Source organism: Triturus cristatus, chromosome 11 (assembly GCF_964204655.1).
Source record: "Triturus cristatus chromosome 11, aTriCri1.1, whole genome shotgun sequence".
Taxonomy (NCBI): domain Eukaryota; kingdom Metazoa; phylum Chordata; class Amphibia; order Caudata; family Salamandridae; genus Triturus; species Triturus cristatus.
In genome coordinates this window covers 923070107-923142195 of record NC_140594.1, presented here as the reverse complement: position 1 = coordinate 923142195, position 72089 = coordinate 923070107, and positions in this window count along the sequence as shown.

Sequence of the window (72089 nt, the reverse complement as noted above, 5' to 3'; positions counted from 1 at the left end):
AGTATTAGGATTTGCGCGGAAATTAGGCGTGAAACCACTGCAGGCAGTTTTAAAGGTGTATGACGCTAAATGTGTCTCCTTGGCCCTGTATGGAGCAGACTTATGGGGTTTTAAAGATGCAAAATTGTTGCAGGGTGTGGAGGACAAGTTCCTAAAAAGTATCTTATCAGTACCCCAATCCACCCCGGGGTTTTTCGCCCACCAAGAATGTGAGCTGGAATACCTGGTGGATCGAATCGCAGTTGCACCACTATTAAAATGGATTACAGTGTGGTTGAATAAAGACCTAGAACTAAACCACGAGGTTCTAAGGGACTGCATAGCACTTGAGCGATGTAACTCCATCCCTTGGCTGTACTACATTAAAAAGATGGCGGAATATTTAGGTCGTCCTGAATTGTATACCCAGCCATCTAAAATAGTTAAGGGGGATGTGAAATGGGTAAAACATACATATAGGCTCATTATGGGACTAGAAAGAGAAGGAAAAGAATTGTCCAAACCCACTGTAAGAGCTCATCAGCTGTTAATAAATTCTGGGGAGATGGAATTGTATTTGAGAGTGGTCAACAATTCCAATCATAGATTCTTGTTGACCAGATTTAGATTAAACAAAATGCATCTTCTTATTACAGGTCGTCCAGGGTGGACAAACGCGAAAGATTTAGAGATTTGTCCTTGTGACGGATTCTCCATCATGGACACCGCGCACTTTTTGTTCTTTTGTACACACTTTATCCCAATAAGGAAAAAGTTTATATTACCCCTAATCAAGGATAAAGGCTTTAGACAGGTTAAACCGGCCCTTCTGTACCTGCCATTGTTGTCAAATATTTGGGAAATTTTTAATATTGCGAATTTTCTGACCATAGCTATGAGATTAAGCAAGAAGATAGTAGCGTAGTGGGTTTTCTGGGTCGTTTTGTTGATCTGGTCAGATACATTTTTTAGAATGGTTTTTATAATGTTTGTATTTATATTCTTTTAAAAAAAAAAAGAAAAATTATTCTAGTTTTAGGGGACCTGTTCTTGTTGTCTGTATACTTTTATGGTTTTTGTAAAATGAACCGAATAAAGTACAAGAAGTCTGACTGAGTCAATTGTGGTGTTATTTTGCGTTGTGTATGTTCTGATGTTACATTTTGTTATTTACTTTAGAAATGTAAACAAACTCTGGTATATTTTCAGCCACAAGCTGCCTTGAAAGTTCCTGTGACAAGCAACTATTTACCACTTTCTAATGTGTAAAATAGTGCTTCTCCAGCTCTTCAACCACTTAAGGCACCAGTCAGCGTAAAACTGTGGCTGCCAGTGCTCACTTTATGTGAAACAGCCCAATATTTCCCCTTGGGTATCAGACATATTATGTTAACTAGCAATTTATAGCATGAAATTGCCACTATTGCAGCATCATGGCGTTAAAAGTTTACAAAGTGGACCTGTTTGTTTGGTTGTAAAAATATGTGCTACAAGAAACAAAATGAGAACTTCCATTGAAGCAGGGTATGCCTCTGTTCACCACATTGTCTCTTTTTCATCAGGAAATGTCATTCAGGACAACTAATGATAGTGGAAATTGAATAAAGGTAGGAGGATGCTATCTCAGTTAAAACCAAAAGAGCAGGGACCATGCAGTAGCTGATTCACTCATGTGCTGTCAGGGCAGAACCCTGCCAAGAGCTTTCTCTTGAACCCTCACATATAAAGGGTGGCAATCTGTCGAGAGTCTGAGCCATGGCCCTACTAGGGCTTGCCCGACTCATGCTGATCCACTTTTGGGATCCTCCAGGAGCATGAGAGTGGCCTGGGGCAAGAGCCCCTCCTAAACATTTTGGCTTAATTTGGCTATAAGAAATAGGTGGAATATGGATGGGTCTTTTATTGACTTTATAGTTTCTGCTCAGGCTGGCAACCTTGATAGCTCTTTCATTTCTGTGCTTTCTCATATCATAAGGTATGATTGCCCTGCAGTAGGTAGCATCTAAAATTTGCATAGCTATTGCTCATGTCACTAACTTCCATGTTTGTCTATGTGGCATCATTTTTTTGATCTGATAAAATATCTGTGCATTTTTCAATGTAAATTACCGGGCGTTCTGAAATTAACCCCCTTTTTTGGTATACAGGCACACTGCATCTCGCTAATCACCTAGCTCGGTGATTAGTGTGCCGCTGATACAACGTTTTGCCACTGGCCACATTAATGTACTGCCTAAAAACACAGATCATCCAGGTAAATCCCTATCTCCAGCTAAAGAAATACCATGAAGCACAACCCAAGGCCTGCAGAGTAAATTATAACTGCCGGCTAACTACTGTATTCTTCGAGAGTCTATTTTGCCTGCCTCCACTTGCATCACGCTCCTAGGCACTGCATCACAAGATATGATAAAAGAGCACCAGCACCACAATTCCCACATGGGATCACAACATATTCAACACTCTGCCAGCCATGAACTCTCCTATGGCATAGTATTCTACCCATCCAGAAATGTGCATTTGCATCCGGCAATGTAGTATGAAGCCCTCTACAAAACTAGTTCAATACAGACAATAAAATAAAGAGGAAGGAGGTTGACAGTGACATGAAGGGGTTTCAAGATGCATTCAGCCCCATATGTTTAGGCTCCCAAAATAAACCTTGAATCACTCCAATGATTTGGTGTTAACTAATAAATCAGTAGTTTGATGTGCACTAGGGGTGGGCAAAGTTTTTTCTCACGTGTGGCTCACCAAGGTTAAATTGGCGAATGAGAATTTGCATGCCCCAGGGTGATTTCTGGGTGCTAGAACGCCTCCTGATGAGATTTCTCAATGTGGGTAGTTGCACCAGGTCATGACTGTTTGTGTTGACAAAGCTGCAGTTCGAGTAGAAAATCTACTCGAGCAGCAGAAAGAAGCAGTCCCCTCTGGTGCCACATGGTGCCATTCGCACTGATTTTACATTTCAGAACAAGGTTGCAGTGCTAAACATCAGCGCATGCAGCACAACGTGCCTACTCTGCGGGATTCCATGGTGTGAAACTACAGGAGTTCTGCCCAACCCTATGTGGCACAAGCAGGTGGTGGTGGCATTACATATGATGATTTTGAGCGGGTTGCTCAAACGGAAGTGAAGTCATGTTTAAGTCATGGTTTTTTACTGTGTATATGCTACAGACTATAGTGTAGATTTTCAGCTGGAGGCATGTTTCTTTCCTGATCTGCTAACAGGTTAATCAAACATATTTGTATTAATTGCTTTTTACAAACACAGGCTTGTCACCAAGAGTTATTTATGAATGCTAGTGATGTTGACTGCTTTATTTTCAGAACACTACAAAGAGTCAACATGTGTTTTTTCAGCTTTACCTCTGTTCACCACATGTTGTCACCCACAAAAGTAACAGATTTGCATGGGCTCTCGTAGTTCTACATCTGTTGCCATTATTTTCGCATTGCTTGTAAGCAGCAGTTGAGGAAACTAATAATTTACTTACCAATTGAAGTCATGTTCATTTAAGCCATGGTAACGTGTGGTGAGGTTTAGTACACTAGCAGTCCAGCAAGTCCTCATCTATAAAGCATCACACATACAATAGAAATAAAAACTTGCTATTCATATAACACTTCATACCCAACTTCTGCCGTTTGTAAGCAGCTTAAATAGCAGATGTTATTAGCGCCTAGTTTAATGGTGATAAATCTATGAGTCTGATGGATGGAAGGTGGAGTCTAGCGAGATTAGATGGGGCATATTATCATGAAACGGAGTTAAAATTATCGCCGCTTTAGCGGCAGAAAACTGCTGATAATATGCCCTTGAGAATTCCCATAGAAGCCCATGTTGTGGTGTCAACATGGGCTTCTATGGGAATTCTCTGCAGCATATTATCAAGCCCATTATCGCCGCTTTAGCTGCAGTTTTCTGCCGCTAAAGCGGCGATAATTTTAACGCCGTGCTTGATAATATGCCCCTAGATATGTTATATGCAGATCGCTGCAGATATCAGCAGACAACGCTAACTCACTAAGGGACTGATTATGAGTTGGTCTGTGTATTCAGACCCGTGCATAAACCCCTGCAAACTCAGGGTCAGAATTACGAGTTGGAGGATATTTAACTCACATGATAATTTATTGGATTAAACACCTCAATCTTCGTTTAATTTCAGCAGGGCAAACTTGCCGAAATTTAGCATGGATAAAGGATACAAAATTTAGTGAATATACAGTTTTTCTGTGTGTTAAACAATAACATGTGCATGTTATCTCCCACACACTTGTAAGAGGTGCTATTTACCACACCTGATATATAATGTACCCTGTGGTATCAGTTAACAGGTGTGATAAAAAGCACCTATACTCGTAAGTAGGGCCTAAATCGTCGGATGTGCAGGTGAATAAAGAGTCCGATAACAATCTTTAGAAACTTGTGTGGTAGTTCTTAGTGGTCATTATTTCCAGTTTCTGCAGAACACATGGTCACACTGAAGATGATCTCTGTGATCTCTTTGATCTATTACTAACAAGGATGTGTCCCATAAATGCTAGCAATCTGAACAGGATCAGCCAGAGTGAAGCTGGCACATGTACAAGTGTGAGCAAGAGAAAGGTTAGGAAATATGGACCACACATTTGAGCATTGTGGCTTGGCAAATTATATGCAAAGCTTAGAAATGGAACAAATCTGTTATTTTTCTATTTTTTTACATTGACAAACGTCCGGTTTTGCCACAGCTGTAATCTATTGAGTTTATTATACTGTTCAGGATAAAGCATGTAAACCAAGAGTGAATCAAAACAAAGCCAGAGACAAATCAATCGCACAACTTAATTAAATGCACAATACAGCAAACTTGCTGCTTTAGGAGTTATGCAAATTTGATCACAAACTGCTTTTTAAAGCAAAACAACATCATTCATCCTTTTTAGGACACTATCAAGAATGTTTAACATGTGGGTGCTCCCTGTCTGTAAGGGCACAGCAAGCAAAAAATAAGATTAACATGCATTTCCCTCCTCCCCTTCGCCAAAAATGCCAGAGAGAAGACCATCAACATTCAACTAATGAAATTCATCGAAGATAACTCCATCCTTGACCCACCACAATCCAGATTCTGCAGAAACCACAGCTCTGACATTCATCCCAGATCTGTGACTGGGGGTGAGTGTCTGAAATGTTTCAGCGCTCCGTCCATCATCTCCTTGTGTTTGCTTTGTTTGCCGTAAGTTGGCAGGGTATGCCCAGACGTGAGTCCCTTACTCACTTTGCCACTGGATTCAAGATAGCCTGGATGATGAAGGGTGTTATCCAGAAACCGGTCCCAGGATGCTTGTTTCCAGTTCAGGAAAGACCTGGCTTGGCAGTTCGGGCTGGACTGTTCCCATGAGGCACAGGGTCAAAACTGATTTGCATATAGCTATGTCTGAACTGAGGTGGCAAAGTAAGCTAAAGAATGATGATGGATTCAACCCAGATCTGTGACTGGGGGTGAGTGAAAATTTTCAGCGCTCCGTCCGTCATCACCTTGTGTTTGCTTTGTTTGCCCTAAATTGGCAGGGTATGCCCCGACATGGGTCCCTTGCTCACTTTGCCACTGGATTCAAACTAGCCTGGTGATGAAGGGTGTTACCCAGAAACCTGTCCTAGGATGCTTGTTTCTGGTTCAGGGAGGACTTGGCTTAGCAGTCCGTGCTGGACTGTTCCCATGAGGCACTGGGTCAAGGCCGATTTGCATATAGCTAGGTCTGAACTCAGGTGACGAATTGAGCTAAAAAATGCTGATAGAGTCAACCCAGACCTGTGACTGGGGGTGAGTGTCTAAAAAGTTTCAGCACTCCATCCATCATCTCCTTGTGTTCATTGCTCTACTCGCTGCCACAGACGACATCTGCACCCTCCTCGAACAAGGACAAACCGCAGGCCTGATCCTACTCGACCTCACTCAGCCCCATGCTCTTCAGCATCTACATGGCCCCCCTGCTGCCATTGTCAGATGGCATGGACTCAGCATAGTATCCTATGCCGACGACACCCAGCTCATCCTCTCACTCACCAAGGACCCCACCACCACCAGACTCAACTTCCAGGAAGGAATGAAAGACGTTGCATCCTGGATGAGCAGCAGCTGCCTGTAACTCAAATCGGGGAAAACAGAGGTCTGTGTGTTCAGAACCTCCCCTCTGCATGGGACAGCTCCTGGTGCCCCACTGCCCTCGGCATCCCCCATGGACCATGCCCGAAACCTCGGCATCGTACTTGACTCCTCCCTCTCCTTTGCACGACAGGTCAACGCTGTCACCTCCACCTGCTTCAACACCCTCCGCATCCTCCTTAAAGACTCAAATGGATCTCCCTGGAATCAAGGACGACCATCACCCACGCACTCATAACCAGCAGACTGGACTATGGAAATGCCCTCTATGCCAGGATCAACAACTCTCTGCTCCGCAAACTCCAGACCATACAGGAAAAACACAGCCAGACTCGTCCTCAGCGTCCCACGACATGAACACATTACCCAGCACCTGTGCAACCTCCATTGGCTCCTGGTCCAGAAAATAGCAACTTTCAAGATACTCACCCACGCCTACAACTGCCTCCACAACACCGGACCCCAATACCTCAACGACAACATCTCCATTCATGTACCCAAGAGGAACCTCCGATCCGCTGTTCTCGCTGAACCCCACGCATTTGCAGAGCAAGAACGGTTGGAAGAATCTTCTACTACATCTTGGCAAAGGACCTGGAACGTGCTACCAATCAGCATCAGATGCCTCCCCACCCTCCACATCTTCAGAAAGACCCTCACACCTGGTGTTTGGACTGACAAGAGCTGCCTCCCCCACGCCTTGAGACCCTCACAGGTGAGTAGCGCGCTTAAAATTCTCCTGATTGATTTCTAATCATCACGTAGAGTTATTCTCTTCAAGCCATATGAAGGGTCACAGATGGGTCCAGACATGAGTTCTGTAACCTTTTGAGCCAGTCCTACTGAAGCTTTTTCAAAATTAGGCTAGAAGATGTCACAGGCTTTATATGGAGCACTTGTTTAGCTTTTATTTATTTATTTTGAAAGATTTATATAGCGCGAACATGACCACCGAGGGTATCAGAGCGCTTTACAGATTATGCATCACAAGGGTATAACACAGATTATGCATCACAAGCATATAGGCATACAAAACAGAAAAAACAAAGTGACAAAATCCAAGCCTAAAATTGTCCAACAATCTCGTGAGGGAAAAGTAAACACACCAACAGGCAAAATCACTGTCTAGAATTGTCCGACCTAATCGTGAACCAGGTGGCTGGGCCAGAGTCAACGGGTATGGACCCAGAATCTGATGAAGGTGCCAGGCTAAGGCAGAAATTTCTTCATCAGGAGCCTTTTGACCTCTTTTTTGAAGAAGACAGTAGAAGGGAGAAGGTAGTTCCAGATCCTCTAAGCCATCCCTGAGAAGGCTCGATTATAAGTCTTTTCTTTCTTGAATTTTTGAGGTTTAAGCAAAAGGGTGCTGGCATTTCTGGAGGCTCTAGAACCACAAGAGAGTTCCAGTTTCTGCACTAGGCACATTGGGATCATTAAGGGAATGGCTTTGTGAGCCATGCATGCCATTTTTAACTGTATTCGAGCTTCATATGGAAGCCAATTCAGTTTCCACAAGTCTGGAGAGATGTGGTGGTATTTTTTTGTGCCAGTTAAGACCCTAGCTGCAGAATTGAGGGTAGCCATAAAAGGAACCGTCCTCACTCTAGGCAGGCCGCAAAGTGTTGCACTACCATAGTCCAGTTTTGAGATCACTAATGCTTGTACTGCAACCTTGAGGTCATGAGCAGGGAGGAAGGGTTTGAGTTTCCTAAGTAAGCTAAGTTGGAAGTTAGCTCCTTTGGTGAGGGAACTGATGTGCTTCTGCATGTTTAGGCTTTTGTCTAGATTGATACCCAGAGATGGCCTTGATGGCCTTCTCGCAAGACTCTTTGAGATAGGTCTGCGGGGGACGGTGTTCGGCTGGTTTTCCTCCTTTCTAGCCGGACGCCGGCAAACGGTCTGGGCCTCGCCAGATTCCGCCGTGATGCCGCCTCTGGGAGTCGGGGTCCCACAGGGCTCTATTTTGAGCCCGACCCTATTTAACATCTTCATGACCCCGTTGGCGGCATTGGTGGAGTCGTATGGGGCCTGGATCGTATCCTATGCCGACGACACCCAGCTCCTCTTCTCATGTATGAGAGGTGGAGACTTTAATGGGGAGAGCATTCGGGATTGCCTTGGGGCTGTTTTTCAATGGTTCCAACGGAACAGCCTCAAGTGCAATTCCGATAAATCGGAGGTTCTCTTCTTTGGGTGCGACACAGAGCCAGACTGGCAGGCCTGGTGGCCGATTAATATGTTTCCCCCGTCTTGCTCCTCCCAAGTAGCCAAGAACTTGGGGGTCAAGATGGATAAGGGGTTAACATTGAAATCCCAGATCCTGGGGGTGTCGGGCATCTGCTTCGGCATCCTTAGGATGCTGCGGAGATTCCTTCCCCTGCTGTCGGAGGAGCATAGGAAGCTGACAGTGCAGGCTTTGATCGGGTCCAGGTTGGATTATTCGAACATTCTTTACCTGGGGCTGCCGGAGTATTTGCTGCAGCGGCTCCAAGTGGTGCAGAACGCTGCTGCGAGAGCTATCTTCGGATTAAATAGACGGGCCAGTGTATCGGGCCTGTTGAAAATTTTGCATTGGCTCCCGATCCGGAAACGGATTGTTTTTAAGGCTTTGACTCTGGCCTATAAAGCCCTCCACGCGGTGGGAGCAAAGTACCTTCAAAAGAGACTGGTCTTCTATCATCCGACCCGGTCTTTGAGGTCGGAATCCCTGTTTTTGGCGGTTGTTCCGCGTGTGAAGAGAGCTCGTCTGGGTGGCCGCTCTTTTGGACTACTGGCGCCACAGTTGTGGAACTCTCTGCCACTCACTCTGCGGGGAGCTACCAGCCTACTAGCGTTTAGGAAAGGCCTTAAAACCTGGCTGTTCACCCAGTAGCCTGTTTTTTCTTGCATGTATTTGTCTGGCATTCGGTCTTTTTTTCTTCTTCTAACGTTGTTATGTTATTATGTTGCAGCACTCCTTCTCCTAAAGCGCCGGGACACTCTTTTTGAGTAGCCGTGCGCTATACAAAAGAATAAATAACATAACATAACATGCTGAGTCCACAAGGTGCGGTCTGCAGTTAAAAGCAGTCAGCTGATTTAACCATTGTTCCATGACGAGGGATTGGTTGTGGGGTGAGATCAGTAGGAATTCCATTTTAAGAGTATTAAGCTTCAGGTGATTGTGTGTCAGCCAGCTTTGTATTTCCAGCAGGACTGAGTTGAGGGACTGAATGTCTTCGGGGAGGTGATATTCAGGTATAGGTGGGTATCGTCCGAATACATATGATAGCGAATGCTGGATGATTTTAGAATTTCTGTCAGAGGCTCCATGAACAGGTTAAAGAGTGTGGGAGACAATGCTAAACCTTGTGGAACCCTGAAGGTGACTGGTGCAGGGTGGGACAGGGATTGGTCCACCTTGAAACTTTGGGATCAGTTCTGAAGGAACGAAGAGAACCAACTTAATACCGGCCCAGACAGCCCCATCCTGTGTTCCAGGAGGTCAATTAGGTGATCATGTTTGACAGCGGCAAATGCTGACAAAAGGTCCAGAAGGATCTGTAAGCATGACTCATTGTGATCCAGCATTCTAAGAGCATCATCCACGATGTGCGTTAGTGCCGTATCTGAGCTATGACCTGGGTGGAAATTAGATTGGCATTGGTCCAGGAGTTGGAAATGGTCGAGGTGATGACAAAATTTGGTGAGCACACATTTCTCCAAGTTTTGCCAAGGTGGGGATGTTAGTAATTGGGTGATTGTGTTTGTTTCTCTTGGGGCTGGGCTAAAGTGGAGTTGCAAATGAATGGCCCCAGTCTATAATGGAACAAGAAGCAAAATAAGGATGCACTTGAATGCCACCCACAGCAACATGCAAGATCTCAAATATTTTAATCAATCTGCATTTTGAAGGACGACTGTTAAATTTCTCCAGTTTGGGTTATAGAACCATGAACGTACCCAATAGGAACACAGTAAAATACTTACAAATTTGCCAAATTGGTCAAAAGTAAAGAGAACCACATTGGTCAAAAGTAACCAGATATGATTGCTTCGAAATAGTAAATGAAATCCTTTAGGAATGTTGCGGATCACCATTGGGTGGAAGAGGTTACTACAAACCAGCAAGGGGTGATACAGTTAAGTAGTTTTTTAGCCATGATAAAAAAATTATCAACAGTTAAGTTGCTCTTTAATAAGATTGTACAGATGGAACTGCCTCCTGGTAGAAAGTGTCTCCTGTAAACATCACTCATAAAATTATGAAAATATTATTCTTCACTCGATTGATCAACCAGCATTGATATTGTGTCCCAAAAATATCACCATACTTTTTAACTTAAAACACACACCTGATATGTGTAAATGGCTCTCACAACTAATATAAAAGAAGTAACACCTAATCTTGTTATTGTATGTAACCGGGGTATATATTGGTCCAGTAGTTCTATGCGACATAAGGTCTTAGGGTCCACTGAGGTGAGGTAACAAGGCAAAGACATTTCGGAGACTGCTACTGTTCCCTCCTGGGAGAGGCAGCACAGCACTTTACATTAGACTGAACTTTTAGTTTGCAAACTAGATTGATTTACCTATAATGTTTCATCATACTTCAGATTAATTTGAGAATGTTCATCAAACACCTTTTACTTTTCTTCATCGGCATGGCATGACATGTACACCAGTGCTGTAAGAATATAAAAGAGTCACCTTCACTCAAACTAACATAAATGTATAGTTTAAAAACCCTGAGGTTCTTGTGGTTTGCAGCAGAACATGTAATTGATGACCATGTCGGAACCCCAACAGCAATGCTGGTCTGCGGCTTAGGAGTGCAGATCCAAAATATCAACTCCACCCATATCAAAGGAGTGAAATATTTGAGTCAAATCTTGTTAGTACAAAATTATCAAGGATGGCAATATCAAGGGTAAGTATATTTTTTATACATTAAAATAGATTTTTAATATTACTTAAATGTTGAATTTAAGATCTTGTATAATTTTTTTGTGTGTTAGTAATAACTTAAATCATTATTTTGGGGGCTTGTTGGGTTTATTGATGTATTGGATGGGTAGTCTTTATTAAAATATGTTTGTATATTCTATTTTTCAATGTCGTAATTGATTATTGTAATTCATATTTATTAATCACTATTTGTATTATTGCATTACATCCTTATACCTTGGTTGTTTTAACAGGGCTAAGGGTTGCATTGGGAAACTGGTGGCTAAAGTCTTAAAATTAAAATAAATCAAATACTTTTTTTGAATTGATGATTTTTTCAATAATTCTAAAAACAAAATGTTTTTTAGAGAGTAATTAAAACCATTTAATACATAATTCAAGAAACAATTAAATTATCCTTATTAAAGAAAACATTTCTCATGAATATGTTGTGCATTTGAATCAATTTAGAAAATGTGTTAAAACTAATGCATACCTTTATTAAATGGGTTATATTTTCAAAAAAGGTTAAATTTTTAAAGGTGTATAGGATTGGATTTTATATTTATAAATTCAGTATTTAAAAACTATTGTTATCAACACAATGTTTTGGTATACCAGAATATTTTATAGCAACACCACCAATATAAATATAGAGTATAAGGTCAATAATTGTTTGGCTGCAGTTACATTAGTAAAAGTGTCTGTCCAATTAGATATACTTAATCCAACGTTTGTTTGACTGGAGTTAAAATAGTATTGCGCCCCACCATTACAATCAAATGCACCAGTGTTTAAAGGAATTAAGTTAAAACCCCCCCACCCCGGAAAAAAAAAAAACTTAGACCAATGTTAGTAGGACTGTAGTTAGATAGCAGTTGTGCCCCACCTCATTTATATATGCTTGCCTCAAGGTTTGTGGAAGGACTGAAGGTATAAGAATAAATATGGCTACCCCAATTATATGTATTTACATCAATATGGGGCCGATTCTGATCTCGCTGGAAGAAGGCTCCGTCTGACTCGGATCCAGAGGCCTTTCCAACCAACTCGTGCTCCGGGGCTCCGAGCGCCCGAGTATGATGCGAACAAGCGTTGACGGACACGGGTCATTCGGAGCCCCATTGAAGTCAATGGGAGCCTGCTGTACGACACGTACATAGGCTCCCATTGATGAAAAAGGTATGTTGCGCACAAAGGCGCCCCCTGTAGTGGGGACATGTCTATGCCACCCGCACCATACATGCATGTGTAGGGAGGACCCTTGGGTCCCCCCTATGATCGAATTGTAAGGCTACAGGTAAAGGGGGGGTCAGGTGCGGACCCCCGAAGTCCGCTTCCCGAAGCGTTTACGTGTCGGATTCTCCGACTCGATCCAGCTGTCCGAATCGTGCATCGTACTGGCTCGGTCGTAAATTGCCTCCATTGCACGGTACAGTTTGCTTACAGACGAGAGTGCTTCAGACCCGGAAACGATTCGGTCGGCAATTTCGCGTTTCTCGCATCTTACTTGCTCACTCGGACAGCTGTACGAGTCGGAGGGAAAACACGCGTATGGCTCGTAATTTTTCCGGCCGGATCGCGTACGGAGCCCTTCCGAGAGGGATCAGAATCGGGCCCTTAGTGTTGGAATGTATTTAAAATACTGGATGTACTCCCCCCACTTGCTTGCAAATATCACGCATTTTGTTGAACTGGATTTGTAATGCTAAAAATGCCCCTGCCCCCAATTACATGCACTTACTCCAATGTGTGAAGGACTGGGTTAGATTAGTTTACATACCCTTCCATTATATTATTTTCTTTCAATGTTTGTTGAATTTGAGTGGAAATAGTAAATGTGCACCACCACAAATCATGTGTATTTTTTCCAAAAATACATTTATTTGAGAAGATATGTAACGATATTTTAATTTTTTATAAATTAACTTTTACGAAAATCATTGTATATGTTTAATAATTGCTCTATTGTTCAATCAAATATTTTATAAAGTAAATTTGTATTTTTTGACTATTTGGAAAATATATGGGCCTGATTACAATTTTGGCTGTGTGATACTCTGTCACAAACATGGTGGATATTCCGTCCATCGTATTACAATTCCATGGATATAATGGAACTTGTAATATGGTGGACAGGATATCCGTCACATTTGTGAAGAAGTATATCATCCGCAAAGATTGTAATCAGGCCCATAATAATTTGCCAAATTACAGAATTAATTATCTGAGCCACTGGAATTATTTGGCATCAGAAGGCTAAATTATGCAGAAAGGTTGAGGAAATTATGTATCAAGAAAAGGCAAATTATGAGAGTTAATGTGGTACATTTTAAGATAGTATTACTTTCATTATGTTGCCATTCTTAAACTTGTTAATACTGTCTGGGCATTAGTTGCACCTTATTAGTATTAGATTATTGCCCATATATAGAGTGTAAGCAACAGAAAGGTGACCAGTTAAACTTTGCAAAGGGCCTTCTGCTGCATGGCAACACTTGTTACTGTGTTTTTATAAACTTTTGAATTGTTTGATCTAGCAACACAATATTTTTAGTTAAAATCAGCAGATTATGTAGTAGATGATGGATTATATGGAAAATACATTTAAACTAAAATAATGCAAAAAATGCTGTGCCCACCCAATTGCTTAATGTCAGAGGCCCTGAATATTATAGATATTTTTTCACACTATATTTATTTTCCAATATTTTTGTCAATTGTAATGTTAATTTCAAATGTGAGTATAATTGCACTCTGTCTCGGTTGTAGATATTTATTAACTTTTCAAATTTTTCTAGTTCAATCAATCAATCAATCAATCAATCAATCAATCAATCAATCAATCAAAGAAATGTGTTCAGCTAAATAGCCATTAAAGGAGAAAATAGTAAAAAACACACTTTAAAAATGCAAAAAATGTCAATAAAATCAGCTAATAAGTATGCAGTGCAATAGAAAGCTAATTTGATAAGCCCTCAAAGTTAATCTGAATAGAGCTAAATATAAACATACATATGGTTGTTTAGATATCATTGATAGAGCTGTTTGCCAATATTTTTCTGATTCTAAGGGCTTGGTCTACATAATAATACATAAACAGCAAAATTCAGAATTTAAAAGCTGTAGATGCTGTAAAAATTCTTTATAAGATCTTGAGCCAAAAGTACATAATAATGGGTGCAAATTGTGCAATCTTGGGTAGATATAAAATCTACGAAAGAACACTTGGAGGCCAATTAGGATGTTAGTCATACAGCTTCATACCTTAGGTCGGAGGCTTTATGCCAACATTGTTGGTTTAAATTCTGACTGGCTGATTATGATACAGCCAGTCAGAATTGAAACCAGCCTGTCAATCTGGCTCGCTTCTGATGGGCTCAAGTAGCCCGTTGGCCAGTCAGAACCGACCCATAATCCATATGGATGGCGGTTTACGCCGTCAAGATTACGAGGTACGGTTTTTCACAGAGTTTCCAAGCCGGCCTTTCTGACATGGAAACCCTGTCAGAAAGTGTGTTTGGGGGCACCTAGCAGGGCCCCCTTTCCCTTGCGGCCTCCTGTTGGGAGACGAGTGGGGGACCTATTGTGCCCCCCTGTTAATCCCTGCACCTTGTGGTAGGCGCCTTAAAGTGTCTACCACATGGTGCAGGGATTAACACAACCTCACATTTCCCTATGGGAGCATGTACTATGGCCGGTTTACAGCCATTACACATGCTCCCATAGGGAAATGTGGGGATGCAACCGCACCATGTGCGATCGCATGATAATTAGACGGTTGGAACCGCTTTACCGGAGGTCGGTTAGTCCCGTTTCCACCACGGTGTCGGTCCGAGGAAACTCTGACTGACATCGTAATGGGCCACTAAATGTGCTAAAGACTGCTGGTATCTTTTGTTCTTTTGTCACAAGGACATAGTTGTAATGAATGAAACCAGGTGCCTTGATTGTGTAAGGCCACCAAAAATTGCAAAGTCTCAACCAACGTCAAATAAAATCTATGCTCGGTATTATCGACCCATGTTAAGTAGTTTTCTCTCCCTACTATGGGCTTCAAATTAAAGTAGCCCAAAACAGGACTCATACCTTGGGACTTGGTTTCTAATTCAATATTTTGGAAACAACATTTATGTTATTTTACTTAAAAATATAGAATCACAATGGTTAACTTTTCAATATTTTCACCTTAATATTATTGGAGGTCGAAATTGCCTAGATGCATAGGGACACTTTCCTGTTCAGACAATTGGTCTGGTGACTATAAAATGCAGACCAAATTTGCAAATACCTTGTGTTGGGTTTCTGGTGCTTTTCAAAGCAAACCCAAGGCTAAGTGCATTATTAGGATGCGGCTCAGAAAGCCTCTGAACGCGGTTCAGAGCCTTTCCGAGCCTCATTGCGGTTTTAAAACCCATATCCTCATTACAATTGAGGCTGAAGGTTTTGAAACTGGCCGGGCATTTCGGATTGGCTTCCCATTGGCTCAAGGAGCCTGTATGCCAGTTGGAACTGGCACATAATCCCTGTGGACGGCGTTTTATGCCATCCAGATTACTATGTTGGTTTCCTGCAGGGTTTCCTTGCTGGGCTTTCCGGCATGGAAAGCCTGTGGCAAAATGACTCTGGGGGCCCCTAGCAGGGCCCCGTTCAGCCAGCGGCATCCGGTTGAGTGCCGAGGTGCCTGCCACGCAGTGCAGGGATGAACACAAAGTCCCTTTTCTGTATGGGAGCTTGTGCTGCAGTCGGTTTCTGACCGCAGCACAAGCTCCCATACAGAAAAGGGAGCTTGCGACCGCATCATTGGAGGTCGGTCAGATCTGTATCTCCAACGGTTTCATGCGGACGCAAGTAATAAGGCTCTACATATTAAGGTAGAATTTACTATAAGAAGCAAATAAGATTTGCAGTGTGAAGTAGTCCAAAGTAACACAAAATGTTTCAATGGGCTGCCTTGTGTTGCTTTGTGTCAAAAGAGCATTCTGTGGGTGGTGTATGGCCCTTCTCATGCAGAAAACGCTATCTACAATAAATTATAGACAGGGATTTGTGCCGCAATCTCATGCCTTTTCAAGGCAGACACAATTCAGAGAAATTCTTTTCATTTATTTTGTTTTTCCGAATGTGTATGTGTGCTGCATTGTTTAGAACAGTAACAAAGTGAAAAAGCATTAAGTCATACTTTTGTACTACAGGGGATCCCTTCCTGTAGAAAAGTAGAAAAACTTGTCTTCAGACAACACAGACAGACACCTCTTTACTGTGTTGCAAGGCTGTCTGCATTGGTGCATAGCTGCCTAAAGTGAGCCAGTACAGGGAGAGAAGAGAACAATCCCACATAGTAGTAGAGCGGGCACCGTTCTGCTCTCTCCTTTCATACAATTCAGTGCAGCAACTTTACTTGAGGCTTTGCATTGTGTCACTTCTTGGAAAATCCGGGCCTGCATCTCTACAGATTTTAAGCACAAATCAGAGTTGCATAAAGTGAAGCTTTGGCAATCCTGGTAAATGTAGTACACAGCTCAAACTTACTAGAGAGCAAAGAAAAATCATCTGTGAGGCAGTGTGCTCCCAACCCCCATTCTGTTTAAAAGGCTCCCTTGAGTCAGCAAGCTGACAAGCTTTGGAGATGCACCTGTGTGCCTGTGAGTGGTACTGTGGCCTGAGAGGAACTTGGCAGCATTTCCAGCAACCCCAGATTATTTTTCCTTGCTCTCTAATACTACTGCTCTCTACTGATGAAGGGCTCAACAGATACACGTGGCTAGAGATATACAGCAATGTCTGCACCAACTTTGGTGAAAAACTCCAGCTAATTTTGAAGTAAGTTTGAACTGTGTACTGCATTTACCTGGATGCAAAGGGGCGAACTGTGCTGGGACTGTGAGGCAGTGTGCTCCCAACCCCCATTCTGTTTAAAATGCTCCCTTGAGCCAGCAAGCTGACGAGCTTTGGAGATGCACCTGTGTGCCTGTGAGTGGTACTGTGACCTAAGAGGAACTTGGTAGCATTTCCAGCAACCCCAGATCATTTTTCTTTGCTCTCTATTACTGCTGCTCTCTATTGATGAAGGGCTCAACAGATAGACGTGTCTAGAGATATACAGCTATGTCTGCACCAACTTTGATGAAAAACTCCAGCTAATTTTTAATTAAGTTTGAACTGTGTACTGCATTTACCAGGATGCAAAGGGGAGAACTGTGCAGGGACTGTGAGGCAGTTTACTCCCAACCCCCATTCAGCACACCCGAATGGCTGAGCTGCATCCTTCTCAATGCGTGCTCCCTCCACAAACACGCCACAGAAATCAGGGATCTCCTCGACTCTGTCTCTCCCATCGCCTTCCTGAAAGAAACCTGAGCAAACACCAGCTCTGGCCAGGACATCGCCACTGCCATCCCCGACTGCTACAAGATCACCCGCAAATAGCTCATCAATTGACCAGGAGGAGGCCTTGCAATGGTCCACAAAAATACCCTCTGCGTGGCAACTAACTCAGACCACCCAATGACAACCATGGAACACCTCCACTTCCTGATCCATACCAACCCCAACACCACCTTACCTGGCACCTTGTCTACAGAACTCCTGGCCCCGCCCACCCATCTCAATGCCATCATTAACTTCATCGCACCCTAGGCTCTCGCATTTACTGATGGCATCCTATTCGGCAACATCAACTTTCAGCTGGACAATCCCAATGACCAGACCACCACATCCCTTATGGAGAACATTGCCAACATAGGACTAAACTAGCTAATCACCTCTTCAACCCATGTAGCAGGACACACCCTTGACCTCATTGTTGCCGCTAAACCTCCAAACACCTCTGGACCAACTACCACTGTGTGCACTTTGCCTTGAACAAACCCACCGTACTCCACCACCCTTACTGCCCCTTGCCTTAGCTGAAACAAGGTCACCTAAGAACATCTTGCCGCCTCCCTCAGCACTACCACACTGCCAACATTCGCAGACACTAACACTTCAGCACGCAACCTCCACTGATTAATCTCCAACTGCTCCGACACTCTGGCACCTCTCATGAAGGCACCCAGCAAGCAACACTGCAAGAAAGACAGCTGGTTCACTCCCACCTCCATTAGTCCAGACGCACCTGTAGATGACTCAAAAAGAGATGGAGGAACAGCAAAACCCCGGAAACCCAGGCAACCTTCAAAGCTGCCGTCACCGCGCACCACCTCCTCCTCAAAACCACAAAGAAAACAGCCCTCCAAGACAGAATTAACACCAGCGCACACAACAGCAAAAAACTCTTCACCATCATCAAGGAGTATGCCAGGCCCAACAGCGAGACCACAGATATGCCAACCTCCCAAGTCCTCTGAATAACTCTCAGCACTTTCTTCCACCACAAATCACATACATGCTAATCTTCCATCCCATATAACTAAAAGAGTATGTTGGAAAATCTTTCAGTTCATGAGGCCCAAAGTCTTCGAACAACCGGAACCCAGCACTAAAACAACAACAATACCACAAAAGTTTAGAAAAATGCTTACAATTATCATCTGCCAGCCTTTTTCAGCCGGACAGTCACTACCAATGTTTTACCAATGGCAGTTACACGTGGTGCTGGCTGGTGACATTTCAAAGTGGTGAGGTGTAAACGTTGGCGATGAGTAACAAGAGAAGCGGGCGAGCCCTACCCACATAGGATACTCTGAGTGATTCTAACCCCAGGAAAATGTTGGAAAAAAGTGGCAAATGTTGCATTTTAATGCAATTTTTAATAAAGAATTTAGTGAGAAAGCAAGAAGGCATATAAAGCATGTGTGAATGTGTAGTCTTTTTTATTCAATAGGTTTTTCCTACTAATTGAGCTGTGATTTTTGCCTCATGTCATATTGTTAAGTTTAGGATGAACTAAACTCTGTGTCAGTTGCTACCTCCCAGAATATGAAGTGCTTTGATTTTACAATATACATATTGTTGCTAATTAAGGGGGCAGGCATTTTAATCCTCCTCTTTGGTGCAATGCCGTTTTTCTTGGGGCCAGTCTCATCTTTGTCAGTTTTAAGTGTTTCGTCTGCATTGCCCTCTGACACTTTTCCTCTCACCACAATATGATTTAGTGTCATCTGATAATTATAATAATGATATAAATAATTAAAATAATGATTGGTGAGTGAACATTGACAGCTACATTAATTTACAAAGTGGGAAAGGACTTGAGAGTGAGATTTCGTTTTTTTGCTCTGGACAGAGCATGATATACTTATTTTCTCGACTAGACTGTGTGTGCAGAATGAAGAACAACTCATGCTTGTTTTCTGATGAGATGAGAATACACAATTGTTTACTGCACTCAGGGTGCTGCACTCCACCTTTGTGTCTGCTTCCCAACTGGGAAGAACTTGCTGTGACTTGCTTAGCACCCACTGGAGATGGCGGCAGGCTTACCGAGGTCCGTGGCAGCTGTGAGATACCCTCTCTTTCTGTTGTGTCCATTGCATCCTCCTATTTTGTACCCATATCTATGGTCTGAATGTCTCCCATCTGGCTGCCTCTGGAAACCAGTTGTTGTCATCTTCCCTTTTGTTGTTGCACCACTACCGATTATTTTGTGCTGGAATTTGGTATGTCTTTTGTCTTATTTTGTTTCTGTCAACATCTGTATTTGTTTTATCCTTTTCATGTTTTCTTTTCTCTATCTGCATTTCCTTTTCTTTCCTTCTATTTTCATACTCTCTCCTATGTTTTCTCTCTTCTATATTTCTTATTCTTTATCTTGCTCCTTCTCTTTCAATGTGCTGTTTTCTGTTATATTTCTCTCTCTGCTAAGAAATGCATGGTTTCATTTTTTACTCGAATAAACAATTTACGTAATTGTTATTTTGTACTTATAGAGTAAGCAAATGTCACTGTAATTCTTTATTCATGACTTTACGCATTATTGCTTGGAATTTAAAAGGGTTAGGCTCACCTATTAAATGGCAAAGAGTTCTTACTCATTTAGCCAAATTAAATGCTGATATTGCTTTGTTACAGGAAACTCGCTTTACTGAATTGGAGACCAAAAACCTTGTTAAACATTGGGTGGGATATGCATTTTCCTAACAAGGTAATTGGAAACTTAATAGAGTTGTAATTCTGTGTAAAGAATCTTTGGATGTTACCGTGTTATCAAAATAATCAGATCAAGAAGGTCGATGTTTTCTCGTAAGATTATCAAAGTAAACAAAATACCAATATCTGTTTTTAATATTTATGTACCCACACATCCTGATAAAAAATGTTGGCCCTCAATAACACAAAAACTGATGTCTATTTCTGATGACTACTTAGTTTTTGGTAGGGATTGCAACTGGTAATGGATCCTTTTTTGGATCGCTCCTCCAAGTCTTCTTTTGTCCCTTCCTACATTCACAAACAATTCACCACAGACATCACACAAAGATACCTTATTGATTCCTGGAGACTTTGTAACCCCTGTTTACAAGAATATACTTTTTTCTCCCCTGTACATTTCTATCAATCTAGGATTGATCACCTTTTTGTTTCTAAACCCTAATCTCAACACATTTTACGAGCTTAGATAAGCACCATTTTAATTTCTGATCATGCACCAGTAATTCTAGATCTAGATCTCCTTCCCTTTCCCCCTAAAGTTAGATGTTGGTGCTTAAGAATTTCTCTTTTATTTGGATACCTCTTTTACACAATGCTTTGATACTTTTACTACAGCATTTTTTGCTCTGAATGAATCTCCTGATTTATAATTTCCAATTATTTTGGATACATTCAAAGCTGCTTCTAGAGATTTTACCATTACTTACGTTTCCACCAAAAAGAAAATAGATTTTGAAAAAGCACTAGATTTAAATAAACATATTAAATCCTTATAACAATCCTACTTTGTATCCAAATCTAAGACACCTTTAGATAATTCATTAAGGCTAAATTTGATTTCAATAAACTCTCAAAGGATGAGGGTAAATCGTATCTCCCTAAATCTAGTTCCAGATACTATGGTGGTCAAAATAAAGCAGGTAAACTCTTAGCAAATTATCTTATAATTAAAAAAGAGAAAACTAAAATCGAAACTATTTTAAGAGATGGTTCCATGCCTCTTTTTAGAGACAATGATATCCTTAAAGAATTTACTAAATTCTATCAATATCTATATACACCAGAGTTAGATCCTTTACAATCAGGATAATACATCACATCTTTCTTCTATCCATAAAGAAAATGATTTAAACACAGATTTCTCCTCCCTTGATTCTGATATCACAATTTATGATATTCATACTGCCATTAACTCTATTAAAATAGGTAAAACACCTGGGCTTGATGGTTTCCTATTGAATTCTACCTCAATTTCTCCAAACAATGAATCCCTAAATTACATTGATTATTTACTTTCTTTACTTCCTCCAATTCTTCTACAGGGACATTCCAAGAAGCCTTAATATACCTTATATTAAAAGATAATAATTATCATAATTTATGCAAAAATAATGGACCTATTTCCTTAGTTAATTCTGATTATAATTTTTTTGCCAATATTCTGGCGTCACACCTTGATCCTCTCCTTCCCAATTTAATTGGTCATGAACAAGCTGGTTTTGTTAAAAGTATACAACTCTGTGATCAGACTAGGTTTTTCCTTAGATGTTCTGAGTAAATCTAAAGTTTATAAACATTCTTTAGCAGCCATTTCCTTGGATACTGAGAAAGCTTTCGATCGGATACACTGGACATTTTTATTCTGTACACTTTCATGGTTTGGTTTTGGGGAAACGTTAATTAACTTAGTCTCTCTTTTATATTCTTCTCCTCCCACATCTATATTTGTCAATGGCCTAATCTCCTCTCCTTCCTTTTCTTTTACTCAGAGGTGTACGACATGGCTGTCCCCTATCACCTCTCCTTTTTATTCTGGCACTCAAACCTTTTCTATCTAAAATTCAACAAAATAGTGCCAAACAAGGATTCAAATATGGAGATAAACAAATTACATTTTCAGTCTATGTTTATGACATTCTTTTATATATGGCCTCTCCTGATTCTTCTTTACAACCCTTTTTAAATGCTGTTTCCACTTTTGCATCACGTTCAGGTTATAATCCTGATTCTGACAACTGTGAAATCCTTCCACTTAACTAATGGTGTATCAAACATGTGTTCCTCCCTTCTGGATTTCTTTGTAGCCCAACAAAAAAAAAATATTTCCACCTTTTTTTTTTAACCATAGCATTGCTTACATGTGCAGGTACATTTGTACTGATACATTCGTGGTGTGTTTCCCCCCAAACCCGTTTCATGATAAACTAACCCCCCCCCCCTTGAGTTGATTGCTATTAGGTAAATCCAGAAATATGTCCAAGGAGTCGAGCAGAATTAAGGGCCTTGGGAGGTAGTTGGTGCTGTGCTGTGTCTCTCAGGTGTTTGGAACAGGTTGCACTAATTGCCCGCCTTCTGGGTCCGGTGTTGCCAATCTCGAAGCGGTCCCTTCACTGTTAGCATCTGCGTCAGCTGCCACTAGTTCCCCCACAAGATCCTCCCAGGCTCTGGCCCTTGTCATTTTACCTATCCCCCTGCTGGCCTCTCGGAGTAACAGTCTCCCCTCCGCCCCTGCCCATATCTCAAGCTCTCTTCTCCAAGTGGCGAGTCTGGGCCCGCCCGGCGCCTTCCAGTTCCTGGCTATCTCTCATTTAGCTAAAATATAGGCAAGGTCTTGAAACTTCCCTGTCACTCTGTTCCTGGCCGTGTGAGGGAACCACCCTAAGAGGAAGTGTTCTGGGGTCTGTGGGAGTTCTTTGTCAATCAGGTCACTGATTGTCTGTCTGATTGCCCCCCAGAATGGTAGCAGCATGGGACAACTCCAGAACATCTGAAGTATGTGCGCCTCCCTCTCCCCACACCTGGGGCAAGCTGCAGAATCCACACCAAAGTACCTTCGAATGCGAACTGGCATCAAGCATGCCCTATGCAGCACATAGTAGTTAATTAGCTTGAAGTGCGCGTTCTGAGATATTTTCGGGGTGCGTTCTAGGATTTTGTCCCAGTCTTTTTCGGGTATTGGTTTGCCAACGTCCCCCTCCCTTTGCTTTCGCAAGCGCTCCAGCGGCTGTTGCATGTCCCGCCGTATTGCCTTATACAGACAGGACACCGTCTTGATCCTTCCTGCTGATAGCGCCACATACCTTCACCCCGCCAGCGCTCGCGGCTCAGTATCCCCGGTCTTCCAGTGTGCTCTAATTCTACGCGTTAGGGCCCTGTGCTTCAGAAAATGTCCCTCTGGCAGGTCATATGCGGCTTGCAAGTCTGCAAAGGGAAGGAGCGCAGTGTCACAATATAAGTCACCCACCTCTCGCAGCCCCGCTTCCACCCAGTCCACTAACCCTGCCCAATGTTCCCCCTGTGGAAGGCAGTGCAGCATTGCGAGTGGTATGTCAGGGGAGTAGGGAGTTGCAGCGCCCACTTTCCTCAGGTATCTGGTACAGCAGCGCACTATCACCCTGCTCTCTGTCGTGTCCGCAGCAGAGGTGCGACCCACCCGGAGGAGAATTCTCGCAAGTGTGGCCCTGTCCGGCGCCGCAGGGCACCGCTCCTGACCCAGGTTCCGATCTGCTGCGAGCCACTGAATTAGCCAGTATAGTTGCGCTGCTAGGTAGTAGGTCTCGAGGTCCAGCAGCGCCAGCCCGCCCTCGGTCGTGGGACGCCGCAGCATGGACAATGCCACTCTCCGCCTGCCGTTACCCCAGATATTATATAATTCTCGAGTCTAGCTCCTTGAACCTGGCCCGATTTTTGCCAGTTAACCCTGAGGCCCGACATAGTGCCGAATCGAGCCAGCATTTTACGCGCCCCCTGCAATTCCCCCTCTGTATTGCGCAGTAATAGTAGTAGGTTGTCCGCATATAGTGCTATGTAGTGTTGCCCTATCGCTGTGTCCAAGCCCCGGTAGTCCCGACCGCTCCTGGGCATGCTCGCCAGTGGTTCCATGGCCAGGGCGAACAGGAGCGGAGAAAGGGAGCATCCCTGCCTTGTGCCTCTTTCCACTCTCTGCCTGGGTGAAATAGTCCTCCCAGTGCGCACTCGTGCCGTGGGGAAGGTGTAACGGAGCTGCACCCATGTTAGGAAACCCTCCCCCAGCCCCATCCTGATTAAGACCTCGTATAAATATTGCCACTCCAAGCTATCGAACGCCTTTTGGATATCTACTGTTCCACCCCGGAATGAATCCTGCCTGGTCTGCGTGCACCAGTAGAGGCATGTGTGGCAGAAGACGCGTCGCTAGGATTTTGCTGAGAATCTTATAATCCATGTTGAGCATGGACAGTGGCCTGTAGGCCGTATAGTCATGGGGTTCCTTCCCAGGCTTGGGTATGGGGATAATAAGGGTCTCTCTGGCACTCTCTGGCAGCTCCCCCAACTCTCTGGCCCCCTGGTACATCGCGGCCAGCTGCGGGACCATCTCCTCAGTATATGTTGCATAAAATTCAGCCGGGAAACCATCAGTGGCCGGGGTCTTGTTGCGGGCCATGCCCTTGATAGCGACCCGAATCTCCCGCTGGGTAATCTCTGCCCTGAGTAAGCCCGCCACTTCAGGGGTCAGTACTGTGAAGGGCAGGTCAGACAGATATTCCCTGATGACTACCGGTTCGCAGATGCACGTCTTCGTGTAGAGGTTGGCATATTATCGCGCAAAGATCCCATTAATTTCGTCTGGTGCATAGTGTCTGACCCCCCCTTCATCTTCTGTCCTGTTCTGCATCAATTTCTGATATTAAACATAATTTATTTGAAAGTTCCACCACCTATCAATTTTGGTTACAAGTGTGGAAATAAATTAACTCTATTTTTCAAACACATATACCATTCTCGATTAATTATTTATTTTCAGGTAGTCTTTCTGATGATTGGCATTGTTGTACTAATTAATTGCAAATTGTAGACTTATTAATTGCTATCACATTTCAACAGATTACAAAAAATTGGAAGAATGCTCTGCGTATCTCCTTTCAAGCATTGTGGTATGGTGTTTGTTTCAATCATAGACTAGATGGAGCGTTAACAGTCCCAATGTCTCTTACTATTAAATGGAATTCTCTCTGGTCTCCAGTAACCATTTTCTAGATTCCTCAGTTTCAAAGACTTCCATACATCAACCCTTAATTGATAAAGTATCTAAACCTCGTTGAATATATTATTTGTCTTCCTAGAGCTTCCATATTAATAGTAATGTGTTTTACTTTTTTGTTTCCCTGATAATATGTACTCTATGATTTTTGTAATTCCACGACTGTTTATAATTATGCTAATTTCATTACATAAGAAAAGCTTTGCTTTTTTGCCCTTTCTATTTTCTTTTTCTCTCCTCTTCTTATCCTGTTTTCTGCAGATAATTGCAAAAATGTTCCTGTTCCATCTTATTATTGTTCAAATGTTTTCAATACATTGCTATTATATTATATTGTGAAACAGCTACCTCTTATTTCCCTTGTTCCCACTTAATAAACTTTACTTTTAAAACTTAAAAAAAGAACGTGCTGTGCCACGTGTGTTGTTCGATGTAGGTAGTGACTTGAGAAGTCTTCACCCCATGGGCCCCTGCTCCTCACCGATGATCTAGGTCCCCTATCTCTAACATTGAGCTGCAGTGTGTGTGTGTTTACAGATATAGTTGCCAGATATATTACCAGAATGCGAAGGGTTAAACCAGGGCTAGATGAACAAGACACACACGAAGAAGACATAACAGTTCACAACGTTGTTAAGTCACTGGTGTCTACCCTGTATTTTCAGGAGCACGCCCTCTTAATTCAATACTTTCTTAGTGAGTATGTGGCTTTTCTCCTAATGGTTTGTTCTGACAATGCCTTCTCTGTAAACATATTTACCTACAGTGCTGTACCCAAACCATGAAAATATAATACTGTGAAATGAGCATTTGGGACTCACAGCGCTTCATGTATGCATTACACAAGCAGCGAGGGAAGTGCTACGAGATCACCATATGGCACCTGCTTAGCTGCTGAAGATGGCAATGCACACTATCCCATCAAAGAAAGCCCCCACTCTTTGCTCCAAACAATATTTATATTCCTATACAAGTGAAGCAAGGTGTGTAATCTCATCGTAACATCCGCGCCTCTATTTGCCACATCTGTGCTGTATCTTCAGTGTGCAAAGAGAGAGGTGTACGGTGTAGCTCGTAGAAGAGTGAGCATGTGTCTATGATATATGTGCACTAGATGTTAATTTTTTTGCACGTTTTTTTTATAGCGAGAACCTAGCCTAAGGACAATAGAGCGCTTTACAAGAGAAACAGGCCATGTTCCACATTCCTTTGTTTCAGGGGTCCAGGGACTTTAAGAGATTTGCCTACACTCACACTATGCAAGAATATTTGTGTCTTCATGTATACATATGTTCGTGCCTATATATGTACCCACGTTTTTGACAGACACCTACTTTTTGCTGCTTAAAACCATTAGTTTATGGGAAGATTTTTTTAAATTATTTCTGATTAATAATGCAATGTATAGCACTCTGCTGCTGCTGGCTAGGTGCCTGTATACAATACCACATGCAGAACTTTGCCTAATTTGAATACGCAAGAAACTTTCCCAAAAATATAAATGAGCTCGTTCAGAGTGTCTTTGCAGGCAGAGGCTGCATAGAAGTTGTAGCAGGAAAGGAAAGCAGACTCTTTAAAAAGAAAACTCACAGCATTATCAGAGAGAGCAGAGACTCAGATTGCTCCGGGCCTGGGTAGTGCGGTTGCATAGAAAATACAGTCACTATTCTTTTGGTTCGCTGGAAATACTTGAGCTCTTTGGGGGATTTGAATGAATATGCTTCTGTGAGTTACTGCAGGTTGTGTGTACCACAGAGCACATTTAATAATAGTTAATTACCTGTGAATCACAGATGTCACAACAGGGCCACTGCCGAGTCTTAACATTGTACAGGCCTGGAGCATATTCACTCGTGCTACGAGTGTGGGCCAGCAACAAAGATGCATGGCGACTGCTAATCCCCAATACGGTCCCTGGCGCTGTGCATGAGTGGAAAAATCAGCGCCATTGCGCCACCACAGAAACATACCCAATGACAATGTGGCTTTAATATAAAGCCATGCAGCCATTGGTCATGTATTTAATCACCCCTCCTTTGAAAGCACGGACCACAGGGAGAAGCTTGAATGCCAAAACTAATCCAGGCTTTGCTCTTGTACTTTTTATTCTTGAAACTAAAGGAGAGCAAAGCAAGGATTGGCTGGGTCAGGTGAATTCAGAACTCCAAAAGAAACAGGGGGCTCTGCTGAGATCCCCTGTGGCCGTAATAGAGCGCTGGTATGAGTCCTGAAGTGGGCATATCGAGTTGGCCACAATCATAGACCAGTCCAGCACAACATGCGCATTGGACTTCACTTGATGCCACTCACTACAATCACCATCGGTTTGGCCCTCCCTCTCAGCTTTGTTGTACTACCCCCAGAGCTCACATCATTCATTAAACCTTCAGAGTGAACACAAGCAGGATTTTAAACTGATCATGCACTGTTGCCTTACAGGAAACGACCTTTACATCGCGGTGATTACACCGCGATGCCATTGCAAAGCGGTCGTTACAACGACCGCGTCGTTAACACGCAATGCCATTATTACGCAAGTCATTACATCGACTTGCAGTAGATGGCGCACTAACATTAGGAATAGTAAAGTTTACTATTCCAACACCTTCCCTACTGTCGCGTTGTCTGGAGTTGGAATAGTAAATTATACATTTCTAATGTCAGCGCGCCATCTACTGCAAGTCGATGCAATGACTTGCGTAGTAATGGCATTGCGTGGTAACAACAATTGACCTGCTACTCAGCTTGTGCCTCACACTAGCTGAGTAGCAGGTCAGTGCCTCTACACCCTAGAAAAGGTACTGCCCCTGGTTACAAGGTCACTAGATTGAATGTACATTGCTGCCGGAAGAAAAACATGAAAAACTGAAGACTCCAAACAGTTTGGATTAAATAAACTTGAACCTGAGTTTATCAAATATTTATCCATGATAGTTCCTGTTCACTCTTCGTTACTTCTTTTCTTACTTCCTTTCTAATCTAGGTTTTACTTCTGTGAAGATGTATGTAACTAGCATTCATTGTCAAATAAACTGTATATAAATATAGAATAACGTGTATCATTTTTAAAATAACAAGACATCATTTCTACTGAAAACTTTCTTGAACATTAATTCAAAATGTTATCAAAGTGTGAGAGGCATATTTACAAGCCCCTATCGCCACCACGACGCCACTTTATTGTTATGCTATGGTGGCGATACGGGTTTCGCTTTATTTACAAGGCAGTGTCAAGCCAGTTAAATAAGGCCCCTTTCAATCTATACCGTGAAAGGGGTGGGCAATGGGTGTTGTGGTGGAGTTCTGCCACAACACCCATTGATTGTGGCGCTGCCCCATATTTACAAGAGGTACGTAAATATGGGGCTGTGCCAAAATAAAGACCAGGGAAAACCTGGTCTTAACAGGGCGCAATAAGGAGAAATGCTTATTTCTCCTCGTTTTTGCTGTTTTAATATTTGCACAAAGCAGCACACATAGAAGTTACAAATCGCCATGTAAGATTGTTTATGTGCAGGAAGGGATACCTTCTTCTACATAGAAAATCATTCCCCACAATGCATCCCCTTGCAATATGGTGCAAGGGTGCCTGCCTTGGAGCTAGGCAGCTACATTTAGCGCCAGCGCAGGAGGAAACTCAGAACTGCACCGTTTTGTTGTAAATATGATGCTGGCCTGTGTTTCAGAAGTGGCGGAGGGCGGTGTTAAGCCAAGAAGGCTAACGCCGCTCTCCGTCACTTCTATGTAAAAATGCCTCAAAATGTTGGACATTGTGGTGCAAAAAGAAAAAGATTCACTTGAACCTTGAGGCAGACATATGACCATGTGAGTATTAGTTCTTGAACCTTTAACCTTCTGACCAAGAATACAACACCTTACCAATTAAGTTACATGCCACTCTGTACTCCATGCCCTGGAATCACAACTGTAAGAAATTAAGTTACTGGGTGAGGGGGTTGGGAGCCCTATTCAGGCAACAACCACAACTCTTGTCTGGCTGAAGCACAAAAGTCACTAAGGGGCATATGTATGAAAGGAAAAATTAGTCGCAAACGCTGCGATTCGCAAAAAACAGCGTTTGCGACTGATTTTTCGCTATTTCAGATGTATGACACACTTCCACATTGAAAAATAAGAAATCGCTAATTTAGCGATTCCTTAGGCTGCGAAACATCAAAACTGCGAATAATGTTGCGAATTCCTAATTTGCGATTTCTTAGGTCAGCGAAAATCGCAAACAAAAAATCGCAAACTAAGAAATCGCAATATCATGTATGAAAAAGTCGCAAATTGCGAATGCACAGAATTCGCATTTTAAGAAATCGCTATTAACACCAATTGCTTGCAGGTGGTAAACTGGTGCAAGGTATATAAACCACCCCACAATGCAACAGACACACCCACAATGGCTGCAATGTACGTGATAGCCAGGAGGCTGCGTATTCGGGCCCTTGCTCACAGGAGAATGAGGCAGGAACGTATATTCAGGCTCCGCATCACCCTGTTCCAGAACACTGAAGAGGACATCTATGACAAGTACAGACTGCACCCACAGACCATAATGGACCTGATTGAGGAGCTGAAACCCCACTTGGAGCACCCTACACGCAGGACACAATTAATTCCCACACATGTGCAGGTCCTGTGCTCCCTGCACCTCCTGGCATCAGGGAGTTTTCAACGGGTCATAGCGGAGGTTGGTGGGGTGTCACAGAGTGCACTTTCGTGCTTCTTCCATGCCTTCCTAGATGCAATGCTACTGAGGCTCTCACATCACATTTACTTCCCCACCACCCAACAGGCATTACAGCAAACAATACTGGACTTCTACCAGATTGCACGTTTCCCCCACGTCATTGGCTGCATTGACGGGACCCATGTGGCCATCACACCCCCAGCAGAAACTGAATATGTCTACAGGAATCGGAAATGCTACCATTCCCTCAACATACAGATTGTGTGCAACGCTAAGTATCTCATCACAGACATCGTAGCCAAATACCCCGGCAGTACACATGACTCTTTCATCTTCCGACACAGTGGAATACACAGACGTCTGAGTGCTGGAGACTTTGGGGAGGGGTACCTGCTTGGTAAATACATTGCACACATCAATACATCCACTACATCACTTGAGGGGGGGGGGACATTGACTTACCTATTGTGTTTTTTTCCATGCAGGTGACAGTGCCTATGCAGTGCGCGACTTTATCCTGACCCCATACCTGGATCCTGCAAATGCAAGTGAGAGGAGCTACAACAGGGCACACAGATCTACACGCTGCGTCATTGAGCGAACCTTTGGAATCCTGAAGAGCCGCTTCAGGTGCCTGCATAAAAGTGGAGGCGCACTGCAATACAGCCCTGAGACCTGCTGTAAAATCGTGGCAAGCTGTGCAATGCTACATAACATGGCAATGAGGAAAGGCACCACAATTGATGTGACCGATACAGACACATCGGATGACAAGCGCCCTGCTCCCCCTGCCAGACCAGCAGCAGGAGTTGGGGCAGCTGCTGGAGGCCAGAGACGAACTGAGATCACACAAAACTACTTCTAGGTGAGTAATGATGAAATGAGACAACAAAGCTTGATGATGTGTCAAGTGTTTAATTACACTTCACATGCAAGAAATAGTAATTGTCCCCAGCACATGTAAACACAGTGCAGAGAAGGCACAAGTAATAGTGCAAACAGCGTTTTCGGGTTAATGCACCCGTGTTGCAGTCAGTGTCCCCGCAGATGATCACCTCCGTCGGTGCCGTCCAGGGTGAGTGCCCCCCATGGTGCTCCCTTGGCCTGCACCTGTCTGGCACTGCGGCGTCTTTCACCTGGCAAGGTTGGAGTGATGCTGCTGCGACTTGATGTGTCCTCACTCTCAGCAGAGGCCATTAGTGCGCTGCCACCAGCATTGGCTGTCTGCAGCTGCTCCACAGCAGTGGTTACCTGCGCAAGCCCTCGTGCAATGTCCTGGCAGAAATGTGCCATGTCTACCTGCATTGTTACGCTTCTGCGTGTGAGTGCGCTGGTGGTGGTGCAGAGGCGGTTCACTGCCTTCGTATAATGGTGTAGGCGTGCATTGGCACGTCGTCCAGCCCTGTCATTGGCAGCTTGGGTGTCTCTCAAAGTGGCACAGAGCTCATGGATTGCCGCTGCCATGTTCCTATTGTCCTTATGTATGCGGCATAGCTGGCGATTTATTGACCGCAGTGCCTTACTTTGCAGGCGCTGTTCCTGCAGCATGCTCTCTTCCAAGCCGGAGAACACAGACCCTTCTGCTTCTGTTGCAGTGCTGCTCCTGGGCCTTGATCTGGATGTCGCCTGTGCCCTTCGCCTTGGTGTTTGTGCGTCATGACAGGGCATTTCTGTCACACCCTGACTCCCCTCTCTCCTGTCGGTGTCATCCCCTGTTGCTGGGAATTTCTCCTCAAATGGAGGCAGTGGGGGCACATGTGCGCGCTTCCTGCGCTGAATTGGCTGCTGGTCTGTGTCATCGCTGGAGTCCGCAGGGTCTGCAGGCTCCTCTCCCTCTGCGCTGTCTTCTTGTGGCATGCCATGTGCTGTGGATGTAAAGGGGACTACATGAGTTTTTGTTACTGTCTGCATGTGGCACTCAATAAAGTTACAATTCTTTAAAGGCTAACCTCTGACACAGTTTCATTCACTTATCCCCAAAACACACATGTTGCTTTTAATTTTGATGGTGTCATGGACACACAGCCAGACACAGTACTACGAGTCCCATGATACATTGCTGGGTGTGCTGTGAGACCTGGCCTGGATTGACATTTAGGGAGTTTACTATGCGCATTTGGGGAAGTGTGCAAGGGATGGGGAGGAGTGCAGGTTGATTTAGCATGCATCTTACCTTGTCTGCTGGATGAGGGGTCGGAGCTGTCTATTGCAGCCACACCACCAACGCTCTCAGGCAGGAGGGTAGACTCCACAAGCTCCTCATGGGGGGTTGGCTGCTCTGCAGTGGATGGTCCTCCTCCAGTCTGATTGGCATCCTTCAGTCTGGCTGCCACCCTCTCCTTGGACCTCTGGCGCATGTCGTACCACCGCTTGCGCAGCTCCTCGATGGTACGTGTGGTGACTCCAACAGCATTCACCTTGCTCTGTATTTCTAGCCAGATTTTCCTCTTCCTGGCCTCTGGGACTTTGAGTGCCTTCTTCCCAAAGAGGAGCTTATGGCTGCAGACCATCTCCTCAATGAGGACCTCCTGCTCCTTTTCAGAAAACTTGTGTTTTCGCTTTCTTTTCTCAGCATCCTTGCCCTGCTGTTTTTGGGTGGGATCCATTGCTGGTTGCTGTCTCCAGGAAAGCCTCCTCACACTCCACAAGCAGCCTCTGGGTGTGGCTCAGGTGAGCAGGTGCAGGAAATCACTCCAGTTTCCTGTTTGTGATGTCATCAGGCTGCACCAGGCTTGCAGATTCCCGTTTTTGCGATTTCTTAATTTGCGAATTTCGGGATTCTGCGATTTATTTCCGACTTTTAAGTAATCGCAAATGATTATCGATTTATTTTTTACATCCCGTTTAGCGAATCTGAATTGGCGAATCGCAAAATATCGCAAATTAGGATTCTCTAAAGGGGAGTTTGATACATATGCCCCTAAATTAGCCTGTGCTTAACCCTCTGTTAGCTTGGCAAAAAAGCAGTCAGGCCTAAATTAGAGGCAATGTATAAAGTATTCATGCAGCACACAAATAGTAATAATGTGAAAACACAATAAAAGTAAATCCCAAATTCAATTTAGAAACTAAGGGGTATATTCACAAGAACGTGTGATAACTACCGCAAGAGTAGCTTAACGCAACTCTCAACATCGCAGCCTATCGCGGGAAAATTACGCCGTGCCAACCAAGTATTCACAAAGTGGCGGTAGCATGCGATAGTCACCAGTCAACGTGTCAAATGTCAGCGTTAAAATCAACGCCACACCGCAAAAATGCAAAACACGAACAGAAAAAATCATGCGATGAGGCCAATTGCGGCACAAAAATTTGCAAAAACCAGCCACAGGCCTGCAAATCCCACGCGTCTGGCTGGAAAATGCACTATAAAAGAAAGAAAACAAAAACACCTAAACCAATTCAAACTGCGTAGCACCATGGATGCACCCAGACCGAGTGCAGAGGACAAGCCGAACTCCACAAGCCCCACGGAGGACCAGCCAGGAACCCCGTGTTCGGGGAAGGGCAAGGAGAAGAGGAAGATGGGGTTCAGTCTGCAGGAAGACCGTATCATCGTCACGGAGGTGATAGAACACCATCAACACCTGTTCGGCACCGCCACTGCGGCACTGGCAACCCAAACGGAAATATGGCAGACCGTTGTCACCAATGTCAATGCAGTTGGAGTATCGAGGAGGTCAATGGAGGAGGTCAGGATGCGCTGGCATGATGTGAAAAGGCAGAGCAAACAGAAACTCGCCGCCAACAGGAAGGCAGTAACGGCGACTGGAGGTGGGAGTCCTCCGACACAGGAGGAGCTGGATGAGCTGGAGGAAATGGTGGCCACAGTCAGCAGTGTGGAGATGGTGGCAGGATGTGGGGGACTGGACACAGCTCAATACAACCTGACCCAACAGCAACAGGGTAAGTAACGACCAGGGACTGGGGGGACGGGGGGAGATGGGCACAATGGCACACATGTACAATTATGCGTAGCACACTGCACACCCACAATGATCGTGGAACATGTCCCTGATATCCTTGGTACACTGCAGCACACATACAAACACCAAGTAGGCCCCAGTCCACAATGTGCACAAAGGAGCCCCCTCCCTATCACCAATATCACCACCGACCCATTCACATGTGCTGAATCCAGTAAAGCAGTGGCTCTGTGAGCCGCTCTGACTATGCAAGTGACACTGCATGCCCGATAGCATGGCAAGAGCCATAAAACATGACATGGCCCACGAATCGACATGGAGGTGGCCCAGTGCGGATCACATCCGTAAAGGAGCACATCACACTCTGTCATATCCACGTGCACCCACAACCCATGCCGCACAATACGTGCAGCAGACAAACAATGCACCAGACCACAAAATCTGCCTGAGAGCACATATGACCCAAGTCAAAAACAATTCAACCCCCGAAATGCACACAATTCAAAGGCACCACACCTCAAATGTAGAAGGGTACACGAAATCAGAGCTGCAGGGGTAACTCCCCCACAAAACAGCACACACACATAGCAATTTCAGAACATCAGCAATGATGGCAATGTGGTACAAAGTGTAACACCAACACCACAGGACAGGGCTCACAACAGGTTCTGCTCATGATTAGTAACTGTCCACTCACATATGGCATTGCCTGACACTGTGTGATGATAATGTACGGGTACTACCACACATCTGTCATGTAGTCGAAAAACACACTGACTGCCATCAAATAGCCAACTCCATCAAATCAGTCACAATGTACATTGGCATGCAGTCTGAATGTAAACATCTGCAAATCTTCAACATTCATGTGTAACTCTGTTAACCTGCATCTCCCCTTTACATTGCAGAGGAACAAACACCTCCTGCAGAGCACACCACACTTCCCATCATTAATGATGAAGAGGACAACCTGCACATATGTCAAGACACCCTCCAACAGATAATGGACAGCCTCCGTACCCCATCCCTAGGAGAAGGGCAGGCCAGCTGCCTCAAGGTGACCCCACCACCTGCACAGACCACACAGCAGGAAACCTACACCACCACGGCTGTCTCCCAGGACCCCCGACCAATACATGAAATTCCAACAGCGTGTGTGGGGTTGGCAGGTAGAGTTGGCTGAACAGCTGCCGGTGGGTTTCGAGCACGTGGCAGCCAAACTCAATGCCATATGCGGGTGTCTGAGTCCCATCAGGGACCATGTACAGTCCCTATTGGACACCGCCTGTACGCACCATGCTCCACCACAGACCTTAGCTGACCTCGCTGGTGCCATTAATCGGATACAAGAACTGTCTGGTCAGACAGGCACCAGCGATGACAGCACAGAGTTGGCACAGATGCAGAAGTCAATGGAGACCATGGATCAGATGCAGGCTGGAAGTATGGCTGCCACGGCTGGACACCAGCGAGTAGAAGCTGGGAACTTCAATGGCCTGCAGTTCATCATCTTGCCATCGCTGACACAGAGCCTGTCCCAGGTGACTGCAGCGGGAACATCGACACACAAGGCTTTGACCCCTAATGTGTCAGTGGCACACAGTGATGCAGCCCCATCACCTTCGTAGTCTGATGTGTCAGTGGCACACAGAGATGCAGCCATTACCCCGCCACACACACCCGACACACCGGACACAGAACCCGTATTGGGGAGTAAGATGGGGATGGTAATTACTGTGTGAAGAAGGAGGCAGTAGCATCCATCACCGCCATATGGCCTGTCCCTGCCTGGTTCTGCCCTATGCATCATGCCCTGGGACAATACCTCCCACTGACCCCCGGAACACTCTGCGACATTCACCCAGACCCCGACACGGACTGCCATATCTTCACTGCTGGACAATTACACAGCAATCCTTCTGCGGACTGCACTCCCTCTCTTCCTAATCACTTAGCTATCCCCAAAGGACTCTGGTTGGCCCACCACTGTGCTTCCATGTAATGTGGGCTTGGATGACCATGTACAGCTCCAGCTCCGTCAATCACCTGAATGTGAATAAGACATTCTAAATCACACGGATGTGTCATGACTATGTTCACTCATGTATGGAAGTATGGCTGGATGTAGGGACAATGATTGCACATTAAGGTAACTGACATCTATGCGCATGTGTATCCCTGAAACACATGGCCATTTGGATGACTGTGAAGGTGAGAATTAGTTGTGTCCCCATTGCACATCAACAACAATCTCACAACCCCCCAACATAGGCACAAATCCATGTATTGAATAGGGCTGTGTGTAGGAATGACCAAATCGGTAGCAGGCCAGAAGTGGTGCCCTACATCACATTGACAACCGAACTTCACATCACATACCTACCCACACACATCTGTGTGGACACGTCCTGTTACAATTCACAACATTGCTCCACATGGTGTGAGTTTGGACACCATACTCACATTGCTGAAGTCATGTAAGTGCACAGGTCGGCCAGCAACTATCCCAAAACAATGTCTGGCTCACAGAGGTGGATCTTGCAAAAGGGAGCCACCCCATTGCACATGCATCAGTCAGTTCCTCCCTGTGTAGGGATGATGCTCATTGTGGCACTCGAGTGGACAATCTAATAAACACTCATCACAGTTTGGCACCAGTGGAGTTGCATAGACTTTATTGGCATGTGCGTGTCAGTACGGATGAGGCAACGACCACAAAAGGCAGGGACATGCTTAAGACACTTACATGCAGCAAGGGACCATATAGAGGTTCAGAAAATGGTGAGGTGAAAATGGACAACAATCATCACGGATGGCAACGGTCTCAGCCCCCCTTGCCTTGCTGGATGAGTCATGTGTTGTTTTTCGTCTGCCCATTGCCCTGTGTGAGGGTGCACAACTCACTGCCCATGGGATCTGCATAATGCTCTGCCACTTGAGAGCGCCGATTGTCTACTGTGATGACAGTGATCATGGTGAAAGGTTCCGACAGGTTCACATGTTGTGCTACATTGCCATGTGTATACTCTCCCCCCAGCAGTGTGTCCGAATTGGTAACGTTGCCAAATGACGCTGTGTTGCTCCGACCATGGACCTGTATCACCTTGCACAGGTGTGTGTACACACGCGGAGTTCCATGCACATGCATCCAGAGTCCTGACGAAGGCAGACATGTCCTCTGTTGTGGTGAGATATGTGAGCATTCCCCACGATGCAACAAGTTGTTGGGACCTGTGCTGTGGGTGACAATCAGATGTGGCTGCAGGAACGTAGTTACTCGTCCATGAATACCCGTGCAGCTTCATGTGCAATGTGTTCCAATAGTACGTCGCTGTCATGTTCAAGGAACACCAGGGTGAGCCAATCCATTAACTGGTCCGGGCAGGTGTGCTCAGCCCACGCCGTTTCACCAATCCGCAACACAGCCCAATGGGGGAGCGCCTCGATGTGGTCACTACACACGGGGAATTGTGCAATCTCCCATGCACAACTGCCAAAACATACACAGTATGTCAAGGCATCCCATGCATGGCTGTCTCAGTTACACTCCTGTTCGTAATCCAACAGGGGGCGCAGACACAAGTCATAGTCCAATTCATTGTGTTGGATAGGCAGACATCCATGGGCCACTCGAATGTGCATGTTTGGCAGTGGAACCAGGGCTGGATGCAGGTGACGTAGGCAAGGCGGAAGCTCAGCTGGTAACTGATCCACAGCAATGCCAGTGGCAGTGTGCCCCAGTGCACAATGCAGCATATGTGCAAGGTACTGTTCCACGTGACGGGGGTTGTGCATGTGCCCGGGATGGCCTGCAATTGTGTTGGTGCGTCTCATGGAACCGGCACTCTTCTGAACAGCGGCAGTTGTGTGGAGGATATGCCACAGCTCTGAGCAATGATTCAAATGTGTGTGCAAAGTTGGGGAGAATGGGTTGCTGTTTCCGTGAGTGTCAAGGACATCCCACGCGGGGGTACCTCAGCAGGGGCTTCTGTGTGTGGGGTGTGGATAAGTTGTATAGTTTATTTGCGCAATGCGTGGGGTGGGAGTCATCCCCATCTGCCAGAGCATCTCTCTCTCAGGGTGTTCCAGCTACATTCTGGACCAAGGTCAGAGTTGCAGGTGTCCTCCTGCCTTCTGCATTGGAACAAAGGAGCTTTTATCCCTGATGTTTGTCTGACTACTACTTGCGTTTTCGGAATGTGATGTGGCTTTGGAGCTGAGATTGGGACAAGGCCTTGGGCTCATGGTGTATGGATGGCGATACACACACACATGTTGGCATGTGGAGCCAGGTGCCCGAGAGGCCTTGCGCTGCTTGTGCAATCTCACTACGTCTCTCTTCCTCGCTCTCTCCCTCTCTTTCCTTTGTTGAGCGCATGGCACACCTTCTTCTCTTGGAGTTTGTCTTCCAGGCTGTGTCCTACAAATTGTCCATTGAGGACCCGCTAGGACTCATCCGAATGGTTGTTTTGGATTTTGTTTGAATGGTGTTTTGTGTTGGTGATTGCATTGCTGTATGACTGATTCTCCATTTTCTGGCCACGCATGTATGTAGATTTTTCTGCTTGTACGACATCAGGCCCTTTTTTTTGTTTTGTGATTCGTGGTGTTGGTGTGCAATTTCTTTGTCCTGGGTTGGTGGGGACCTGGGGGGGGGGTTGCAGGCCTTGGTGTAGTGTCGGTTGGTGTTGTGGCCCTCGTGGGTGTCCGTACTGCAAGTTCAGTTGCTCAGGGCATCTGTTGTTCTTCATGTGTGGCTATGAGCTGTGGTCCCTTGTCTGGTGCATGTTGTCTGAGCAGGTGTTAATTTCCTGGTGCTATCACGCCTTATTGCCTGTTTTGTGTTCTTATCGCAGATCTGGCTGGTCGTTGAGTATGTTGCGGAGTGATGTTGTTGCTGCTTTTTGCTCGGGAACGCCTACTCTGCATCTCATTAGCGCTAGTTGCCGGGGTCATCCGTGGCGACGTTTGTTGTGGATGCTAACACCGGAAAAGTGATGCTGTAGGCTGTTTGCACGACTTTGGCTGCTCCAAAGTCCCGTTTAATCGGAGATGGCTCCTTGAGAATATGGTCCTAAGAGTATATTTTAACAAATAAAATGATACACCAGGACCCCAAAATCCAATCAGTAGAACAGGATATTTGCAAGTTTACATTTTTTTGTGAAAATAGATCCTAAAAGCACAAAATGCCACTCATGGTCATCTGATTGCGCTAGGCCAGGGGAATGTCGGAAGTCCAGAGTAAACGTGATGGAGAGTCGGTCAGATGTAGGGACCAGGTTAGTTCTGCTGAAAAGTTACTTTGAAAGTCCGGTGCAAAGAGTTCTATTTGCGTTGGACGATGACTCAAGGAGGAGGCTGAGCATCACAGAATGTTGTCGCTGTATTGCGATGAGGAATTTGACCCAACAAACAATCATCACTTTAGCATAAAGAGCCAGGCAAGCGTCATGGGCATCATTGCTATAGCTTCGCATTGGTGATCATTGTGAGATGTAATTGCTGTAGGGCGAAGTCTAGGTCTCACATTCGCAGTTGTCACTGGTGGTCCCTGTGAAAGCAAAGAGCAGGTTTCTCCGGAGCTTCACGTTGGCAGTTGTTGTTGGTGAAAGAATCTTGGTGTGAACGGGCCAGTTTGTGATCATGAGGAATCCAAACATCAGGATTGTCTCCTTTCCTTTAGGATGAGTACACTCTTATGCCAGCCAAGCATCCATGACCTGGGGAGGCACCTTCTGGGGATCAGGCTAGTAGGGCTCAGGCAGGTCTAGTTGCAGCAGGTCAGCTGGGCAGTGGCAGGTAGGCCTCTGAAGTCTGTTGTGTCCTGGTAGATCACATAGTTGGTCAGCCAACTGACCCTAGGACTCACTCATGTTAGTCTAAGATGAAGGCAAGCAGGTCCATTCTTTATTCTCAGACAGCAGGGCAGTCCTTCTAGCAGCAAGTCAGTCCTTCTTCTGAATCTTCCATAGGTCCTGGAGTGTTCTGATGAGTGGTTCTGAGGGTCTCATTTTTATACCTAGTGCCAGACTTTGGGTGAAGGAATTCTCTGACATACCCACAAAACTGGTTCTTGTCAGTTCTTCCCCTTTCCTGGTCCTGGCTCCCAACTGTCTAGGGTGACAAAAGGTACGGCAGACCTGGTGTCATGTTCCTTTGTGTGTGCTGCAAGCCAGGCCCTTTGAAAAGAAATCAGGGCAGGGTACAGCTCCTCTTCAGCCATCCTGTTAGGAAGACCCTCTCACTGCACACATAAGTCTCCTTTGTCCCACTGTGTGGAAGCAATACACGACCCTCACAAGCATAGCCATCCACAGTCATGTGACCCAGGACACTGGCAGAAAGGCACAGCTGGTTTGGACAGAAAAATGTATTTTTAGATTTATACAGGAGCGGCCTGAGGAGGTAAAAGCGGTGGGGCAGGGTGGGGGGGGGGGGGGGGAGTCGACAGACGATGGTGTGTTAAAATTAAATTTAAAAAGAAGAAAACCACTTACCTTGCACTTGTCGCGTCGCCGAGTCAGTGGTGTGGCGAGCGCCAGGTAAGTGGTTTTCTTTTTGTTTTATTTAATTTTAATTTGTCGTCGTCTGTCGACTCCCTCTCCACCCTGCCCCACTGCTCTTACATGCACGCCCCTGTTCCAACTTTACTATTAAAGAGGATTTTAAATTACAAATCATTTGAGTGTAAACATAATTTCTCTATCTACGCCAAATTTGAAGTTAGCACTTATTAAATGTTGGATGATGGACATCTCCTCACATGCTAAGTTATATGATGAGCCAGAGTATGGAGGACACCCGAGTTAGGCCACTACAGGGAAGACCAGTTTGTTGTTGTAGTCCTCATGTGGAATGCATTACTTGGCTGATTCACTCACAACCATAACCTACTGCCTACCACACCTTTCATCCTTCCCAGAGCTCATGACCACTGACACAATATCTGAGGTGAAATCTGCATACAAAGCTTGGCTACAGGTGGCGTTGTCCACTGAACCCACCCAGGAAGCTTGACCACAGGTTTTCTAAACTGCAATTGTAAACCCAAACGTGACCACATCTGAATGAGGTGGGGCCAGTGTTGGGTAAGGTTTTGTACTTTAGGTGTTGGGTTGGCATTCTACCGTTAAAATGTTTTAAACTACACTAAAAAACATACAGTTGTTCAGACTAGGCTTTAAGCAAGATACACTTCTTGTTCCTTAGCCGGATGGATGCCATCCCAAGGGCAAAATGGCTACCACAATTACTGCGAGATATGGGCATCCGAACCTTGAGATGGGCAATGGACCTGGTAAAGACTGATACCTCTTGGGCACTCGTTTCTCTTGATGGCTTCTTCTAAAATTGGTAGCTGCTCTATTGAGCAATGGGATAGATTTCTTTCTTAAACGTATTTTTATGTATATGTAACTTTATGAGGATAAGTTTTTCTCCATTTTAAAGTTTTCTGGGCTTCTAAACTGAAATAAAGGTAGTACTGGGAACAATCTGTATGTATAGGATTGTTGGAAATATGCAATAGAAAATACAGCACTATTTCCATGAAGAACTGTTAAGAAACACAGTAGCACAGTTAATATACATGTTTGGTGCCCGTTTCTCAGTTTGAGAACATACGTTTCTGTTTTAATGTTATTTTGCCAATCTCTCAGTTCCTGCTGTGATAAATACTCATGACAGTAGTATGTGTTAGCTACTGGTGAACACACAGCATGGACAACATAAACAGAAGCTCTTTTATCTTCAAAGGCTGTACACATATCTTTTAAACACCACTATTCACAATGTCACCGTAAGATAAATGAGGGCACTTTACTTCTATTACTGTCTAAATGTTCAGAAGAGGAAGTAGACAGGAACCACGTTTTTTGTTTTCAAAGGCACTCTATGTGGAACCGGGGTTGTGATCCCAATTAGAAATACTTAATGTTAGGAATGCTTACATTCCCCATCAGTTACATGAAATGGTTTTGAAGGGATTTGAGAAGTTTGTTTGCTGTGACACAAGGGAGGAGCACACAGTTCTGAGCCATAGCCAAGACAAATGGCCTGCAGCTGCTGTCATTGCTGGTGCACGTTCAGCAGTCCGGCTGTGTGCACAGAACACAGTCTTGTGCCATGGTGCAGAGGTATGAGGTATGGGCAATGTACCCAAAGCTAACTCTTACCACACACAGTCCTATGCCTAGACAAACTCTGAAGGATCACACACTTTAGGTTTGCTGTGCACTGCAACATGCAATGCTTAGTGTTTTGAGAAATAACCACATTTCACCTTGTTAAGACCTGCTTCCAAGAGGTGTTAGTTTTGACACAAAGCCAAGTATGGCTATCTCAGTAGACTGGGCTTTGCATCAAATCCTATCGGTATTTAATCTGATCAGCCCCAGTTATGCCCCCTGGCAGAAAGTGGAATTTGATCTGAAAAAAGGTATATCCCCTGCGCAAAACACATTTTGCACTGGATAGCAAATTCCCTTTTTTGGCTTTGTGTTGTCTTACCTTACTTGGTGCTGATGCAAAGCTTTAGTGCATGTGGCCCAATTATATTGTAAGCAACAGGTTTTGGAGACAGGGCGCTGTCAGCCCAGCAAAACAAGCCTCTGTACTCATCTGCTTTATGTCCCTCCTCAGGCCTATGCAGAAAATAAAATGTAGGAAAAAGTAGCAATAAAGGGTAGCCATCTTAAGAGTGGCATCCAGGCATTACCCAGACAGTGTCAACTTTAATTGATTAAAACTGTAGGTTGCATATGCTCGTCAAGTTACCGATAAATAGAATTATAAAATGGATAAGACTTTCCTGTTCCTATCAGTATGTGCAAAACCTAGTGAAATAATAGAAAGTACAGTGTATTTATAAGATTCTGCTCAGATAACCAATCAATATAGTGAACATTTTTTAAAGCACAGTGTTATTTATGTCACTTAACTATGTGTTTATATTTTTCCTATTTTCAAATATTGTTCTTCACACTTTTCTTACTTAATTTTAACACAAGTGGGAGCATTTATTTATTTATTTTGAAAAGTTTTATATATCGCAAACTTGAACCCTGTGGGTATCGGAGCGCTTTACAAGTTGATGAGGCGCTGACATACAACTCTATAAGCATAGTAAAAGTACATACAGCGTCGAAGAACCAAATAAACCAAGGGGCAGAGAACTGATGATCCACACCATGAATGTGTTCATCAACAGGAGTTTGACTTTTTTATTGAAGGAGGTAATGGAGGGAGTCAGTCTTATATCAGGAGGGAGAGAGTTCTACATTTTGAAGGTGTTCTTCTTGTTGAAACGTTGTGGCTTTAGCAGAAGGGTGGTGGCCCTTCTGGCAGATCTAGAGCCTCCAGATAGCTCAAGCTTGTTGGTGAGATAACTTGGGGTGTTGAAATGTAGAGCTTTGTGCGTCGTGCATGCAATTTTATGTTGAATTCTTACTTTGTAATGGAGCCAGTTGAGGGATTTCATACCAGGGGAGATGTTATTGAACCTTTTTGACCCCATGTTAAGTCTTGCCATCAAGTTGAGTGAGGCCTTTAACGGGGCTATTTGGCTTTAGGCAGGCCGGTGAGAGTAGCGCTTCCATGTTCCAGTCTGGGGATTACGAGTGCTTGCACGGCCAACTTGAAGTCATTTTGAGGGAGGAAAGGTTGTAATTTTTGTTGTATGCTTAGTTGTAGGTTTGCTCCTTTAGTGGTGGCACTAATATGCTCCAACATTTTAAGGTTTTTGTCAAGTATTATTCCTAGCAATTTGGTGATTTAATGATTTGTGGTGTGCAATTGAAAGCTGTTAAATGCTTCATACAATCGCTCGCTATGTGTATCTGGTACGGTGGGGTGAACAAGAGAAATTCCGTTTTTGAGTGTTTAGTTTGAAGTGGTTGCATGAGAGCCAATTTTGGGTGTTTTGAAGAATAGGATTGAGGGATCGGATGTCTTTATGAGATTAAATTTTCAAGTACAATTAGATGTCATCAGTGTAAAGATGATAGTGAATGTTGGAAGCCCTTAGCATTTCTGTTAGTGGTTCCATAAATAGGTTGAAGATAGTGGGGCAAAGAGAGGAGCCTTTTGGGACCCCAAGTGTGACCGGTGCACTGTTAGAAAGGCATTTACCTTTCCCATCTTGTGTTGTGTTTTGCAGAAATGAGGTGAACCAATTTAAGACAGTCCCTAATATTCCCATTCTTTGCTCTATTGAATTGAGTAAGTAATCATGCTTTACTGAGTCAAAGGCTGAGGAGAGGTCAATGAGCATTGATCTTTTTCGATGCAGCATTTTAAGAGTGTCGTCCACTATATGTGTCAAGGCCAATTCAGTGCTGTGTCCCGAGCGGAAACCAGATTGGTGTCCGTCAGAGAGATCCTCCCTCAGCCCCACTCTCTTCAACATCTACATGACCCCCCTGGCGAACATCGCACGCAAACACGGACTGGACCTTATATCATACGCCGACGACACCCAGCTCATCTTATCACTCACAAACAACCCCACCTCAGCTAGGACCAGACTTCATGAAGGAATGAAGGAAGTGGCGAACTGGATGACAGACAGCCGCCTGAAACTGAACGCCGACAAGACGGAGGTCCTCATCCTCGGCCCCACCCCCACCGCATGGGACGACTCCTGGTGGCCCCCCGCCCTAGGCAGCACTCCCCAACCCACCGACCATGCACGCAACCTCGGCTTCATCCTGGACTCATCCCTCACCATGACCAGACAGGTGAACTCGGTGACCTCAGCATGCTTCAACACCCTCCGCATGCTCCGCAAGATCTTCCGCTGGATCCCCACCGACACCAGAAAGACCGTCACCCACGCCCTCGTCACCAGTCGCTTGGACTACGGGAACACCTTGTACGCGGGCATCACCACCAAGCTGCTGAGGAAACTCCAACGGATCCAGAACGCTGCCGCAAGACTCATCCTGGACATCCCTCGCCACCACCATATCTCAGAACACCTGAAAAAACTCCATTGGCTCCCCGTCAACAAGAGGATCACCTTCCGACTCCTCACCCACGCACACAAAGCCCTTCACAACCTCGGATCCAAACTCATCAACAACCGCGTCTCCTTCTACACTCCTCCGCGCACTCTACGATCCACCGGACAGGCCCTGGCAGCCGTACCCTGCATCCGCAAAGCCACCGCCGGAGGAAGATCCTTCTCTTTCCTGGCAGCGAAGACCTGGAACTCTCTGCCCAGCCACCTTCGCGCCATACCTGAACACCTCTCCTTCAGAAGGCAGCTCAAGACCTGGCTCTTCGAGCACTGACCACCCCCCCCTCCACAGCGCCTTGAGACCCTTTATGGGTGAGTAGCGCGCTTTATAAATGCGAATGATTGATTGATTGATTGATTTGATTCAAAGTTGGACATGAACACATTTTTCAAGAACTGTTGCCAGCATCAGGATGTTGGAGATGGGCAAAAATTCTCAAGGTTGGTTGGATCAGCCATTGTTTTTTTTAAAAATAGGGATGATCAGTCCGGCTTTTAGGGAGTCGAGTATTTTACCCTGACTTAGTGAAGCATTTACAATCCCAGTCCAGAGTAGGAGAATAGACATTTTGATATCATTGAAGAGGGTGGAGGTCAAGGGGATCACTAAAGTGATTTGAGGGTTTCAAGTCTGAAAGCATATTCAGAATTTTGTTTTGCTCAATTGTTTCGAACAAACTCCAGGAGGCATTGTTTTTGAGGATGCAATCTGGATAGTGCGTGAGATCAACTCGACCAGTAGAGGAGATTCTGGTGTTTCGTGATTGATGAGTTTGCAGTAGTGGAGTCTGAAGGTCAGCTATCAGGTCATTAGTCTATTTACGGAAGAAGAACGCAAATTCTTCACTATTGGGCAGTAGACTGGGACCATTTGGGACCAGATTGGGTAGGCCTTTAGATTGCTGCTTGACCAGATTGAACAGTTTTTTGGGGTGATTTTGGCTTGATTGGGTTGATTTCTGAAGAAATTAGCTTTTGCATTTATGATGCTTTTGTGATAAATATTCCTGAGAGATCTTAGCTGTATGAGGCTCTCCACTCTCTCTCTGCTAAGGTGAGGTTGCGTCTTTCAGTATTGAGGCTTTCATTGTACCATGGTTGCAAGACTTTTATTGGTAGTCGTTTTAGTTGTAAGGGTGTGGTTGCATCAAGAATATTTTTCATGGACCTATTACAGTGGTCCGTGAGCTCTTGTACATCTACCATATTCTCTGGGGTAATAGGATGTTATCATTGAGTGATGTAAATTCAGTGAAATCGATGTTTCTCATTTTCCTTTTCCAAATTTTCGGTTGCCGTACTTGCGTGGTTAGTTGTTCTTGAGGGAATAGTGATGTGGAAGATGACCTGATGATGGTCAGACCAATCTCAAGGGACGATAGATTCCAATTGGGTAGAGTTATCTTTTGCGATGATAAGATCTAAGAACTCCCCCTTGTTGTGTGCGGGGCTATCACACATTTGTGCCCAGTTAAAATCCGTAAGAAAGCATTTGAGGCTATTGAATAGAGACTCACATGATGAGAAGGCAGAGTACTATAACTGTTTAACTGTAAGTCTGTTACAGTGAATACAAGCAATGCCACTCTTCTACTCTGATCAGTCTATTTAGTCTGATGATATCCTAATTAGGAGAAACTAGAATATCGAGGGTAGGAGCTGAGAACTCATTTTACTTATCTGTTTGCAGAGTTCGTTTGGATTTGACTCGGGTTGCATGAAAGTAGGAGTGATTCAATATCTTCTCCGATAATGGGTTTAAATCTGCAATTCTGCAAGGTCTAGAGGACGTGTTCTCCAACTCCACCGTGGGCTATAGGAGCCTGCTGAGGATCTGAGGGGTGTGGGGAGAGTGGGAAGAGTCGAAGGGGGAGAGTTGAATCATTCATGGTCAGGTAAGTCCAAACTGATATTCCTACTTATCCCTTCAATGGTAGTTGCCTTAGTGGAAAGATGTATACGACTCTGTAAGTCGTCTTTCATTTGATGTAAAGTTTGAACAATCTCATCCATCCTGATCACTAATATGGTGTGCAGTGGAGTGTTGGCTTGAAGTAAGGGGAAAGAGGGAGCAGGGGGATTAGATTCTTTGTTGGACAAGTAAGTTAGACTAGTAGTCAACAAGGTTGGGATTATCCTCAGTGTAAGGAACTTGGGGTATGAGGGAGCGAGTGGTGTGAAGATGAGGTTCAATGGGTTGAACCCATCCCTGTAGACATATTGCTGTTGGCCAGGGGAATGTGCGAGTCACGATGAAGGACCCAAGGGTTCAGCGGGCTTTCGAATAGCTCATAGGGGGATAGGGTGAGGTGAAGTGAAGGGGTCAAGGTCAGTGAATATTTGAGGTCCACGATGATGGTATTAGTCATTGGGACTTTGGTGGATTATAACGGAGGAAGGGTGGGCGGTAAGGTCAGGGTAGGTAAATGGCTACCATGGCTATGTAGATCATTCGTGTTAGCCATTGGAGTGGGGTGGGAATGTGGTGTGGTGTCGCAAGCGATTCAGGTTGACTCAGATCGCTTTGAAGGTGAATGTATATTGTGAGGAATGCAAGACGTCACCGTCTAGATGACCAATAGCCTCCTGAAGCTCAACGCTGAGAAGACAGAAGTCCTCGTCCTCGGTACCACCCCTTCTGCATAGGACAGCACTTGGTGGCCGACTGCCCCGGAAGCCCACCTGCCCCCTCAGACCACGCTAAGAACCTCGGCATTGTACTCACCATGAACCGACAGGTCAACGCCATCACCTCCAGCTGCTTCAACACCCTCCGCATCCTCCGCAAAACCTTCAAGTGGATCTCCCCTAAGTCAAGGAAGACAGTCACCCACACACTCATCACCAGCAGACTGGATTATGGAAACATACTCTACGCCAGCATCAACAAGTCCCTACTCTGCAAAGTCCAGACAATACAGAACACCACCACCAGACTCGTCCTTGGCATCCCCCGACACGAACACATAAGCCAACACCTACGAAGTCTCCACTGGCTCCCTGTGAAGAAAAGAATCACCTTCAAAATCCTCACTCACGCCAACAAATGCCTACACAACAACAGACCCAAATACCTCAATGACAGAATCAACTTCCACGTACCCAAAAGAAACCTCCGATCTTCCAACCTCGCACTGGCCGAAACCCCATGCATCCACAGAGCCAGAGCAGCCAGAAGATACTTCTCTCACATTGCAGCCAAGACCTGGAATGAGCTACCAGCAGACATCAGCCATGCCCCCTCCCTAAACACCTTCAGAAAGACCCTCAAGACCTGGCTCTTCAGCTAAACAGATCTGCAGACCCCCCCTCAGCGCCTTGAGACCCTCACGAGTGAGTAGCGCGCTTACAATTCCCTGATTGATTGATTGATGAGACTGTTTATAGCTGCCTTGAGAGGAGGAAAAGAGGTTCGAGGTTGCAGCTGGGAAAATATTTTCGAATAGCTCTAGGTTGTGATCTGAGTCTTGGGTAAGGATTGTCCCACTATTATAGATGGAGATGGTGACTTCTACTTTGTAGGCTGAAGAGGGGGTTACCAAGAATCTTGAGCCGTGGGGAGTTTTCCTGGACTCAGAGTTCTGGAGAAGAGTGAGTAAGGCTTTCCTTGAGAGTCCCCTTCTTTTTGTATAGACGATAAATTCACATGTGACAGCATCTTTTTTGTGCAGAAATATGGGTCAGAAATCAGGGCTTCAGGATGGGCTTTTAGAAGTCTGTGCTTAAACTTCTTAGCCGCATTTTTGGTTAGGTTCAGGGGATAGTTTATTTTTTAGGCATGTTTACTATATTTTACTAAGCTTGGGTCTATTGCTGTGCAAGACTCCATCACTGTTCAAGATGCGAAGAGATGTGTAGGGTAGGTCTTTGAAGTTCACATGATTATATTCTGTGATCTGTCAATCCACCTAATATATGGCATATAATTGTGGCCGTAAGTTGCAACCCATATAAGTCCAACTCTATAGAAATCACTTCAGCCAAGTACAGGCCTATAGCTGAAATCTAAGAATTACTGAATGTTTTTTTTCTAAACACCTTTGGGAGCATCACCCTGCACTAAGAAAGTTTATTTATTTAATTTTAAATACTCAGTGTAGTGTTTCATGTAGCTAATAGCTACCTCTGAGTGATTTGCACGAGTTAGGGGAGCTGTTTGCTTGGGAACTGCATGGATGACTCTCACGTATGTTTAAAGATAGCTGTTATAATACTGAAACCTCCATATGGTTTGTGGATGGGAGAGGCAAACAATGAGTATAAACCAGGGAGTGGGGAAGTCCAGGTAGAGCCGGGTGGTGTTCGCCTGTATCTTCAAGGAGTCATTGGAACTCTAAGGAATGTTGGATAAACCTTGATGAGATGTGTTTCACAGAGCATAATGTGCTTGTCAAGTACAATAGAGGGCAATAATGGTTGGTTGAAGTCAATCAATCAATCAAAGAAAGCTTTATTCGATTTTCGGATCAAAATCATAAAAGCATACATTAAAAAGTACAATAAACGTTAACTACAATTAAAGACAGTGACCTGAATTGGAAATATTATTGATATAACTGTCATATGTAAGTCATAAAAATTAATTTAAGAAGAAGCTAGTATTCCTCGAGGAACAACAAGGTCTAAAATGTAGGGTTAGTACTCAAAATGATTGCATTGAGTTCCGAAACCTGATGACCAATTTTAAGAAGCTAGTTACGGCAGAGATGACAAATTCGTTTTCTAGCTGTAGTAGCCTGATCATAGCTGGTCTACACGTACGGATACCCCAAGCCTTTAAAATTGGTTTCAGAAAAGCCCCCCTTGGCATCTGATAAAATTTACAAAATAAAACACAGTGGATATTTGATTGAACAGAGATATCATCACAAGGGCATAGTAAAATTTCATTTGACAAATTATTACAAACAGGAAAGGTGATCATACGAAAAAAATTGCCAAGTCTAAGACGGGTCAATAGCATTCGGGCATAGCAACTTGACTGGATCGACAGGTACCCTTGGAGCTCTTCATGAACAGTTATTTGCTGGTATTCAATGACTGTATTTTTAGTTTTTTCCAGATTCCACCTTTTATTTGTTAGATGGTTGAGAGCCAGCTCTCTTAGCGACTTTCTGGACACCATTTCCATACTTGATGGCCTCACAAAAAACTCTGGATGTCCGAGGTCCATTAGCATATTTTTTACATAGGTGAGCCATTTGATATTACTTATTCCATCAAGTTTGAGGCAGTCAGTGATTAAATCTCTGTTTAATGAAGTCTCAGTGGTAACCCAAATTTTATGCCACAATAATATAGGCGCGATTTTAATAACATCAGAAATGTACAATAAACCCAGCTCAATGTGTACAATGTAGGTTGCTGATGATTTGGGGACCCCTAATAAATAGCGCAGGAACTGATTTTCAGTTTTTTGTATCAGTTGTGGGTTTTCAATTCCCCAAAGGCCAGACCCATAAATAGCAGTAGAGATACATTTTGCTTTATAGATTGAAATCAATTCTTTCACGGGTCTTCCACCTAGTTTGGCCGCAAAGTTTTTCAGGGCTCCTATTGCTCGGGTGAAAGCTAGATGTCTGGCATTTATTGCTGCGTGCCAGTTACCCTTCCTGTCAAAGTTTATTCCGAGGTAAGAAAATCGATCCGTGGTCTCGATCCTCTTGCCATCCAGGAAAATTGGACAGGGGGCTTTCTTTGTCCCGGGACCACAAGCCATGGTGTATGTTTTTGTAGTATTAATTTTTAGCCCTCTGTCTCTCATGTAGTTAGCAAATTTCAGGACGGCCCGCTGTAGGCCAATCCTGGTTCGGGACATAATGGCGGCATCATCAGCATAAAGGAATAATGGTGCCGATGTTCCCAGGATAGTTGGGTAATCGTACTGTGACTCCTTTAAGTATTGACCGATGGAATTTATATATAGGGTGAAGAGAAGGGGTGCTAAGATGCACCCCTGTCGCACCCCTCTCTTAATAGGGAACTTGTCAGAGCACTCACCCTTGTTGCCATAACGTACCTTGGCACCTGCGTCCCTATACAGTGCTTTTATGAACTGAAGAATGTTAAAATCTATGCCCATTTCAGATAATGTGGACCATAATTTCTCGTGATCCACACAATCGAAAGTGGAACTCAGGTCCACAAAAGTAACAAAAAGGTTACCCTTTTTAGCCTGAGTGTACTTAGATAAAACTAAGGCCAAATTTAAACCCTGCTCTATGGTGCCTTTACCCGATCTGAATCCGTACTGTAAGTTTGATACTATGTTATTCTCTTCTGCCCAAAGTTGTATCCTGTTTAAAATTACCCGGCCGGCTACCTTCATTAATGCATCTAGTAGTGATATTGGCCGGTAGCAGGTGGGGTCATTTCTGTCTCCTTTTTTAAAAATTGGAACAACTATAGCTTCGGACCAGGACGATAAAAACCCATGTCGGTTGGAGTGATTTAAAACATTTGTTAGCAAGGGAGCCCAAAGATCAATCTCAGCTTTGTAGACGTCTATCGGGACTCCGTCCGGGCCCGGTGCTTTACCTGAAGGGCTTTCTTTAATTGCGTTAGTGACCTCCTGACAGGTAAAAATTATACCTAGCGGGAATATGTTCAATGAGTTTATAGAGTGTTGGGTACCTGTCCCATCAATCGTGGGATTAACATGGTCAAAGTTATTAACTTTGTCATACAGGTGTTTAAAATGGTTAACCCAGATTTCCCCATTGATGGCTGTATCTATAATGTCTGTCTGTTTGTTCTGTAGATAAGGAGCATTTACCGCTTTCCAAAAAGCTGTATTATCCTTAGATTTAGAGGCTTCATGAAGAACCGACCAAGCATCTTCCCTCAGGGCTAGTTTCCTTGATTTTACAGCCAGCTGATACAGCTTTCTAGCTTGGCGAATCTCCGCAGGGCATTTTGTTGTTGCATGCAATGCCCTTTTTAGAGCTTTGAGTGCTTTTGTGCAGCTTTTATCAAACCAACCATTACTGTTATTGGGATTAGGTCGGTACTCCCTTGTTAGCAGCTTTTTGAGTTCCAACTGTATTTTTAGGAACGAGCTCATAATTTGTGATGACTCCTCAATTTCTGACAGACAGACAAGCATATCTTCTTGAGTAATTACAGTTAAATTGTGTAGGAAACCTACAGGGTCTACCCTATCCCATTTTATAGAATAACCATTTTTAGTAGCTAGGTTAATAGTGGATTGGTATGTAAACTTATCCACTAAGGTCTGTTGGCACCCTTTGATTTTTAAGTTAAAAGAAATTGGGTAATGGTCACTAAAAATAACATCATGTGTTTCCCATGTTGATACTAACCCTGCGTGAGTTGTGGATATAAAGGTAAAATCAATTGTTGAGTTGCAACCCCGCCCGTGAAAAATTGGCTGAAAAGGAATATTTGGAATGCATAACTCATTAATATAAGACAAATTAAAATGGAAAATCATGTTGTTAAGGATATTTCCCAGGTTCGAGTGGATGAAGTGGGTTGGATTTTCGTCCTTGTGTTCACCGAGGCCGCAAATGCCCTTGGAACCATGTGGACAAACAATGCAATTAAAATCACCCAACCAGATAAGAGCCATCTCATCTTCTTTCTGGGCCTTAATAGTATTAACACTGTACATGAGTTTATCGATCACGCTTTCTAAACTGTTTGTTGGGACATTGTTGTAAAAATTTATTAGGGTCAGAAACTTTATATTACCCCAACTAATTGATAGAATCTGATAATACTCAGTAGTCGAATGTCTGATTATTTTTATACCCTCTGTAACAGAAACATATATACACAGGCCTCCTTTATTTCTCCCCTGTGGGCTTATTAGTGCGGGTGTGTGAAAGGTCTGGTATCCAGGTATATGCAATTCGTCTACAGCCCACGTTTCCTGGAGACAGATAATACTATAATTGGTGACTATATCTAGCCACGGTTGATGGGACACTTTATTTAAAAGACCTGCAACATTCCATGATATGATACTTTGGGTAGCCTTTACCCTCCTAGGAGAGGAGTCGCCAACAATAGTGTCTCTAAGTATGACAGCTGTGGGGGGAGAAGAAGTTAAGTTTATTTGACGATCAGATTGGGAGATAGAGTCCGTGTATATTATGTCAGGATCGGTCTGGCCTTGGTCGTTAGCTGCCTCTTGAATTTTGATTCCCTCATCCCAATGTTTATAGGCGTCTCTGCCTAAACATACAGTTCTAGAAAGGACGTTGGGTACCACAGTGGTAGTTGCGTGAGAGTGGGCCTCCAAATTATTTTTCGTCTGTCAATCCAGATTGTCTAGATCTGTTAATGCCTCAAAATGATTGGTTAGAGGAATGGACCATAGTGGATACTGAAATACATTATGTGTACTATGATGTTGGTAGGGGGAAGGCCTATCTACATGTGGTGGAAAGGGTAGGGATCTACCCGGCGACTAGATGTCCTAGGGTGTTGGGTTGGGGGGACATGTCTAAAGTTCTTAGATGTCTCACGGGTGGATCTGTTATTACAGGGCATAAGGAGAGATTGAGGGTAAAAATAGCTCAGATCACGGGTTGATATTGCTACCCCTCCTCTCTCAAGGTACCAGTCTACTATATGGGTGACTACCCTTCGGTCCTTGAAGTTAATAATTAAAATATCCCCCTCTATGTCTTTGGGTCTATGCCCTACCCAGGCCAGTATTCTCACAAATAGAATTTCGCCATTTATATTAGGGGGCAAAGGTCTATTCTTCATTAACCAATAGATTGCTTTGTTTTTGAGTTCTATGAACCCCTCCGTCTTCCCAGGTGTCAGCTCTGGGACTCCTGTAAGTACTATAACGTATGGGGCCGCCTCGGGTGGCAAGTCGATATGCTGACCCGTTCCTTTCGTAGACCTGTCCGCAGGAGGTGCCCTGGTGATAGTTGTACTTTTACTTCCTAGTGTGTTTGAATGTGCTGGTGGTCTCACCGCGCCTGTTGGGGCAGGCGCGCTTACGGTGTTAACCGGAAGCAATATGTTATCTGTAATTGGCGGTAAGATATCCCCGGTAATGGTAGAATTAGAGGGTTTCTGGCCACAAGTAATATGAGGTTGAATGGTAGCCAGTTCCTTCAGTAGTTTACAATTCGATGAGGATACATCTCCTAGGGAGTCCAGTTGTTCACTTAATTTCTTGATTCTCTCAAAAAGAGGCAGTAGTAGGGATTTTACAAGGTGTTCTATTTTCTCTACTAGTCCCTGGGTTAAGTCAGACACGGGGGGTGTTTGGATATTTTTTTCTTGTAAAGGGCTTAAGTGTAATCTAGGTGTTTTAGTGCGGCTGCCTTTAGTACCCTCTCCACCCCGCTTTCTCTTTGATGTGGCCCCTGGCCTTGATATTTTGTGTGAATTACAATTTTTCTTGTTCCTGGGTTTAGTTTTGGGTGGCAAATTTGGTGAGGCCTCCTCCAGAATAGAATCTAGAGAAGGATTCGAGTTAGGGATGATAATAGCAGACCCCCTAGCAGATTCCATTGTTAGCGACTGATCTTGTAAAAGTAGAGGGAAGCCCGGGTCACTGATAGAGTTATTTTCAGTACGTTGTATGGGTGGAGAAAGCGCTGTTTGAACAGAGCCCAAGGATGAACGTTTGTTAGAGTGTAAATCTAAAGACAGACGACGTTCGGTGTCAGCTATCTCATGATCTAGTTTCAGAGCAGCTTTAGACAGAAAGTGATCTAATGTCCCTCTACGATGTCCTCCCACCAATGGTTTCTTGCCTTTACTTAGGCGTGTAGACAAGATTTCTGACATTGTGGCCGCGCAGCTAGCAGGGAGTCAGTAATATGGTATTACAATAGGAGATATCAAATCAGTTGTTATGTCCGGTTCACAGATCAAGAGTCTTACTTCTCGTCTTGATGATGAAGACCAAGAGGTGTGGCCCGTCCCGGCCTCGTCTGGCCCTGAACGGCCACAGACGGCCCGCCCTTTGCCCGGGCTTCGCCCGGCTCATCCCGCGCGCGTCCCACGATGCGCGTTGCAGGGGTTGAATTTATCCCACCTGTAGAGGGCGGGACAGGGAGGCGGCTTCAGGCCCAGATGGATTGTGGGCGATGTAGTGAGCCTTCCTCTGGACCGCGGGCCCCCCAGCTGCGAGCATTTCCCGCGAAGCGGGAAACGCGAGTGGTAGCAGCGACAGCAAGATAATCACAGTACAGCAGCAAAAGGGAAGTGCAGGAGCGTGGTTCTCCTCTCCTCGTGGCCCCCACAGTTCAAACAAACAATCCTCTCAGGAACAGTGAACAAAGTCTCCCACGATGAGCGTTGCTGGGATTGAATTTATCCCACCTGTAGAGGGCGGGACAGGGAGGCGGCTTCAGGCCCAGATGGATTGTGGGCGATGTAGTGAGCCTTCCTCTGGACCGCGGTCCCCCCAGCTGCGAGCGTTTCCCGCGAAGCTGGAAACGCGAGTGGTAGCAGCGACAGCAAGATAATCACAGGACAGCAGCAAAAGGGAAGTGCAGGAGCGTGGTTCTCCTCTCCTCGTGGCCCCCACAGTTTTAACAAACAATCCTCTCAGGAACAGTGAACAAAGTCATCTGCACAACCTAATTTTCTGTTGTTTCTTCAAATGAATTTTTACCCAACAATAGTTCAAAACTGGGACAAAAGTTCAGGGAAAATGTAGCATGACGTCAGAGGCCAATTTGCTTTTTAAAATGGAGCAAATCAGAGTTTCTTGAGAAATTCCCCACAATGGAGGGCAAAACTGTCATGGTATATCCTTTAAATTATCTAAAATTGACAGATCTGGATAGGTGGGTCAAATGAGAAACTGCCAATTCAAATGGCCCAAACTTCCCTGAGATGTTTTTATCATCCGCACTGCTGCTATTCACACATCTGCTCAGAGACCTAGCTATACTCTTGTGACATATTTAAAAATTAATTGCAGGCACAGACATGCAATAGTCTGACAAAAGGGGTTGCCAGCATATGGCATGAATATGAATGAAATTATATATTTTAAAAACATGCTCCTTGGGACTTGGCTTGTGTGTATCTAATTGAGATTTGTGGACTTAGTTGGGCAGAATTGAGCACAATACAGCCACTTAAGGAACTTAAAAAGGGTATACCTGCAAATGCTTGAATCCTATAAATTTGGATGTTCTAAATCAGACAGTATCTAACTTTTAATGCACTGAGTCAAATTAGAAAACAAATTCTCTGAATGGTAAACAATGCATGAATAGTAGTACACCTACTACTGTGCCTACCTCTCTGCTTGAGTAGAAATAGTCTTCACATCTGCCGTCCATGTAAATGAGGAGTAGCAAAACATGGACCTCTAAATATGACTCTAATGCACTAGTAATGCTAAGTGTAGCTGACCACAGGTAAGCAGAGTTTTATACCTAAATAGCTATGAATACAGTCACTTGGTACTTCCCCTGACTGCAAATAAGGCAAGGTAACCAGTGGTCCCATTATCACCCTCTTTTGATTTAATACCTAAGACTCCAATGTTTGAGAGAACTCTGTTATGGGACCAAAAATCATGCCAGTTCCTGAAATAGAAGCCATTCTAAAGACCATTGGGTATTTCTTCGCACATGACTTTTCACAGTACCCAGTGAATGTGCCTCATATTTATTATTCACAAGGCATGGCTGTAATCTAAACCAACGGTAATACAACTTTTTGCTTTATTGTTAAAACAATTGCAATACTATGTGCAATAAATACAATTAATACATTTAAAAATACATACAATGGGCACATATTTCTATCAGCATTGTCACTAAAAGAAAACATAAACCCTTCTATAATGATGTTTTGAAGACAGATTTAAGAAAGGGACTCACTTCCTGCCCTGTGAGGTGAGGTGGAGTGGCCCCAAGGCTATATATGCCAGGTGACTTAGCAGCAAGGATGTATAAAGAAAGTGCACCAGTAGAATGAAGCTGATTTTCTGAGCATGACCTCCCTCCCCCGATGAGCTGTGGAATTGCACAAATAATCTAATGTTAAAATCTATGTGTCTGTAAAAGTGCAGGTGCAATGAATAAGGTACAATAAGTATTGTTGATTATCTGACTTGAGATGCCCATGTGAAGGTGTTCAATGAGTGGTCGGAAATTAAAACAGCAAAAAGTGCTTTAAATTTGTACAGGTCAACCGGTAATAACTATATAAAACACAATTTACTTAAGACATATATGATTAAATTGCTTTCCACGGGACAACCCATGTACTAAAACAATACATTTACAATAATTTCAGAAGCTCTTCCTGCTTTATACAGATATTGAACAAAAACCGGCTCACAAAAAGATGTGTCAATCATCAAAATTTGTTTCTCCTCTCTAAGGTGTGGTACCTCCAAGGTCACGCAGATTGGGCGCAACCATTTTCTACGCACATCACAGTAGTCAGGACACACAAACATAATATGGTCAGGAGTCTCAGAATTCATGCTAGGCACAAGTCAGGCTAGGAAATATTATTCCAGTTTTTGCTGAATGATTGAAGGGGCAAACAGCCTGTTCTAAATCTGCTTAACAAGCTCTTGTCCATGTAACTTTCAAAAATAGGAGTGTGTTTAAATACCAGGAACTGCTCTGTATTATGGCTAGTTGTGCCCCTGGTCGTTATTTCTTGCCATACTAGAGACCAGTAAGATGATTTTAAATCCTGCTAGTCTGTGTTATACAGTAATCCAGATGAGTCCCACACTCTGCTCAGACCCTTTTTTTTACACCAGTTGTGAACAAACCTTAACCAGGATATCTCCAAGGCACAACCCATATTCTTTCACATCACTCAGGCAATCTGTATAATCAGCTTATTCTGGGGTAGTCCAGATCCAGATCCAGATCCAGAATAGTAGTGGCTTTAAAAGCGCCATATCAGATACTCTTTTCATCCCCATGTCAAAATACAGTGGTACCAAAGGGGCACTGGGATCAATGATCTAACTAAAATGTTCTCCATTACTGCAAACCTCATCATGTTACTGTAGCCCCAGACTTCTGCGCCATACAATGTGACACTTGAGCCTTCGCTCAATAGGCTTCCAAAGCCGGGGAAATGGAACGCAAGTATGTACTCTTCTGGAAACAAAAAATTGCCTTAGACCTATGAGATATCATAAGAGCTCCTTTATTTACTTGTTGAACCTATCTACATTTGTCTGACAGGGTCACCCCCAAATAATCAAAATTAAAAACCCTTTCCAAATGGTCCTTCCCAGCCATTACTGAACAGCTCTTCTTGACACTCTTACCAAGGACCATAAATTTGGTGTTTGCAGCATTCAATTCCAAACCCCTGTGATTTCAGATCTCAACCATTTATTTAGCAGATTTTGTAACCCTATCAGGGACTTGGGGATTATTATTGAATCAAATGAAAACAGAAGTATTGATGTTTTATCCTCATTGTGAGTAGGAGAATCATTAACACACTTTCCTGAGTCAGTTAAAAGGCAGAGTGCCATGATGTTCACTAAGGTCCCTGTATGCTTGGTGAAGCCAGTATGATTTGGTGGTATGATGATATTAGACTCAGCCCAATGCTGTACCTGGTCCAGTAACACCCCCTGCTAAATATTTGGCGCCATTGTCAATTAGAGCTACCAGACGGTATTTCTCCACACTTTAAAATTGGTGTGAGGATCGAGCTTTACCATGAGGGAGGAATATGATTTGACTGCAGGATAGAGGGAAAAAGCGGTGTTAGCTGTGCAGCCCAGAATCATGCTCGGGCCTGGTGCCCCCTCTCTGAGGCTCCATTCCAAAATGTTTCTGGAATAAAGTTGTTGAGACAATGCACCAAGATGATTTTCGGTCACTGCTTGTAGGCTTCTTTGGAGGGGTGTTTATAGGCTAAGAGTTGTCTGCCTGGCCGCGAGGCTGGTCCGGATGTGCTGGCTGATTGAAGTGGTCAAGCAGGAAATTATACCAGGTTGGCACTGAGATGTTGAAGGAAGCCACATTTGAAAGATATCTGCCAACTCCGTTTATGGTAGGCCAAATGTTTGCAGAGTGGTTTGACTTGATGTCATGCAGTAATTTTGCCCAGAAGGAGTTCCATCTCTCCCTTTGACTGTTCTTTGTATCCCTTTTTTAACTTTCTTCTCACCTCCTGTAGGTTGTACAGTATTGAAGACTCCACTGGCAACCTTTTAAGTGCTATTTACAGAGAATTTACCCTCCTTTCAGCCCACCTGTTCTAATAGTTATTTCCCCATCCTTACTGGAGGGTTGTGTGTTGGGCTTTGACATTCTTTTGGCTCAGAACAGGCTTAGTGCGCTGGCTTGCAAATTTTTCGTTGAACCTTAACTAGCAAGTCAGAGGGTCATCCCCACTGTATGAATGGATGGCATTACATGCTTAGCTCCAAGGGCCAGCGCTGGGAAGGAGTCTATGGTGCACATGAATAATTGAGATTGATTTTGTCCCTTTTTATTCCTTGGCCCGCCGCACATACGTTGTCATCCAGGCCAATGTCATGGGTTATCTCTTGTGGTCGATGATCGCTTTCCATTTTTTCCCCGAAGCCAAAGGAGGAGATAGTGTTCAGCAGGGGGAGACTCACAAAGATTCAGTCAATTAGTGATGACCCAAATGAAGATAAGTATGAGAGGCCAGGCAGATTGTCCAGGAGTATATGTCAGTTTAAAGCTCTAAGGCTAAGATGGTCAAGATTGCCTTGTAAGGTCCATCCTCTCTTGTCATCTTTGTGCCACCCTGGAGTGTCATGAGGAGGTATCATCCAGTGGCTGTCTTGTACCTCAGTGATCTCATTATCAGGTACTGCACTCATTAGCCACATGTTGAAGTCACCTGATATAAAGTGATCATGACTGGGCACATCCAACCTTAGACCTATTGTGGTGTCCATCAGCTTATCAGGCAAATCAGTCCTTGTTCCACATTCGCATGGAAGGATAAATTTACCAAGATGATTTTCCTTGTTCGGCCGTTGGATGTTTTGAGTGTCAGTCCTACTACCTGCAGTCCAGCTTCATTGCTGTCCTTTTCCCAGGAATCAATTGCACTTGTGGCACATACATAAATGTCGAGACTGCCCTTGCTGGGCCCATGCTTATGATTTTTGATTGCAGGGATGAAGTGCTTTGTGTAACCCTCTAAAGGGAGGGTCTTCTGTTACCAAGTTTCTTGTAAGAGCGCTATTTGGAATGAGCAGAGATATTGAAGGTTTTCGATATTTCTTCTATCTTCTTGCCCAAGCCATTGATGTTGCAGGAGCATACCTTTATAACTCGATCTGATGGATCCATCAGGTTGGTTCTTTGCCATCTTAGAAGTTTAAAGCTCCTGATAGCTAGCCCCAATTATCTGCTGCTTCTCAGCCAGAAGCAAGCTTATCATGGAGCCTACCAATTTGCTGGCTTGGTGGACCAGGAGATTTACTTTGGGCATTTCTTAAGACTGAGTGGACTGGTCTAAGTTGAGTCGGTGCAGTACCCTCATTCCTCCAGTTCTCCACGACGTGCAGGTATCTATGGTTCCTTGATGAGAAATTTATAATTGACCAATGCTTGAAGGTCTCAGTATTTCCCAAGAACTTTTGGGCAAACACGGTGGATCTACAGATTAATTTGGTCGTTTCATTACTCTGACGAGGGCCTGGGTCGATAAATTCAATTGAGAGATTGTCTTGCAATGAGATTTCTCCAAGCTAGCCCATTGATTGGACAAGTTTAAGGATGTTTCCCCTGTTTAAAACGCCTGGAATTGTAATCTGGGTAAAGCAATATGCAGGCTGTTGCAGGTGGAGGTCGTAAATCCTCCCGAGGGCCGATGCTTATCTCCGTTGGGTGTTGGACTCTTCAGTCCTGGGTGGTGAATAGTACAAGATCTCTAGGGGTGGGAGGATATGGCACTTGACAGTTGAAGAATTCCCCCTGATGACCAAGGCGCGTGACAGTTGTCCCATTCTTATTGCTCTGCTTGTTGTTGAGAGAGGTGAACGGCCCCCTGGCAAAGATGTTTAAGCGTATGTTTGGCCTACCTAGGCCAGCTGCCCTAGGGAGGGTTGCGTTGTGATCCACTTTGCCTGACGAGACTGACTCCATAGTATCCTGTGAGGCAAATACCTGCGGGGTTTCTGCAGCATTGGACATTTGAGCTCTAGCGATAATCTCCAAAGTTGGGCAAACTCCGCTGGTGCTTCTTTCGAGGTTCTGGAAAATATTTGTTCTTGGACATGAGTAGAAAGGTCAGGACTTTTTCTTGAGTAGAAGATTAGGTAAGTCGCCAAGTTGTGAGTCAGAATTAGATTTTTGTTGCAGCCCTTACATTTTTTTGCTCTCTTACATTTTGACTCCGCAGCAGTTGATGAAAGTTTGCCGCCTGGGACTTGTGTTGGAAAGGCTGGCATCTCCCCTTCAGTGGGGCTACCCCTGGAGTTTTCAATGCTGTGGTTCCCTTCGCTTCATTTATAGTAGCTTCACTTAAAACATCTCTGTGATCAGCCTGGTTTTCTTGATCGACTTCAGCTTCTTGTGCTTGTCAAATGCCATTTTGGGGTTTCTCATTGACCATTTCCTTCAAGTGTCCCAGTAACTCTGACATTATTAAAGCAAGCTCAAATCCACTTATCTTGTAAACATACCCCGCTTTTCTTACGTATCCTTGCCCAGATTTCTCTGTTGAATTGCCTGATATTAAAACTAACATTGCCTGGAGCAATCTTAAATCCCTGCAGTATTCCATACTTTGCAAAAAACCTTTTATATCATGTCTTTGCAGATTACGTCAGTATTTATCTTGTAAAGATTGCCCACTTTTTTGCTGTCTCCTGGACCAGTCTTTCCTGTTGGTTTCCCTTTTTTTTTTTACCTAAATAATTCACAAATGAGGGCCACATTTATTTTGATGTCCGGTCTACTTTCTCTCCCAATCCGATGCTGCTAATGAAAAAGAATTGCTGAGGGTGATTAAATTACAGTGTTTGGGCCTCTGCAGAGCCTTAAAAGTAGTGGTGTCGCGTTGTCTATTATGTTTTGAAAAGGTGGTGATTTTTTTTCACTCTAGCCCCGCCTCCTCTCCCCCACCTTCTCCGCAGGCTGATTGGTGCGGCCCTTGGCCTTGAACCGGTCTGTAATTTTGCCCCCCCCCAATAAAAGTTTGTGAGTACCCATGAAACAGAGATAGAGGAATGGTAGGAGGACTGGTTAAGGAGTGCCAGCCGCCATGTAGATCACGCCATGAGCAGAAGAGATGTCGGTGAAGGAGAAATCAGGATTTGTGGGGGTAAGAGTCGAGTTTTGTGAGGCGTGTTGATACCGAAGTTACAACTTTTGGCTGATTGTCTGAGTCGAGATTCTACAATATTTCAGCAGAATGTGTCTGCCCAAAACTATAGTACCAAGTGATCATTAGAGAAGGGAAGGGACAAGATACCAGTCAGATGTGTAATATATAAATCTCATCACAGCATTCAAATGCATGAGCAACCCACCTTTTAAATCCCACTGCTTCGCCCTTCGATACCACCTTCTCTAGGCAAATAACAAGATACAACCACAAAAATGCCTAAAGATAAAGAAGCTGGTAAAACTTCGATAGCACTTTGTGGGTGCTCAAGGGGTCCTGTCTTCTCTTGGAGGCTATGTGAAAACCCCACTGTGATGCTTTCATTATTAACCTGTAGTCAGATCACAAGATGCGAGTATCCCACTTCCTCCTTCGGTGCATGTGCATCTTTGCTCAAAGGCCCATTTCGGTGCTGGTGTACTTTACTATAAACTTGCACATGCAACTTTTCCACACTGCGAGGGCACATCTGGATCAATGTCTGCATCTTAATAAATATTTAAAGAGTAAATGAAGAATTACTTTTAAAAGCGAAACTTGTTTATTTCCATGCCCTTGTACAGATGGAAAATGTTGTTTAACTCTACCTCTCTCGAATGTCTCAATCACTGTCCTCTATGTGCTATTAATGATGTTAATTAAACGTGAATGCTGGCCATAAATGTGGAAAGCTAGACATGTCGTTTGGGGGGGCTGATGGAAATGCCATTTTGAGGAGAAAGGGATTAGCATTTGCCAATAAAGATAATAAGCGCGAGTTTATTCTTGCACGGTCCATTTCTAAGCTAAAAAACAAACGTCAAGAGGTTGTAGACGCTTCCGTTTCAGAATCTGCGGAAAATCAGAGACAGATGTTTCCAAACCAGGCATGAGTAAATGTACTTGTGAGATACACATCAGTGAGTCTTAGCAAAAGGGTAGTTAAGGAATCTTCACTTTGAAGCGCCCCCTTTCAAAGAAAGAATCTCGCAATAAAATGTATACGGGGCTTTTAACAGTTCTCGACAGATTTATTTAACACACTACCGTTAAATGAATTGAAATAAAATATTCATACTATATTAAATAATAAATTAAATGCCTGCCCTCGATTTCTATATGTAATGCATCATGCAGGTTTGCCTTCTTCCGTTAAGTTGCAGTTTTTACCAGTGATTCAGAAAGCTTGGTATTCATGATTAAGAAATGAGGTAAGATCCATTTTAAATTAGAAGATTAAAACACAGTTTGCACTACATCTAACATATGTGCCCATATTAAAGATACCAGTCGTGGGGTTGTATGTCTACTTTGCCAATGGTTTGGCCTTAGACTCTATCCTCACCTTTTCGAACGTTTTCTTCGCCAAAATGGAGATAGGCAAAATACAAATGCAACACATAGGGGCATATTATCAAGGCCAGGCGATAATTATTGCTCAGTGCTCTTAGCGCGAGGATAATTATCGGTGGCCAACTCGGAATTTTATCGCGGAGATAGCGTGCTATCAGGTACGCTTATCTCCAAAGCGATAAAATTCAGAGGCCAAGCTGCCAACTGTGCGATTATCGCTGGAAATACAGCGATAATCGCACAGGGTTTGGCGATAGCTTGCTGATAGGGCAAGGCATACTTAGCCATGATATCCACCTTACATAGAATATCATGGCGAAGTCAGTTTCAAAGCAGGCGTAAGGAAAGTAGCGATAACAGAGGTTATCGCTACTCTTCTTGCCGCTATCGACATTTCTCCCGTTATTCTGGGGAGGAACGCCCAGTTTGCATCTCATTAGAGATGCAAAGCTGGGAATTAAGGGAAAGGGCGGAGAAGCATGGATTCACGCATTAGCGTGTCATTGCCAATAGGGCGTTAAAATTATTTCATCCGAAAACGGACGCAAAAGCGGCGTTAAGTTTTTTATCGCCTCGATGATATGCCCCATAATGAATTATTATTATGCATACATTATGGGGTATAACACACTGCCAATCTGCTTACCATTTAAAGGCCCACATGCATAGCACTATATTACACTGCATCAGTGTGCGCCTATGCAAACTTTAGAAGATGTGAGATTAGGGCCATCATTACAAGTTGACTAATAAATTCGGGCATATGAGATAACTGCACACATTAGAATGATGAGTTGTGATGCTTTTAATACACTCAGTAAATATTGGGTGCAATAAAATCACCATAGAAGAGATCATGCCTGCTAACATTTAAGGGAGGGAGGAGTGTGGGGGGGCTAATTTGGAGCATCATAACATTTCCTATTTTATAGGGGAAAGCATAATAAGTGCTATATATCTCTCCTGATAAATAACGAACCCAGTGGTATTGTGACAATGTAGACAGCATGCAAATTCAGGTCTACACAATTTACCACTGCATGGCAATGCCCATCACCTTTTCTGTCAGCGTAATTCTACCATCCAGACGCGCCGCTGCAGGTAAGAGTGGTGGGGCCAGGTGAGGGGGGATTTTAAGAGAAAACCAGGAGGGGAAATTACATAAATAATTAATTTTCCCTCGTGGCCGTCTCTCGAAATCCCCCTCACATGGCCCCCCCGCCCCACCGCTCTTACCTGCAGCGGCTGGTTGCATTGCCACTTCATATTACTGTACTGCAGTGTCAACCTACACCAATGCACTGCTGACCCAGTGCACTACACTTCTACTGGAGTAACACCCTTCGGCTCTATGCTACCAGAACACAATCCCCCACTCCAATAATGCAAACACATCTGTAGCCACAATCAGCCTATCATTTTTCCAACACCACACTATAACTCTAGTGCTACACTTTATTTTTGAGTGGCAAACTGCCTCTCTCAGCGTTTCAGTATGACCCCTCCCACCATTGCACCATCACAAAGCATCAGGGCTATGAGGTGCCCTCTCTTGGTATGAGGAGTTGGTAATTCCCCCTCCCCATCTCACTAAATGAATGTGCCTAAAATTTCCAACACACAAGAAGATTTTGGAGAAGAGTTGTTTACTCAGGTCAGATAGGGGCTGCGTTTATCTTCTGAAGGATTACATAGGAACAGGGCCTTTAGAGGATATAGGGTGGGAGACTTGAGAGCCTGCTAGTACTCAAGACATAAAAATGTAAACGTTATTGGCAACATTACTGTATGCCATTGTCTCAGAAGAAAGGAGCTATAACGGTGTTGATTTTACTCCCAATTAGAATATTTGGGATTGGCAAATGCAGTGTAACCTCCTACTAGGAATATGAACTTTCTCCAAAAGCAGTTTGAGTGACACCCAAGGAGTATTAAACTCTGGCATACCTCTCTTTCAAATAGTTTTTGGGGAGTGTAGGCTGTGGCATGCCCACCACAGATTTAACGTACACTAGAATGGGACAGTACAAATGTCTCCCAGATGTCCCTGACCCACTTCCCATATACTGTAATTTCTGCCATGTGACAAGAGGGAGGTACATGTTACAAAATCACAGCTCACAGTAAACTTTCCACCAGTGTCATTTTTTTGAAGCAGTGTTATGGTGTGGTATGGCTGTCATGTTCTATGTCACTGCTTCAGCCTTTTCTTGACCCACTTATTTCCCATTGGTCCTCTGATGGACCCTTTGAATCCGACTGAGAGGTGATAGGAGGTAGCCAAGTTCAACCAAGTTTATTACAAACTGATAATAAAGTTCAAATACACTACTTTTAAGACCATACTGTAAAGGTACAGAATAACAACTGGCAATAATTTATAAAGCGCATGAATCACCCCCCAAGGGGTATCTTCAGTAATCCTAGCCTCCTAAAGAAATTGAGACGGACTAGTATTAAACAAACAAGCAATTCTGCAAAAGTTATACAGAAAAGTAACATTAATATCTGATGCTCAGAAAATAATCTAAGAATCTCTTGCCTTTACATCAGCAATCTAAGATTTTAAAGTCTAGAGGATGGTTGGGAAACAAAAGAGAAGAGCTTCCGTCCAGAATTGAGGCAATACGCCGTCTGAGTCTCTGGTAGGGTAAGAAGTCAGAAAGGGTTCTGAAGAAATCCAGGAAAAACACTATATTATAATGTGCAAAGTCCATAGGTGGCACCCCCTTGATCACACCATCAGAGGTCCATTGTCCTCATCAATTTTCCACCTTGCTGAATGTTACATAGACAGATTATCCAACACTGGACACGGGAATGACATTTTCTTTCTCGGACACATGTGGATTGTAACATTGGCTCAATGGGCCTTTCAGTTGATGCTCTGTTTTTCCATGTACCTTTGTTATGGTCTTCTTCTCAGGCTCTTTCCCCTATGTCTTGTACAGAAATGTGTCTGCTCTAAACTGACAATTATCGTGAATACCCAAAGGAAATGTTGCACTAGCAGAAAATGAGAAATCATATCCTATGAAATGCAGCATGGTGGAATACTTGCCTATACTGTTAAGGACAAGTTAAACATAAATTCAATGATGTACATTTAACATGCATGCACACATTTAAACATGAGTGAACATAAGTTCTAAAATATGTTATTGAATTCATATTTTATGTGCCATTTTGTAAATCTTTAAAACAAATCATGTGAAAGTATCACTAAGAGCTACATTTAATTGTATATACATGTAACATCAATTCACACATTACATAAGCTCCATCAGTTCTAATGGGATCACATTCTACATATATGAGGAAGGGTTTAATCACAGTTTCAAGTCATTATGTGTTAATCATATGCTATACCACACGTTTAGGAAAGTCGAGTTTCTCCTTCATAATAAATGCATTATCTATTAAAGAGTATGGTTATATATTCATTGCACACCTCTAAAACATCTTAATTAGCATGGTTAAATATACTTGTCAGTAGATACTCTCATTCTACATTAAAGGCATTCTTTATTAGTAATGTTGAATGCAATATTTTCAGAAAATCATTAAACAAATAAGAAACATGTGCTAAATGAACGTTCATGTCACGTATCTGTTCACATTTTCTGTTAAAATTTGTGACATGTAAACAGTGGGCAACTTTGCACTGCATCAATCCCCCATCTGATGACGAATCAAGCCATCAAATCAATGTCTTATCAGATGCATAGATTACAATCTTGTTGTTTTTATTATCTTTCTTCTGAAATCCTCCAGACATTTCCTGTCATCTCATTATTTACTCTGTCTATCCTCAAATTCCATTCTGCTCTCTTTCTCTTCACTTCCTTTCTCATTTGAGCACATTTATATATTGTTAGACCATGCACATGGAGCACTTGTCAGAGGATGCGATGCTGGACCATTACTCACTCCTGATGCAGTGTCCTAACAAGGATGTGACCTTGCGTCAACCACTATCTGCGAGTGGGAAGCAGAGTGGGAAAAAAGACAGAGAGAAGAAAATGGATTGCTTCTCTGGTGAGCTGCCTGATTCAGGGGCACTTGTGATCCTGCCTCTATTCTGAGGTGGCTGGTTGTGAAGTCCATCTTGGGGTTCACACATGGCAACTATGAGCAAGGGAAAGAAACACAATATAATCAGCAAATCTATGGAGTGATATCTTGACACTAACACATCAGGTTTTTGTGTACTAATGTCCAGTCATACATCTTTCAGCTGAACCTTATTGTTTACTTCATACATATATATTAATAGGAATATCTAAGTATATAAATGTCTATCTATCTATCTATCTATCTATCTATCTATCTATCTATCTATCTATCTATCTATCTATCTATCTATCTATCTATCTATCTATCTATCTATCTATCTATCTATCTATCTATCTATCTATTCACTGAAAAAACCATAGGTTTCAGGCACGTTATAGTTAGAAATTAGCATTTAAAAAACATTAGAAATTCATTGAAAAAACCATAGGTTTCAGGACCGTTATAGTTAGCTGGACATTTTACTCGTACAAAACCCGTGAAATTCCCCTGTTATAGTTAGTTCAGCTAACTATAACTCGTGCCCCCGCAATACACTGTCACATGTTACATCACTCATGACATGGTCAGTGACATCACTGATGACATCTCAAATGACATCACTGATGACATCACTGATTACATCATCCAGTGACTGTGTGTTTCTGTAAAGTTTAAATATGTTTAATATATATATAGGGAAAGGCGTATTGAAGAATTAGTGGGTGTATAAGTGTCTGAATGGATGATTTACTAGGTGCGTGACTGACTCTATAAGTGAGTGATTAAACATATCTTACTGAATGCATGGGTTAGTGGCTAAACTGTGTGAATCTCTGTATCCGTCTGTCTGTTGGTGTGTAAGCGGCTGCATGGGTTTGTGAATAACTACTTGAGTGTCTATATGAGTTATTGATTGGTTGTCTGAGTATCTGTATGGGTGCCTGAGTGTTTGTGTGGATGGGGTGTGTGTGACTCTGTGCATGGATGTGTGAGTGGGTGATTCACTGGGTGCGTGGTTTCAAGGGTGCATCTGTGATGGGCTGCATGGGTGGGTGAGTGTGTGTATGGGTATGTTAGTGAGTGAATGTATATCTCAGTGGTACATGTGTGAGTAACTACATATGTGAAAGGCAGTATATATGTGTGTTAGAGTATATAAATGGCTATAAGTGAGAGTGTGTGATTGTGAGAGTGGCTGTATGGATGAGTGTGTGCTTGTATCAGTGATTGTATAAGAGCGTACGAATGTGGTAGTATTTGTATGAGTAAGAGAGCTGGTGTGTGTATAACTGTATAGGTAAGTAAATGGGAGTGTGATTAATTATTTGCATGACTGACTAGGTGTGTGAGTACCTCTATGGATGAGTGGCAGTGTTGAGTGTCTATATAGGTGTATGAGTGCATATGATAGTCCTGTACTGTGTGACCATAAGTATGAGTGACTGTACGGGTGAGTGAGTGGATGTGTGTGTAGACCTAAGAATTAGTGAGTGGGTATGTGGTTATTGGTGTTGGAGTGTCTATGGTTTTGAGAATGGCAGTCTGTAATTTAGAGTGGGTGTATCAAAAGTTATATTAGGGTGTGAAAAGATGCATGAAATTATCACATGGGTGATGTCATCAGTCATGTCCTTAGAGATGTCATCAGTCCATGTCATGAGTGATGTAATATGTGAAGTCATCAGCAGTGCATTGCGGGGCGTGAGTTATAGTTAGCTGAACTAACTATAATGGGGGAATTTCACGGGTTTTGTAAGAGTGAAATGTCCAGCTAACTATAACGCCCCTGAAACCTATGGCTTTTTCAGTGAATTTCAACGTTTTTTTTAAATGCTAATTTCTGACTATAATGTGCCTGAAACGTATGGTTTTTTAAGTGAATGTTTAAGGTTTTTTTAAATGCTAGTTTCTAACTATGCCTACAGAGGTAGGACATGTGAAGAAAGAAGAAAAAATGCACAGAAAGAAGCAAAAGAAATACAGAAAGAAGCCACAGAAGTCCACAAAGACGAAGAAAGATGCAGGAAGAAGCAAGACATGTGCAGAAAGAACCAACAGAGGAGCAGAAAGAGGCCTTCTTGCAAAATCATCCTGTGCCCACAACTTTTTCGGATGGGTACTGGTGGTAACTGACTCTGACTAACCAGGCCTAGATCCAGTGCTATGCTAAATGACACTTAGTGTACAGTGAAAACACCTACATACACTAGGGAAAACTATGCATTGGGGTACCCCTGTGATTAGCATGACCTCCTCTGTAAGGCCACAAGCCATAATAGGGCAGGGGGATTCAAACTAGTCAGAGGTGCAGAAATATGGTACTTTAACTAGTAGTCGCGTTTGCAGAGTGGTGGGGAAATGGTGCTGGGCCTCCAACCAACGCTCAGGAATTCCGCTGCGTAGGACTTACAGGAGGTACCCCAAGGGATTCTTGGCCCCCAAACTCCCTCAGGACTAAATTGTACTTCATCCCCCATCCCGTAGTCTGCCACGAGGCACGTTTGCAGAGTGGTAGAGAAAGGGGTCCATGGCCTTTGAAGACGTCTTAGCAATCCCACTGTGTGGGACTTACTGGCGGTAACAAGAGGGGTAGTTGGCCCCCACATACATCCTTGGTGGCCAACTTCCCAAACTATTACCTCCGGTCAGTTCCACACAGCATCACTGGTAAGTACTCGTACCAGGCCACTCCCACTTTGCCCACCACTCTACAAACGTGCTCCCTGGCACGCTTCTGGATGGGGATTGAAGTACCCTTCACTGCTGGGGGTCCTTTAGGGGCCAACTAGCCTACCTTTTACCTCCAGTAAGCCCCAAGCAGTGGGATTGGTGAGAGGTAGACAAAAGCCATGCCCCCTTTCTCCACCACTCTGCAAATGCACCCCCTGGTGTGTTGTAAGTTGGGGGATTAAGTCCCCTTGAATCCTGAGGGTCCCTGGGTTCCAACTAGCCCACCAGGTACCTCCAGTAAGCGCACCAGAGCTGCGTTACAGAGAGGTGTAAAAAGGGGCGGGACCTGGACCAACTCTCTGCAGCGCAGAACTGTGGAGCTTACTGGAGGTACCTGTTGGGCTAATTGGCCCCCAGGGACCCCCAGTATTGAAGGGGAATTAATTCCCCATTATAAAATGCGCCACGGTGCGCATTTGTAGTGTGTTGCTAGGAGGGGGTGGGGTCTTCGGCACGATCTCCGTGTTTTTTATTATTATTTTTTTTTAGAAGGAGGCTGTGTGGCCCCCCTTCTTTTTACTTTTTTTGGGCCCTGGGGACCCCATCCCCCAGGCCTTCTTTATTTATTTTAACTTTTTTTTAAAGATTTTGGGCTAGGGAGGCCACGTGGCCACCCTCCCAGGCCACTTCTAGCCCTGGGGACCCCATCCCCTGTGTCTGGCCCTCTCTGTGGGGGACAGTGGGGGGAGCCCCAATGCCCCCACTGTCCCGCCCCGGCTCCCCGCATCCTGGGGTAGCCGGCATTGCTTTTCCACATAGGGAGCTGCTAACATGCAGCTCCCCTTGTAGAAAAGCAATCTGGTTTGCTTCATTGAAGCGAGAGCAGGTTAGTGCCACCCACATGAGTAGCCCTGCAAATGTATCTCATACCTACCATTGCAGTGTCTGAGCTCACAGTTGTAAACTGCCATGTTGATCTGACAAGTGCACCCATCTGCCAGGACCAAACCTTCTATTTTCCTTCATGTAAGGCACCCCTCAGGTAGGACCAAGGTACCCCCATGGGCCCGGTGCAGTGTATATGAAAGGTAGGACATGTACTGGTGTGTGTGGCATGTCCTGATAGTGAAATACTGTGCATTTCATTTTTCACTATTGAAAGGCTGTCTGTCCCATAGGCTATCATTGGGGCTGAACTGTAACAATTTCACTTGTGTAAGTTTCAATTGAGACAAGATTGGGGAAATGGCGTTTAGACTCTCTATGTTCAGAATTTAATAACACACCTTTTAGTAAAGGTGTCTTATAAATTGTGGGCTTGAAAATGCCACTTTTAGAAAGTGTGCACTTTCTTACTTTACCATTCTGTGTGCCTCTGGCTGTTTGCGTATTCAGCATCTGATGTTGTAGTGCAAGGAGCTAGGTATGTGCATTCATCCTAGACAGTCACTGGGGTCTTCTGGTGTGCCCTACCTTGCCTGGGTGACTCATCGCTAGGCTGAATCAACCTATTCTACATTTAGAGTGGTGGAAGGAGTTAAGCTTGCACCTGAAGAGGGTGTGTCTTCCTTTCACAATGCTGTTTCCACCCCTGTGGTCATGCTGCACCAGGGAGTGGGTTCAGACACCCTTGCCACAAAGAGAACAATGAAAAAATGGGATAGAAGTATTGGACCTAAAACCCCAGAACTTTAGATTTCTTCAAGAAACAAAAGGACCCTGCCAAGAAGAAGACGGAAGGACTCTGTGAGGAGTGCTACCTTTTCTGTGTGAGTGGTGTCTTGGCCTGCAGTTGCTGATTCTGTCTGTGGTGGAGGAAAAGGATTGACTCTTTTTTCCCTACTGTGGTATCCTGCTTGCTCGTGAAGAATCTTCATGGGCTTGTGTGTGA